At 37.2% G+C, this 72,089-nt stretch overlaps 1 long non-coding RNA gene across 10 annotated transcripts; it reads right to left on the bottom strand.

Annotated features, from left to right (window-relative positions):
- Positions 1–28,976: 28,976 nt before the first annotated feature.
- LOC147339443 (uncharacterized) lies at positions 28,977–39,163 on the bottom strand. 10 transcript variants are annotated; one of them, XR_015129540.1, is made up of 9 exons: positions 38,812–39,069; positions 36,761–37,624; positions 36,400–36,508; positions 36,175–36,294; positions 35,871–36,032; positions 31,372–31,987; positions 30,990–31,147; positions 30,505–30,562; positions 28,977–29,551 (listed from the first exon to the last, which is right to left on the bottom strand). It is a non-coding gene; the product is annotated as an uncharacterized LOC147339443 (long non-coding RNA). The 10 variants fall into 10 exon arrangements; XR_015129516.1 differs by adding an exon at positions 39,098–39,163 and having other exon boundaries at positions 28,979–29,551; positions 36,761–38,892; XR_015129564.1 differs by having other exon boundaries at positions 28,981–29,551; positions 36,761–36,917; positions 37,464–39,059.
- Between the last annotated feature and the right edge of the window lie 32,926 nt (positions 39,164–72,089).

The raw sequence follows: 72,089 nt of genomic DNA, 5'->3' as shown, positions 1-72,089 counted from the left end.
TTTGCCAAGACAATGCGTTTCTCACTGTTACATGCATTTGAATGGGAAACTCGCCTGAAACAAAGTATAGGTTTTCATTATGTGAATAATTTTAAAATCTTAGTTCAAACGGCTGCAAAACCTGTTTGCCCAGCACGGGGATCTTGAGTTCTATAAGATATAAGATAAAGCCATAAACATGTTTGTCTGAGTCTTCTATCAAAAGTTACAGCGATTTATATGAAGTTGTTCAAAAACGCTTTATTTCGCCACGACAATGCGTTTCTCACTGTTACATGCATTTGAATGGGAAACTCGCCTGAAACAAAGTATAGGTTTTCATTATGTGAATAATTTTAAAATCTTAGCTCAAACGGCTGCAAAACCTGTTCTGTTTGCCCAGCACGGGGATATTGAGTTCTATAAGATAAAGCCATAAACATGTTTGTCTGAGTCTTCTATCAAAAGTTACAGCGATTTATATGAAGTTGTTCAAAAACGCTTTATTTCGCCACGACAATGCGTTTCTCACTGTTACATGCATTTGAATGGGAAACTCGCCTGAAAGAAAATATAGGTTTTCATTATGTGAATAATTTTAAAATCTTAGCTCAAACGGCTGCAAAACCTGTTTGCCCAGCACGGGGATCTTGAGTTCTATAAGATAAAGCCATAAACATGTTTGTCTGAGTCTTCTATCAAAAGTTACAGCGATTTATATGAAGTTGTTCAAAAACGCTTTATTTCGCCAAGACAATGCGTTTCTCACTGTTACATGCATTTGAATGGGAAACTCGCCTGAAACAAAGTATAGGTTTTCATTATGTGAATAATTTTAAAATCTTAGTTCAAACGGCTGCAAAACCTGTTTGCCCAGCACGGGGATCTTGAGTTCTATAAGATAAAGCCATAAACATGTTTGTCTGAGTCTTCTATCAAAAGTTACAGCGATTTATATGAAGTTGTTCAAAAACGCTTTATTTTGCCAAGACAATGCGTTTCTCACTGTTACATGCATTTGAATGGGAAACTCGCCTGAAACAAAGTATAGGTTTTCATTATGTGAATAATTTTAAAATCTTAGCTCAAACGGCTGCAAAACCTGTTTGCCCAGCACGGGGATCTTGAGTTCTATAAGATAAAGCCATAAACATGTTTGTCTGAGTCTTCTATCAAAAGTTACAGCGATTTATATGAAGTTGTTCAAAAACGCTTTATTTCGCCAAGACAATGCGTTTCTCACTGTTACATGCATTTGAATGGGAAACTCGCCTGAAACAAAGTATAGGTTTTCATTATGTGAATAATTTTAAAATCTTAGTTCAAACGGCTGCAAAACCTGTTTGCCCAGCACGGGGATCTTGAGTTCTATAAGATAAAGCCATAAACATGTTTGTCTGAGTCTTCTATCAAAAGTTACAGCGATTTATATGAAGTTGTTCAAAAACGCTTTATTTTGCCAAGACAATGCGTTTCTCACTGTTACATGCATTTGAATGGGAAACTCGCCTGAAACAAAGTATAGGTTTTCATTATGTGAATAATTTTAAAATCTTAGCTCAAACGGCTGCAAAACCTGTTTGCCCAGCACGGGGATCTTGAGTTCTATAAGATAAAGCCATAAACATGTTTGTCTGAGTCTTCTATCAAAAGTTACAGCGATTTATATGAAGTTGTTCAAAAACGCTTTATTTTGCCAAGACAATGCGTTTCTCACTGTTACATGCATTTGAATGGGAAACTCGCCTGAAACAAAGTATAGGTTTTCATTATGTGAATAATTTTAAAATCTTAGCTCAAACGGCTGCAAAACCTGTTTGCCCAGCACGGGGATCTTGAGTTCTATAAGATAAAGCCATAAACATGTTTGTCTGAGTCTTCTATCAAAAGTTACAGCGATTTATATGAAGTTGTTCAAAAACGCTTTATTTCGCCAAGACAATGCGTTTCTCACTGTTACATGCATTTGAATGGGAAACTCGCCTGAAACAAAGTATAGGTTTTCATTATGTGAATAATTTTAAAATCTTAGTTCAAACGGCTGCAAAACCTGTTCTGTTTGCCCAGCACGGGGATATTGAGTTCTATAAGATAAAGCCATAAACATGTTTGTCTGAGTCTTCTATCAAAAGTTACAGCGATTTATATGAAGTTGTTCAAAAACGCTTTATTTTGCCAAGACAATGCGTTTCTCACTGTTACATGCATTTGAATGGGAAACTCGCCTGAAACAAAGTATAGGTTTTCATTATGTGAAGAATTTTAAAATCTTAGTTCAAACGGCTGCAAAACCTGTTTGCCCAGCACGGGGATCTTGAGTTCTATAAGATAAAGCCATAAACATGTTTGTCTGAGTCTTCTATCAAAAGTTACAGCGATTTATATGAAGTTGTTCAAAAACGCTTTATTTTGCCAAGACAATGCGTTTCTCACTGTTACATGCATTTGAATGGGAAACTCGCCTGAAACAAAGTATAGGTTTTCATTATGTGAATAATTTTAAAATCTTAGTTCAAACGGCTGCAAAACCTGTTTGCCCAGCACGGGGATCTTGAGTTCTATAAGATATAAGATAAAGCCATAAACATGTTTGTCTGAGTCTTCTATCAAAAGTTACAGCGATTTATATGAAGTTGTTCAAAAACGCTTTATTTCGCCACGACAATGCGTTTCTCACTGTTACATGCATTTGAATGGGAAACTCGCCTGAAAGAAAATATAGGTTTTCATTATGTGAATAATTTTAAAATCTTAGCTCAAACGGCTGCAAAACCTGTTTGCCCAGCACGGGGATCTTGAGTTCTATAAGATAAAGCCATAAACATGTTTGTCTGAGTCTTCTATCAAAAGTTACAGCGATTTATATGAAGTTGTTCAAAAACGCTTTATTTCGCCAAGACAATGCGTTTCTCACTGTTACATGCATTTGAATGGGAAACTCGCCTGAAACAAAGTATAGGTTTTCATTATGTGAATAATTTTAAAATCTTAGTTCAAACGGCTGCAAAACCTGTTTGCCCAGCACGGGGATCTTGAGTTCTATAAGATAAAGCCATAAACATGTTTGTCTGAGTCTTCTATCAAAAGTTACAGCGATTTATATGAAGTTGTTCAAAAACGCTTTATTTTGCCAAGACAATGCGTTTCTCACTGTTACATGCATTTGAATGGGAAACTCGCCTGAAACAAAGTATAGGTTTTCATTATGTGAATAATTTTAAAATCTTAGCTCAAACGGCTGCAAAACCTGTTTGCCCAGCACGGGGATCTTGAGTTCTATAAGATAAAGCCATAAACATGTTTGTCTGAGTCTTCTATCAAAAGTTACAGCGATTTATATGAAGTTGTTCAAAAACGCTTTATTTCGCCAAGACAATGCGTTTCTCACTGTTACATGCATTTGAATGGGAAACTCGCCTGAAACAAAGTATAGGTTTTCATTATGTGAATAATTTTAAAATCTTAGTTCAAACGGCTGCAAAACCTGTTTGCCCAGCACGGGGATCTTGAGTTCTATAAGATAAAGCCATAAACATGTTTGTCTGAGTCTTCTATCAAAAGTTACAGCGATTTATATGAAGTTGTTCAAAAACGCTTTATTTTGCCAAGACAATGCGTTTCTCACTGTTACATGCATTTGAATGGGAAACTCGCCTGAAACAAAGTATAGGTTTTCATTATGTGAATAATTTTAAAATCTTAGCTCAAACGGCTGCAAAACCTGTTTGCCCAGCACGGGGATCTTGAGTTCTATAAGATAAAGCCATAAACATGTTTGTCTGAGTCTTCTATCAAAAGTTACAGCGATTTATATGAAGTTGTTCAAAAACGCTTTATTTCGCCAAGACAATGCGTTTCTCACTGTTACATGCATTTGAATGGGAAACTCGCCTGAAACAAAGTATAGGTTTTCATTATGTGAATAATTTTAAAATCTTAGCTCAAACGGCTGCAAAACCTGTTCTGTTTGCCCAGCACGGGGATATTGAGTTCTATAAGATAAAGCCATAAACATGTTTGTCTGAGTCTTCTATCAAAAGTTACAGCGATTTATATGAAGTTGTTCAAAAACGCTTTATTTCGCCAAGACAATGCGTTTCTCACTGTTACATGCATTTGAATGGGAAACTCGCCTGAAACAAAGTATAGGTTTTCATTATGTGAAGAATTTTAAAATCTTAGTTCAAACGGCTGCAAAACCTGTTCTGTTTGCCCAGCACGGGGATATTGAGTTCTATAAGATAAAGCCATAAACATGTTTGTCTGAGTCTTCTATCAAAAGTTACAGCGATTTATATGAAGTTGTTCAAAAACGCTTTATTTCGCCAAGACAATGCGTTTCTCACTGTTACATGCATTTGAATGGGAAACTCGCCTGAAACAAAGTATAGGTTTTCATTATGTGAATAATTTTAAAATCTTAGTTCAAACGGCTGCAAAACCTGTTTGCCCAGCATGGGGATCTTGAGTTCTATAAGATAAAGCCATAAACATGTTTGTCTGAGTCTTCTATCAAAAGTTACAGCGATTTATATGAAGTTGTTCAAAAACGCTTTATTTTGCCAAGACAATGCGTTTCTCACTGTTACATGCATTTGAATGGGAAACTCGCCTGAAACAAAGTATAGGTTTTCATTATGTGAAGAATTTTAAAATCTTAGTTCAAACGGCTGCAAAACCTGTTTGCCCAGCACGGGGATCTTGAGTTCTATAAGATATAAGATAAAGCCATAAACATGTTTGTCTGAGTCTTCTATCAAAAGTTACAGCGATTTATATGAAGTTGTTCAAAAACGCTTTATTTCGCCACGACAATGCGTTTCTCACTGTTACATGCATTTGAATGGGAAACTCGCCTGAAACAAAGTATAGGTTTTCATTATGTGAATAATTTTAAAATCTTAGCTCAAACGGCTGCAAAACCTGTTTGCCCAGCACAGGGATCTTGAGTTCTATAAGATAAAGCCATAAACATGTTTGTCTGAGTCTTCTATCAAAAGTTACAGCGATTTATATGAAGTTGTTCAAAAACGCTTTATTTCGCCAAGACAATGCGTTTCTCACTGTTACATGCATTTGAATGGGAAACTCGCCTGAAACAAAGTATAGGTTTTCATTATGTGAATAATTTTAAAATCTTAGTTCAAACGGCTGCGAAACCTGTTTGCCCAGCACGGGGATATTGAGTTCTATAAGATAAAGCCATAAACATGTTTGTCTGAGTCTTCTATCAAAAGTTACAGCGATTTATATGAAGTTGTTCAAAAACGCTTTATTTCGCCAAGACAATGCGTTTCTCACTGTTACATGCATTTGAATGGGAAACTCGCCTGAAAGAAAATATAGGTTTTCATTATGTGAATAATTTTAAAATCTTAGCTCAAACGGCTGCAAAACCTGTTTGCCCAGCACGGGGATCTTGAGTTCTATAAGATAAAGCCATAAACATGTTTGTCTGAGTCTTCTATCAAAAGTTACAGCGATTTATATGAAGTTGTTCAAAAACGCTTTATTTCGCCACGACAATGCGTTTCTCACTGTTACATGCATTTGAATGGGAAACTCGCCTGAAACAAAGTATAGGTTTTCATTATGTGAATAATTTTAAAATCTTAGTTCAAACGGCTGCAAAACCTGTTTGCCCAGCACGGGGATCTTGAGTTCTATAAGATAAAGCCATAAACATGTTTGTCTGAGTCTTCTATCAAAAGTTACAGCGATTTATATGAAGTTGTTCAAAAACGCTTTATTTCGCCAAGACAATGCGTTTCTCACTGTTACATGCATTTGAATGGGAAACTCGCCTGAAACAAAGTATAGGTTTTCATTATGTGAATAATTTTAAAATCTTAGCTCAAACGGCTGCAAAACCTGTTCTGTTTGCCCAGCACGGGGATATTGAGTTCTATAAGATAAAGCCATAAACATGTTTGTCTGAGTCTTCTATCAAAAGTTACAGCGATTTATATGAAGTTGTTCAAAAACGCTTTATTTCGCCAAGACAATGCGTTTCTCACTGTTACATGCATTTGAATGGGAAACTCGCCTGAAACAAAGTATAGGTTTTCATTATGTGAAGAATTTTAAAATCTTAGTTCAAACGGCTGCAAAACCTGTTCTGTTTGCCCAGCACGGGGATATTGAGTTCTATAAGATAAAGCCATAAACATGTTTGTCTGAGTCTTCTATCAAAAGTTACAGCGATTTATATGAAGTTGTTCAAAAACGCTTTATTTCGCCAAGACAATGCGTTTCTCACTGTTACATGCATTTGAATGGGAAACTCGCCTGAAACAAAGTATAGGTTTTCATTATGTGAATAATTTTAAAATCTTAGTTCAAACGGCTGCAAAACCTGTTTGCCCAGCACGGGGATCTTGAGTTCTATAAGATAAAGCCATAAACATGTTTGTCTGAGTCTTCTATCAAAAGTTACAGCGATTTATATGAAGTTGTTCAAAAACGCTTTATTTTGCCAAGACAATGCGTTTCTCACTGTTACATGCATTTGAATGGGAAACTCGCCTGAAACAAAGTATAGGTTTTCATTATGTGAAGAATTTTAAAATCTTAGTTCAAACGGCTGCAAAACCTGTTTGCCCAGCACGGGGATCTTGAGTTCTATAAGATATAAGATAAAGCCATAAACATGTTTGTCTGAGTCTTCTATCAAAAGTTACAGCGATTTATATGAAGTTGTTCAAAAACGCTTTATTTCGCCACGACAATGCGTTTCTCACTGTTACATGCATTTGAATGGGAAACTCGCCTGAAACAAAGTATAGGTTTTCATTATGTGAATAATTTTAAAATCTTAGCTCAAACGGCTGCAAAACCTGTTTGCCCAGCACAGGGATCTTGAGTTCTATAAGATAAAGCCATAAACATGTTTGTCTGAGTCTTCTATCAAAAGTTACAGCGATTTATATGAAGTTGTTCAAAAACGCTTTATTTCGCCAAGACAATGCGTTTCTCACTGTTACATGCATTTGAATGGGAAACTCGCCTGAAACAAAGTATAGGTTTTCATTATGTGAATAATTTTAAAATCTTAGTTCAAACGGCTGCAAAACCTGTTTGCCCAGCACGGGGATATTGAGTTCTATAAGATAAAGCCATAAACATGTTTGTCTGAGTCTTCTATCAAAAGTTACAGCGATTTATATGAAGTTGTTCAAAAACGCTTTATTTCGCCAAGACAATGCGTTTCTCACTGTTACATGCATTTGAATGGGAAACTCGCCTGAAAGAAAATATAGGTTTTCATTATGTGAATAATTTTAAAATCTTAGCTCAAACGGCTGCAAAACCTGTTTGCCCAGCACGGGGATCTTGAGTTCTATAAGATAAAGCCATAAACATGTTTGTCTGAGTCTTCTATCAAAAGTTACAGCGATTTATATGAAGTTGTTCAAAAACGCTTTATTTTGCCAAGACAATGCGTTTCTCACTGTTACATGCATTTGAATGGGAAACTCGCCTGAAACAAAGTATAGGTTTTCATTATGTGAATAATTTTAAAATCTTAGCTCAAACGGCTGCAAAACCTGTTTGCCCAGCACGGGGATCTTGAGTTCTATAAGATAAAGCCATAAACATGTTTGTCTGAGTCTTCTATCAAAAGTTACAGCGATTTATATGAAGTTGTTCAAAAACGCTTTATTTCGCCAAGACAATGCGTTTCTCACTGTTACATGCATTTGAATGGGAAACTCGCCTGAAACAAAGTATAGGTTTTCATTATGTGAATAATTTTAAAATCTTAGTTCAAACGGCTGCAAAACCTGTTTGCCCAGCACGGGGATATTGAGTTCTATAAGATAAAGCCATAAACATGTTTGTCTGAGTCTTCTATCAAAAGTTACAGCGATTTATATGAAGTTGTTCAAAAACGCTTTATTTTGCCAAGACAATGCGTTTCTCACTGTTACATGCATTTGAATGGGAAACTCGCCTGAAACAAAGTATAGGTTTTCATTATGTGAATAATTTTAAAATCTTAGCTCAAACGGCTGCAAAACCTGTTTGCCCAGCACGGGGATCTTGAGTTCTATAAGATAAAGCCATAAACATGTTTGTCTGAGTCTTCTATCAAAAGTTACAGCGATTTATATGAAGTTGTTCAAAAACGCTTTATTTTGCCAAGACAATGCGTTTCTCACTGTTACATGCATTTGAATGGGAAACTCGCCTGAAACAAAGTATAGGTTTTCATTATGTGAATAATTTTAAAATCTTAGTTCAAACGGCTGCAAAACCTGTTTGCCCAGCACGGGGATATTGAGTTCTATAAGATAAAGCCATAAACATGTTTGTCTGAGTCTTCTATCAAAAGTTACAGCGATTTATATGAAGTTGTTCAAAAACGCTTTATTTTGCCAAGACAATGCGTTTCTCACTGTTACATGCATTTGAATGGGAAACTCGCCTGAAACAAAGTATAGGTTTTCATTATGTGAATAATTTTAAAATCTTAGCTCAAACGGCTGCAAAACCTGTTTGCCCAGCACGGGGATCTTGAGTTCTATAAGATAAAGCCATAAACATGTTTGTCTGAGTCTTCTATCAAAAGTTACAGCGATTTATATGAAGTTGTTCAAAAACGCTTTATTTCGCCAAGACAATGCGTTTCTCACTGTTACATGCATTTGAATGGGAAACTCGCCTGAAACAAAGTATAGGTTTTCATTATGTGAATAATTTTAAAATCTTAGCTCAAACGGCTGCAAAACCTGTTTGCCCAGCACGGGGATCTTGAGTTCTATAAGATAAAGCCATAAACATGTTTGTCTGAGTCTTCTATCAAAAGTTACAGCGATTTATATGAAGTTGTTCAAAAACGCTTTATTTCGCCAAGACAATGCGTTTCTCACTGTTACATGCATTTGAATGGGAAACTCGCCTGAAACAAAGTATAGGTTTTCATTATGTGAATAATTTTAAAATCTTAGCTCAAACGGCTGCAAAACCTGTTTGCCCAGCACGGGGATCTTGAGTTCTATAAGATAAAGCCATAAACATGTTTGTCTGAGTCTTCTATCAAAAGTTACAGCGATTTATATGAAGTTGTTCTAAAACGCTTTATTTCGCCAAGACAATGCGTTTCTCACTGTTACATGCATTTGAATGGGAAACTCGCCTGAAACAAAGTATAGGTTTTCATTATGTGAATAATTTTAAAATCTTAGTTCAAACGGATGCATTTGAATGGGAAACTCGCCTGAAACAAAGTATAGGTTTTCATTATGTGAATAATTTTAAAATCTTAGCTCAAACGGCTGCAAAACCTGTTTGCCCAGCACGGGGATATTGAGTTCTATAAGATAAAGCCATAAACATGTTTGTCTGAGTCTTCTATCAAAAGTTACAGCGATTTATATGAAGTTGTTCAAAAACGCTTTATTTTGCCAAGACAATGCGTTTCTCACTGTTACATGCATTTGAATGGGAAACTCGCCTGAAACAAAGTATAGGTTTTCATTATGTGAATAATTTTAAAATCTTAGCTCAAACGGCTGCAAAACCTGTTTGCCCAGCACGGGGATCTTGAGTTCTATAAGATAAAGCCATAAACATGTTTGTCTGAGTCTTCTATCAAAAGTTACAGCGATTTATATGAAGTTGTTCAAAAACGCTTTATTTCGCCAAGACAATGCGTTTCTCACTGTTACATGCATTTGAATGGGAAACTCGCCTGAAACAAAGTATAGGTTTTCATTATGTGAATAATTTTAAAATCTTAGTTCAAACGGCTGCAAAACCTGTTTGCCCAGCACGGGGATCTTGAGTTCTATAAGATAAAGCCATAAACATGTTTGTCTGAGTCTTCTATCAAAAGTTACAGCGATTTATATGAAGTTGTTCTAAAACGCTTTATTTCGCCAAGACAATGCGTTTCTCACTGTTACATGCATTTGAATGGGAAACTCGCCTGAAACAAAGTATAGGTTTTCATTATGTGAATAATTTTAAAATCTTAGTTCAAACGGATGCATTTGAATGGGAAACTCGCCTGAAACAAAGTATAGGTTTTCATTATGTGAATAATTTTAAAATCTTAGCTCAAACGGCTGCAAAACCTGTTTGCCCAGCACGGGGATATTGAGTTCTATAAGATAAAGCCATAAACATGTTTGTCTGAGTCTTCTATCAAAAGTTACAGCGATTTATATGAAGTTGTTCAAAAACGCTTTATTTTGCCAAGACAATGCGTTTCTCACTGTTACATGCATTTGAATGGGAAACTCGCCTGAAACAAAGTATAGGTTTTCATTATGTGAATAATTTTAAAATCTTAGCTCAAACGGCTGCAAAACCTGTTTGCCCAGCACGGGGATCTTGAGTTCTATAAGATAAAGCCATAAACATGTTTGTCTGAGTCTTCTATCAAAAGTTACAGCGATTTATATGAAGTTGTTCAAAAACGCTTTATTTCGCCAAGACAATGCGTTTCTCACTGTTACATGCATTTGAATGGGAAACTCGCCTGAAACAAAGTATAGGTTTTCATTATGTGAATAATTTTAAAATCTTAGTTCAAACGGCTGCAAAACCTGTTTGCCCAGCACGGGGATATTGAGTTCTATAAGATAAAGCCATAAACATGTTTGTCTGAGTCTTCTATCAAAAGTTACAGCGATTTATATGAAGTTGTTCAAAAACGCTTTATTTTGCCAAGACAATGCGTTTCTCACTGTTACATGCATTTGAATGGGAAACTCGCCTGAAACAAAGTATAGGTTTTCATTATGTGAATAATTTTAAAATCTTAGTTCAAACGGCTGCAAAACCTGTTTGCCCAGCACGGGGATATTGAGTTCTATAAGATAAAGCCATAAACATGTTTGTCTGAGTCTTCTATCAAAAGTTACAGCGATTTATATGAAGTTGTTCAAAAACGCTTTATTTTGCCAAGACAATGCGTTTCTCACTGTTACATGCATTTGAATGGGAAACTCGCCTGAAACAAAGTATAGGTTTTCATTATGTGAATAATTTTAAAATCTTAGCTCAAACGGCTGCAAAACCTGTTTGCCCAGCACGGGGATCTTGAGTTCTATAAGATAAAGCCATAAACATGTTTGTCTGAGTCTTCTATCAAAAGTTACAGCGATTTATATGAAGTTGTTCAAAAACGCTTTATTTTGCCAAGACAATGCGTTTCTCACTGTTACATGCATTTGAATGGGAAACTCGCCTGAAACAAAGTATAGGTTTTCATTATGTGAATAATTTTAAAATCTTAGCTCAAACGGCTGCAAAACCTGTTTGCCCAGCACGGGGATATTGAGTTCTATAAGATAAAGCCATAAACATGTTTGTCTGAGTCTTCTATCAAAAGTTACAGCGATTTATATGAAGTTGTTCTAAAACGCTTTATTTCGCCAAGACAATGCGTTTCTCACTGTTACATGCATTTGAATGGGAAACTCGCCTGAAACAAAGTATAGGTTTTCATTATGTGAATAATTTTAAAATCTTAGTTCAAACGGATGCATTTGAATGGGAAACTCGCCTGAAACAAAGTATAGGTTTTCATTATGTGAATAATTTTAAAATCTTAGCTCAAACGGCTGCAAAACCTGTTTGCCCAGCACGGGGATATTGAGTTCTATAAGATAAAGCCATAAACATGTTTGTCTGAGTCTTCTATCAAAAGTTACAGCGATTTATATGAAGTTGTTCAAAAACGCTTTATTTTGCCAAGACAATGCGTTTCTCACTGTTACATGCATTTGAATGGGAAACTCGCCTGAAACAAAGTATAGGTTTTCATTATGTGAATAATTTTAAAATCTTAGCTCAAACGGCTGCAAAACCTGTTTGCCCAGCACGGGGATCTTGAGTTCTATAAGATAAAGCCATAAACATGTTTGTCTGAGTCTTCTATCAAAAGTTACAGCGATTTATATGAAGTTGTTCAAAAACGCTTTATTTCGCCAAGACAATGCGTTTCTCACTGTTACATGCATTTGAATGGGAAACTCGCCTGAAACAAAGTATAGGTTTTCATTATGTGAATAATTTTAAAATCTTAGTTCAAACGGCTGCAAAACCTGTTTGCCCAGCACGGGGATATTGAGTTCTATAAGATAAAGCCATAAACATGTTTGTCTGAGTCTTCTATCAAAAGTTACAGCGATTTATATGAAGTTGTTCAAAAACGCTTTATTTTGCCAAGACAATGCGTTTCTCACTGTTACATGCATTTGAATGGGAAACTCGCCTGAAACAAAGTATAGGTTTTCATTATGTGAATAATTTTAAAATCTTAGCTCAAACGGCTGCAAAACCTGTTTGCCCAGCACGGGGATCTTGAGTTCTATAAGATAAAGCCATAAACATGTTTGTCTGAGTCTTCTATCAAAAGTTACAGCGATTTATATGAAGTTGTTCAAAAACGCTTTATTTTGCCAAGACAATGCGTTTCTCACTGTTACATGCATTTGAATGGGAAACTCGCCTGAAACAAAGTATAGGTTTTCATTATGTGAATAATTTTAAAATCTTAGCTCAAACGGCTGCAAAACCTGTTCTGTTTGCCCAGCACGGGGATATTGAGTTCTATAAGATAAAGCCATAAACATGTTTGTCTGAGTCTTCTATCAAAAGTTACAGCGATTTATATGAAGTTGTTCAAAAACGCTTTATTTCGCCACGACAATGCGTTTCTCACTGTTACATGCATTTGAATGGGAAACTCGCCTGAAACAAAGTATAGGTTTTCATTATGTGAATAATTTTAAAATCTTAGCTCAAACGGCTGCAAAACCTGTTTGCCCAGCACAGGGATCTTGAGTTCTATAAGATAAAGCCATAAACATGTTTGTCTGAGTCTTCTATCAAAAGTTACAGCGATTTATATGAAGTTGTTCAAAAACGCTTTATTTCGCCAAGACAATGCGTTTCTCACTGTTACATGCATTTGAATGGGAAACTCGCCTGAAAGAAAATATAGGTTTTCATTATGTGAATAATTTTAAAATCTTAGCTCAAACGGCTGCAAAACCTGTTTGCCCAGCACGGGGATCTTGAGTTCTATAAGATAAAGCCATAAACATGTTTGTCTGAGTCTTCTATCAAAAGTTACAGCGATTTATATGAAGTTGTTCAAAAACGCTTTATTTCGCCAAGACAATGCGTTTCTCACTGTTTACATGCATTTGATTGGGAAACTCGCCTGAAACAAAGTATAGGTTTTCATTATGTGAATAATTTTAAAATCTTAGTTCAAACGGCTGCAAAACCTGTTCTGTTTGCCCAGCACGGGGATATTGAGTTCTATAAGATAAAGCCATAAACATGTTTGTCTGAGTCTTCTATCAAAAGTTACAGCGATTTATATGAAGTTGTTCAAAAACGCTTTATTTTGCCAAGACAATGCGTTTCTCACTGTTACATGCATTTGAATGGGAAACTCGCCTGAAACAAAGTATAGGTTTTCATTATGTGAAGAATTTTAAAATCTTAGTTCAAACGGCTGCAAAACCTGTTTGCCCAGCACGGGGATCTTGAGTTCTATAAGATAAAGCCATAAACATGTTTGTCTGAGTCTTCTATCAAAAGTTACAGCGATTTATATGAAGTTGTTCAAAAACGCTTTATTTTGCCAAGACAATGCGTTTCTCACTGTTACATGCATTTGAATGGGAAACTCGCCTGAAACAAAGTATAGGTTTTCATTATGTGAATAATTTTAAAATCTTAGTTCAAACGGCTGCAAAACCTGTTTGCCCAGCACGGGGATCTTGAGTTCTATAAGATATAAGATAAAGCCATAAACATGTTTGTCTGAGTCTTCTATCAAAAGTTACAGCGATTTATATGAAGTTGTTCAAAAACGCTTTATTTCGCCACGACAATGCGTTTCTCACTGTTACATGCATTTGAATGGGAAACTCGCCTGAAACAAAGTATAGGTTTTCATTATGTGAATAATTTTAAAATCTTAGCTCAAACGGCTGCAAAACCTGTTCTGTTTGCCCAGCACGGGGATATTGAGTTCTATAAGATAAAGCCATAAACATGTTTGTCTGAGTCTTCTATCAAAAGTTACAGCGATTTATATGAAGTTGTTCAAAAACGCTTTATTTCGCCACGACAATGCGTTTCTCACTGTTACATGCATTTGAATGGGAAACTCGCCTGAAAGAAAATATAGGTTTTCATTATGTGAATAATTTTAAAATCTTAGCTCAAACGGCTGCAAAACCTGTTTGCCCAGCACGGGGATCTTGAGTTCTATAAGATAAAGCCATAAACATGTTTGTCTGAGTCTTCTATCAAAAGTTACAGCGATTTATATGAAGTTGTTCAAAAACGCTTTATTTTGCCAAGACAATGCGTTTCTCACTGTTACATGCATTTGAATGGGAAACTCGCCTGAAACAAAGTATAGGTTTTCATTATGTGAATAATTTTAAAATCTTAGCTCAAACGGCTGCAAAACCTGTTTGCCCAGCACGGGGATCTTGAGTTCTATAAGATAAAGCCATAAACATGTTTGTCTGAGTCTTCTATCAAAAGTTACAGCGATTTATATGAAGTTGTTCAAAAACGCTTTATTTCGCCAAGACAATGCGTTTCTCACTGTTACATGCATTTGAATGGGAAACTCGCCTGAAAGAAAATATAGGTTTTCATTATGTGAATAATTTTAAAATCTTAGCTCAAACGGCTGCAAAACCTGTTTGCCCAGCACGGGGATCTTGAGTTCTATAAGATAAAGCCATAAACATGTTTGTCTGAGTCTTCTATCAAAAGTTACAGCGATTTATATGAAGTTGTTCAAAAACGCTTTATTTTGCCAAGACAATGCGTTTCTCACTGTTACATGCATTTGAATGGGAAACTCGCCTGAAACAAAGTATAGGTTTTCATTATGTGAATAATTTTAAAATCTTAGCTCAAACGGCTGCAAAACCTGTTTGCCCAGCACGGGGATCTTGAGTTCTATAAGATAAAGCCATAAACATGTTTGTCTGAGTCTTCTATCAAAAGTTACAGCGATTTATATGAAGTTGTTCAAAAACGCTTTATTTCGCCAAGACAATGCGTTTCTCACTGTTACATGCATTTGAATGGGAAACTCGCCTGAAACAAAGTATAGGTTTTCATTATGTGAATAATTTTAAAATCTTAGTTCAAACGGCTGCAAAACCTGTTTGCCCAGCACGGGGATCTTGAGTTCTATAAGATAAAGCCATAAACATGTTTGTCTGAGTCTTCTATCAAAAGTTACAGCGATTTATATGAAGTTGTTCAAAAACGCTTTATTTCGCCAAGACAATGCGTTTCTCACTGTTACATGCATTTGAATGGGAAACTCGCCTGAAACAAAGTATAGGTTTTCATTATGTGAATAATTTTAAAATCTTAGCTCAAACGGCTGCAAAACCTGTTCTGTTTGCCCAGCACGGGGATATTGAGTTCTATAAGATAAAGCCATAAACATGTTTGTCTGAGTCTTCTATCAAAAGTTACAGCGATTTATATGAAGTTGTTCAAAAACGCTTTATTTCGCCAAGACAATGCGTTTCTCACTGTTACATGCATTTGAATGGGAAACTCGCCTGAAACAAAGTATAGGTTTTCATTATGTGAATAATTTTAAAATCTTAGTTCAAACGGCTGCAAAACCTGTTCTGTTTGCCCAGCACGGGGATATTGAGTTCTATAAGATAAAGCCATAAACATGTTTGTCTGAGTCTTCTATCAAAAGTTACAGCGATTTATATGAAGTTGTTCAAAAACGCTTTATTTTGCCAAGACAATGCGTTTCTCACTGTTACATGCATTTGAATGGGAAACTCGCCTGAAACAAAGTATAGGTTTTCATTATGTGAATAATTTTAAAATCTTAGTTCAAACGGCTGCAAAACCTGTTTGCCCAGCACGGGGATCTTGAGTTCTATAAGATATAAGATAAAGCCATAAACATGTTTGTCTGAGTCTTCTATCAAAAGTTACAGCGATTTATATGAAGTTGTTCAAAAACGCTTTATTTCGCCACGACAATGCGTTTCTCACTGTTACATGCATTTGAATGGGAAACTCGCCTGAAACAAAGTATAGGTTTTCATTATGTGAATAATTTTAAAATCTTAGCTCAAACGGCTGCAAAACCTGTTCTGTTTGCCCAGCACGGGGATATTGAGTTCTATAAGATAAAGCCATAAACATGTTTGTCTGAGTCTTCTATCAAAAGTTACAGCGATTTATATGAAGTTGTTCAAAAACGCTTTATTTCGCCACGACAATGCGTTTCTCACTGTTACATGCATTTGAATGGGAAACTCGCCTGAAACAAAGTATAGGTTTTCATTATGTGAATAATTTTAAAATCTTAGCTCAAACGGCTGCAAAACCTGTTTGCCCAGCACAGGGATCTTGAGTTCTATAAGATAAAGCCATAAACATGTTTGTCTGAGTCTTCTATCAAAAGTTACAGCGATTTATATGAAGTTGTTCAAAAACGCTTTATTTCGCCAAGACAATGCGTTTCTCACTGTTACATGCATTTGAATGGGAAACTCGCCTGAAAGAAAATATAGGTTTTCATTATGTGAATAATTTTAAAATCTTAGCTCAAACGGCTGCAAAACCTGTTTGCCCAGCACGGGGATCTTGAGTTCTATAAGATAAAGCCATAAACATGTTTGTCTGAGTCTTCTATCAAAAGTTACAGCGATTTATATGAAGTTGTTCAAAAACGCTTTATTTCGCCAAGACAATGCGTTTCTCACTGTTACATGCATTTGAATGGGAAACTCGCCTGAAACAAAGTATAGGTTTTCATTATGTGAATAATTTTAAAATCTTAGCTCAAACGGCTGCAAAACCTGTTTGCCCAGCACGGGGATCTTGAGTTCTATAAGATAAAGCCATAAACATGTTTGTCTGAGTCTTCTATCAAAAGTTACAGCGATTTATATGAAGTATTTCAAAAACGCTTTATTTCGCCAAGACAATGCGTTTCTCACTGTTACATGCATTTGAATGGGAAACTCGCCTGAAACAAAGTATAGGTTTTCATTATGTGAATAATTTTAAAATCTTAGTTCAAACGGCTGCAAAACCTGTTTGCCCAGCACGGGGATCTTGAGTTCTATAAGATAAAGCCATAAACATGTTTGTCTGAGTCTTCTATCAAAAGTTACAGCGATTTATATGAAGTTGTTCAAAAACGCTTTATTTTGCCAAGACAATGCGTTTCTCACTGTTACATGCATTTGAATGGGAAACTCGCCTGAAACAAAGTATAGGTTTTCATTATGTGAATAATTTTAAAATCTTAGCTCAAACGGCTGCAAAACCTGTTTGCCCAGCACGGGGATCTTGAGTTCTATAAGATAAAGCCATAAACATGTTTGTCTGAGTCTTCTATCAAAAGTTACAGCGATTTATATGAAGTTGTTCAAAAACGCTTTATTTCGCCAAGACAGTGTGTTTCTCACTGTTACATGCATTTGAATGGGAAACTCGCCTGAAACAAAGTATAGGTTTTCATTATGTGAATAATTTTAAAATCTTAGTTCAAACGGCTGCAAAACCTGTTTGCCCAGCACGGGGATCTTGAGTTCTATAAGATATAAGATAAAGCCATAAACATGTTTGTCTGAGTCTTCTATCAAAAGTTACAGCGATTTATATGAAGTTGTTCAAAAACGCTTTATTTCGCCACGACAATGCGTTTCTCACTGTTACATGCATTTGAATGGGAAACTCGCCTGAAACAAAGTATAGGTTTTCATTATGTGAATAATTTTAAAATCTTAGCTCAAACGGCTGCAAAACCTGTTCTGTTTGCCCAGCACGGGGATCTTGAGTTCTATAAGATAAAGCCATAAACATGTTTGTCTGAGTCTTCTATCAAAAGTTACAGCGATTTATATGAAGTTGTTCAAAAACGCTTTATTTTGCCAAGACAATGCGTTTCTCACTGTTACATGCATTTGAATGGGAAACTCGCCTGAAACAAAGTATAGGTTTTCATTATGTGAATAATTTTAAAATCTTAGCTCAAACGGCTGCAAAACCTGTTTGCCCAGCACGGGGATCTTGAGTTCTATAAGATAAAGCCATAAACATGTTTGTCTGAGTCTTCTATCAAAAGTTACAGCGATTTATATGAAGTATTTCAAAAACGCTTTATTTCGCCAAGACAATGCGTTTCTCACTGTTACATGCATTTGAATGGGAAACTCGCCTGAAACAAAGTATAGGTTTTCATTATGTGAATAATTTTAAAATCTTAGTTCAAACGGCTGCAAAACCTGTTTGCCCAGCACGGGGATCTTGAGTTCTATAAGATAAAGCCATAAACATGTTTGTCTGAGTCTTCTATCAAAAGTTACAGCGATTTATATGAAGTTGTTCAAAAACGCTTTATTTTGCCAAGACAATGCGTTTCTCACTGTTACATGCATTTGAATGGGAAACTCGCCTGAAACAAAGTATAGGTTTTCATTATGTGAATAATTTTAAAATCTTAGCTCAAACGGCTGCAAAACCTGTTTGCCCAGCACGGGGATCTTGAGTTCTATAAGATAAAGCCATAAACATGTTTGTCTGAGTCTTCTATCAAAAGTTACAGCGATTTATATGAAGTATTTCAAAAACGCTTTATTTCGCCAAGACAATGCGTTTCTCACTGTTACATGCATTTGAATGGGAAACTCGCCTGAAACAAAGTATAGGTTTTCATTATGTGAATAATTTTAAAATCTTAGTTCAAACGGCTGCAAAACCTGTTTGCCCAGCACGGGGATCTTGAGTTCTATAAGATAAAGCCATAAACATGTTTGTCTGAGTCTTCTATCAAAAGTTACAGCGATTTATATGAAGTTGTTCAAAAACGCTTTATTTTGCCAAGACAATGCGTTTCTCACTGTTACATGCATTTGAATGGGAAACTCGCCTGAAACAAAGTATAGGTTTTCATTATGTGAATAATTTTAAAATCTTAGCTCAAACGGCTGCAAAACCTGTTTGCCCAGCACGGGGATCTTGAGTTCTATAAGATAAAGCCATAAACATGTTTGTCTGAGTCTTCTATCAAAAGTTACAGCGATTTATATGAAGTTGTTCAAAAACGCTTTATTTCGCCAAGACAATGCGTTTCTCACTGTTACATGCATTTGAATGGGAAACTCGCCTGAAACAAAGTATAGGTTTTCATTATGTGAATAATTTTAAAATCTTAGTTCAAACGGCTGCAAAACCTGTTTGCCCAGCACGGGGATCTTGAGTTCTATAAGATAAAGCCATAAACATGTTTGTCTGAGTCTTCTATCAAAAGTTACAGCGATTTATATGAAGTTGTTCAAAAACGCTTTATTTTGCCAAGACAATGCGTTTCTCACTGTTACATGCATTTGAATGGGAAACTCGCCTGAAACAAAGTATAGGTTTTCATTATGTGAATAATTTTAAAATCTTAGCTCAAACGGCTGCAAAACCTGTTTGCCCAGCACGGGGATCTTGAGTTCTATAAGATAAAGCCATAAACATGTTTGTCTGAGTCTTCTATCAAAAGTTACAGCGATTTATATGAAGTTGTTCAAAAACGCTTTATTTCGCCAAGACAATGCGTTTCTCACTGTTACATGCATTTGAATGGGAAACTCGCCTGAAACAAAGTATAGGTTTTCATTATGTGAATAATTTTAAAATCTTAGTTCAAACGGCTGCAAAACCTGTTTGCCCAGCACGGGGATCTTGAGTTCTATAAGATAAAGCCATAAACATGTTTGTCTGAGTCTTCTATCAAAAGTTACAGCGATTTATATGAAGTTGTTCAAAAACGCTTTATTTTGCCAAGACAATGCGTTTCTCACTGTTACATGCATTTGAATGGGAAACTCGCCTGAAACAAAGTATAGGTTTTCATTATGTGAAGAATTTTAAAATCTTAGTTCAAACGGCTGCAAAACCTGTTTGCCCAGCACGGGGATCTTGAGTTCTATAAGATATAAGATAAAGCCATAAACATGTTTGTCTGAGTCTTCTATCAAAAGTTACAGCGATTTATATGAAGTTGTTCAAAAACGCTTTATTTCGCCACGACAATGCGTTTCTCACTGTTACATGCATTTGAATGGGAAACTCGCCTGAAACAAAGTATAGGTTTTCATTATGTGAATAATTTTAAAATCTTAGCTCAAACGGCTGCAAAACCTGTTTGCCCAGCACAGGGATCTTGAGTTCTATAAGATAAAGCCATAAACATGTTTGTCTGAGTCTTCTATCAAAAGTTACAGCGATTTATATGAAGTTGTTCAAAAACGCTTTATTTCGCCAAGACAATGCGTTTCTCACTGTTACATGCATTTGAATGGGAAACTCGCCTGAAACAAAGTATAGGTTTTCATTATGTGAATAATTTTAAAATCTTAGTTCAAACGGCTGCAAAACCTGTTTGCCCAGCACGGGGATATTGAGTTCTATAAGATAAAGCCATAAACATGTTTGTCTGAGTCTTCTATCAAAAGTTACAGCGATTTATATGAAGTTGTTCAAAAACGCTTTATTTCGCCAAGACAATGCGTTTCTCACTGTTACATGCATTTGAATGGGAAACTCGCCTGAAAGAAAATATAGGTTTTCATTATGTGAATAATTTTAAAATCTTAGCTCAAACGGCTGCAAAACCTGTTTGCCCAGCACGGGGATCTTGAGTTCTATAAGATAAAGCCATAAACATGTTTGTCTGAGTCTTCTATCAAAAGTTACAGCGATTTATATGAAGTTGTTCAAAAACGCTTTATTTTGCCAAGACAATGCGTTTCTCACTGTTACATGCATTTGAATGGGAAACTCGCCTGAAACAAAGTATAGGTTTTCATTATGTGAATAATTTTAAAATCTTAGCTCAAACGGCTGCAAAACCTGTTTGCCCAGCACGGGGATCTTGAGTTCTATAAGATAAAGCCATAAACATGTTTGTCTGAGTCTTCTATCAAAAGTTACAGCGATTTATATGAAGTTGTTCAAAAACGCTTTATTTTGCCAAGACAATGCGTTTCTCACTGTTACATGCATTTGAATGGGAAACTCGCCTGAAACAAAGTATAGGTTTTCATTATGTGAATAATTTTAAAATCTTAGTTCAAACGGCTGCAAAACCTGTTTGCCCAGCACGGGGATCTTGAGTTCTATAAGATAAAGCCATAAACATGTTTGTCTGAGTCTTCTATCAAAAGTTACAGCGATTTATATGAAGTTGTTCAAAAACGCTTTATTTCGCCAAGACAATGCGTTTCTCACTGTTACATGCATTTGAATGGGAAACTCGCCTGAAAGAAAATATAGGTTTTCATTATGTGAATAATTTTAAAATCTTAGCTCAAACGGCTGCAAAACCTGTTTGCCCAGCACGGGGATCTTGAGTTCTATAAGATAAAGCCATAAACATGTTTGTCTGAGTCTTCTATCAAAAGTTACAGCGATTTATATGAAGTTGTTCAAAAACGCTTTATTTTGCCAAGACAATGCGTTTCTCACTGTTACATGCATTTGAATGGGAAACTCGCCTGAAACAAAGTATAGGTTTTCATTATGTGAATAATTTTAAAATCTTAGTTCAAACGGCTGCAAAACCTGTTTGCCCAGCACGGGGATCTTGAGTTCTATAAGATAAAGCCATAAACATGTTTGTCTGAGTCTTCTATCAAAAGTTACAGCGATTTATATGAAGTTGTTCAAAAACGCTTTATTTCGCCAAGACAATGCGTTTCTCACTGTTACATGCATTTGAATGGGAAACTCGCCTGAAACAAAGTATAGGTTTTCATTATGTGAAGAATTTTAAAATCTTAGTTCAAACGGCTGCAAAACCTGTTTGCCCAGCACGGGGATCTTGAGTTCTATAAGATAAAGCCATAAACATGTTTGTCTGAGTCTTCTATCAAAAGTTACAGCGATTTATATGAAGTTGTTCAAAAACGCTTTATTTTGCCAAGACAATGCGTTTCTCACTGTTACATGCATTTGAATGGGAAACTCGCCTGAAACAAAGTATAGGTTTTCATTATGTGAATAATTTTAAAATCTTAGTTCAAACGGCTGCAAAACCTGTTTGCCCAGCACGGGGATATTGAGTTCTATAAGATAAAGCCATAAACATGTTTGTCTGAGTCTTCTATCAAAAGTTACAGCGATTTATATGAAGTTGTTCAAAAACGCTTTATTTCGCCAAGACAATGCGTTTCTCACTGTTACATGCATTTGAATGGGAAACTCGCCTGAAACAAAGTATAGGTTTTCATTATGTGAATAATTTTAAAATCTTAGTTCAAACGGCTGCAAAACCTGTTTGCCCAGCACGGGGATCTTGAGTTCTATAAGATAAAGCCATAAACATGTTTGTCTGAGTCTTCTATCAAAAGTTACAGCGATTTATATGAAGTTGTTCAAAAACGCTTTATTTTGCCAAGACAATGCGTTTCTCACTGTTACATGCATTTGAATGGGAAACTCGCCTGAAACAAAGTATAGGTTTTCATTATGTGAATAATTTTAAAATCTTAGCTCAAACGGCTGCAAAACCTGTTTGCCCAGCACGGGGATCTTGAGTTCTATAAGATAAAGCCATAAACATGTTTGTCTGAGTCTTCTATCAAAAGTTACAGCGATTTATATGAAGTTGTTCAAAAACGCTTTATTTTGCCAAGACAATGCGTTTCTCACTGTTACATGCATTTGAATGGGAAACTCGCCTGAAACAAAGTATAGGTTTTCATTATGTGAATAATTTTAAAATCTTAGCTCAAACGGCTCCAAAACCTGTTTGCCCAGCACGGGGATCTTGAGTTCTATAAGATAAAGCCATAAACATGTTTGTCTGAGTCTTCTATCAAAAGTTACAGCGATTTATATGAAGTTGTTCAAAAACGCTTTATTTTGCCAAGACAATGCGTTTCTCACTGTTACATGCATTTGAATGGGAAACTCGCCTGAAACAAAGTATAGGTTTTCATTATGTGAATAATTTTAAAATCTTAGCTCAAACGGCTGCAAAACCTGTTCTGTTTGCCCAGCACGGGGATCTTGAGTTCTATAAGATAAAGCCATAAACATGTTTGTCTAAGTCTTCTATCAAAAGTTACAGCGATTTATATGAAGTTGTTCAAAAACGCTTTATTTTGCCAAGACAATGCGTTTCTCACTGTTACATGCATTTGAATGGGAAACTCGCCTGAAACAAAGTATAGGTTTTCATTATGTGAATAATTTTAAAATCTTAGCTCAAACGGCTGCAAAACCTGTTTGCCCAGCACGGGGATCTTGAGTTCTATAAGATAAAGCCATAAACATGTTTGTCTGAGTCTTCTATCAAAAGTTACAGCGATTTATATGAAGTTGTTCAAAAACGCTTTATTTTGCCAAGACAATGCGTTTCTCACTGTTACATGCATTTGAATGGGAAACTCGCCTGAAACAAAGTATAGGTTTTCATTATGTGAATAATTTTAAAATCTTAGCTCAAACGGCTCCAAAACCTGTTTGCCCAGCACGGGGATCTTGAGTTCTATAAGATAAAGCCATAAACATGTTTGTCTGAGTCTTCTATCAAAAGTTACAGCGATTTATATGAAGTTGTTCAAAAACGCTTTATTTTGCCAAGACAATGCGTTTCTCACTGTTACATGCATTTGAATGGGAAACTCGCCTGAAACAAAGTATAGGTTTTCATTATGTGAATAATTTTAAAATCTTAGCTCAAACGGCTGCAAAACCTGTTTGCCCAGCACGGGGATCTTGAGTTCTATAAGATAAAGCCATAAACATGTTTGTCTGAGTCTTCTATCAAAAGTTACAGCGATTTATATGAAGTTGTTCAAAAACGCTTTATTTCGCCAAGACAATGCGTTTCTCACTGTTACATGCATTTGAATGGGAAACTCGCCTGAAACAAAGTATAGGTTTTCATTATGTGAATAATTTTAAAATCTTAGCTCAAACGGCTGCAAAACCTGTTTGCCCAGCACAGGGATCTTGAGTTCTATAAGATAAAGCCATAAACATGTTTGTCTGAGTCTTCTATCAAAAGTTTCAGCGATTTATATGAAGTTGTTCAAAAACGCTTTATTTCGCCAAGACAATGCGTTTCTCACTGTTACATGCATTTGAATGGGAAACTCGCCTGAAACAAAGTATAGGTTTTCATTATGTGAATAATTTTAAAATCTTAGTTCAAACGGCTGCAAAACCTGTTTGCCCAGCACGGGGATCTTGAGTTCTATAAGATAAAGCCATAAACATGTTTGTCTGAGTCTTCTATCAAAAGTTACAGCGATTTATATGAAGTTGTTCAAAAACGCTTTATTTCGCCAAGACAATGCGTTTCTCACTGTTACGTGCATTTGAATGGGAAACTCGCCTGAAACAAAGTATAGGTTTTCATTATGTGAATAATTTTAAAATCTTAGCTCAAACGGCTGCAAAACCTGTTTGCCCAGCACGGGGATCTTGAGTTCTATAAGATAAAGCCATAAACATGTTTGTCTGAGTCTTCTATCAAAAGTTACAGCGATTTATATGAAGTTGTTCAAAAACGCTTTATTTTGCCAAGACAATGCGTTTCTCACTGTTACATGCATTTGAATGGGAAACTCGCCTGAAACAAAGTATAGGTTTTCATTATGTGAATAATTTTAAAATCTTAGCTCAAACGGCTGCAAAACCTGTTTGCCCAGCACGGGGATCTTGAGTTCTATAAGATAAAGCCATAAACATGTTTGTCTGAGTCTTCTATCAAAAGTTACAGCGATTTATATGAAGTTGTTCAAAAACGCTTTATTTTGCCAAGACAATGCGTTTCTCACTGTTACATGCATTTGAATGGGAAACTCGCCTGAAACAAAGTATAGGTTTTCATTATGTGAATAATTTTAAAATCTTAGCTCAAACGGCTGCAAAACCTGTTTGCCCAGCACAGGGATCTTGAGTTCTATAAGATAAAGCCATAAACATGTTTGTCTGAGTCTTCTATCAAAAGTTACAGCGATTTATATGAAGTTGTTCAAAAACGCTTTATTTTGCCAAGACAATGCGTTTCTCACTGTTACATGCATTTGAATGGGAAACTAGCCTGAAACAAAGTATAGGTTTTCATTATGTGAATAATTTTAAAATCTTAGCTCAAACGGCTGCAAAACCTGTTTGCCCAGCACGGGGATATTGAGTTCTATAAGATAAAGCCATAAACATGTTTGTCTGAGTCTTCTATCAAAAGTTACAGCGATTTATATGAAGTTGTTCAAAAACGCTTTATTTCGCCAAGACAATGCGTTTCTCACTGTTACATGCATTTGAATGGGAAACTCGCCTGAAACAAAGTATAGGTTTTCATTATGTGAATAATTTTAAAATCTTAGCTCAAACGGCTGCAAAACCTGTTTGCCCAGCACGGGGATCTTGAGTTCTATAAGATAAAGCCATAAACATGTTTGTCTGAGTCTTCTATCAAAAGTTACAGCGATTTATATGAAGTTGTTCAAAAACGCTTTATTTTGCCAAGACAATGCGTTTCTCACTGTTACATGCATTTGAATGGGAAACTCGCCTGAAACAAAGTATAGGTTTTCATTATGTGAATAATTTTAAAATCTTAGCTCAAACGGCTGCAAAACCTGTTTGCCCAGCACAGGGATCTTGAGTTCTATAAGATAAAGCCATAAACATGTTTGTCTGAGTCTTCTATCAAAAGTTACAGCGATTTATATGAAGTTGTTCAAAAACGCTTTATTTTGCCAAGACAATGCGTTTCTCACTGTTACATGCATTTGAATGGGAAACTCGCCTGAAACAAAGTATAGGTTTTCATTATGTGAATAATTTTAAAATCTTAGCTCAAACGGCTGCAAAACCTGTTTGCCCAGCACGGGGATATTGAGTTCTATAAGATAAAGCCATAAACATGTTTGTCTGAGTCTTCTATCAAAAGTTACAGCGATTTATATGAAGTTGTTCAAAAACGCTTTATTTCGCCAAGACAATGCGTTTCTCACTGTTACATGCATTTGAATGGGAAACTCGCCTGAAACAAAGTATAGGTTTTCATTATGTGAATAATTTTAAAATCTTAGCTCAAACGGCTGCAAAACCTGTTCTGTTTGCCCAGCACGGGGATATTGAGTTCTATAAGATAAAGCCATAAACATGTTTGTCTGAGTCTTCTATCAAAAGTTACAGCGATTTATATGAAGTTGTTCAAAAACGCTTTATTTCGCCAAGACAGTGTGTTTCTCACTGTTACATGCATTTGAATGGGAAACTCGCCTGAAACAAAGTATAGGTTTTCATTATGTGAATAATTTTAAAATCTTAGCTCAAACGGCTGCAAAACCTGTTTGCCCAGCACGGGGATATTGAGTTCTATAAGATAAAGCCATAAACATGTTTGTCTGAGTCTTCTATCAAAAGTTACAGCGATTTATATGAAGTTGTTCTAAAACGCTTTATTTCGCCAAGACAATGCGTTTCTCACTGTTACATGCATTTGAATGGGAAACTAGCCTGAAACAAAGTATAGGTTTTCATTATGTGAATAATTTTAAAATCTTAGCTCAAACGGCTGCAAAACCTGTTTGCCCAGCACAGAGATCTTGAGTTCTATAAGATAAAGCCATAAACATGTTTGTCTGAGTCTTCTATCAAAAGTTACAGCGATTTATATGAAGTTGTTCAAAAACGCTTTATTTTGCCAAGACAATGCGTTTCTCACTGTTACATGCATTTGAATGGGAAACTCGCCTGAAACAAAGTATAGGTTTTCATTATGTGAATAATTTTAAAATCTTAGCTCAAACGGCTGCAAAACCTGTTTGCCCAGCACAGGGATCTTGAGTTCTATAAGATAAAGCCATAAACATGTTTGTCTGAGTCTTCTATCAAAAGTTACAGCGATTTATATGAAGTTGTTCAAAAACGCTTTATTTTGCCAAGACAATGCGTTTCTCACTGTTACATGCATTTGAATGGGAAACTCGCCTGAAACAAAGTATAGGTTTTCATTATGTGAATAATTTTAAAATCTTAGCTCAAACGGCTGCAAAACCTGTTCTGTTTGCCCAGCACGGGGATCTTGAGTTCTATAAGATAAAGCCATAAACATGTTTGTCTGAGTCTTCTATCAAAAGTTACAGCGATTTATATGAAGTTGTTCAAAAACGCTTTATTTTGCCAAGACAATGCGTTTCTCACTGTTACATGCATTTGAATGGGAAACTCGCCTGAAACAAAGTATAGGTTTTCATTATGTGAATAATTTTAAAATCTTAGCTCAAACGGCTGCAAAACCTGTTTGCCCAGCACGGGGATCTTGAGTTCTATAAGTTATAAGATAAAGCCATAAACATGTTTGTCTGAGTCTTCTATCAAAAGTTACAGCGATTTATATGAAGTTGTTCAAAAACGCTTTATTTTGCCAAGACAATGCGTTTCTCACTGTTACATGCATTTGAATGGGAAACTAGCCTGAAACAAAGTATAGGTTTTCATTATGTGAATAATTTTAAAATCTTAGCTCAAACGGCTGCAAAACCTGTTTGCCCAGCACGGGGATCTTGAGTTCTATAAGTTATAAGATAAAGCCATAAACATGTTTGTCTGAGTCTTCTATCAAAAGTTACAGCGATTTATATGAAGTTGTTCAAAAACGCTTTATTTTGCCAAGACAATGCGTTTCTCACTGTTACATGCATTTGAATGGGAAACTCGCCTGAAACAAAGTATAGGTTTTCATTATGTGAATAATTTTAAAATCTTAGCTCAAACGGCTGCAAAACCTGTTTGCCCAGCACGGGGATCTTGAGTTCTATAAGATAAAGCCATAAACATGTTTGTCTGAGTCTTCTATCAAAAGTTACAACGATTTATATGAAGTTGTTCAAAAACGCTTTATTTTGCCAAGACAATGCGTTTCTCACTGTTACATGCATTTGAATGGGAAACTCGCCTGAAACAAAGTATAGGTTTTCATTATGTGAATAATTTTAAAATCTTAGCTCAAACGGCTGCAAAACCTGTTCTGTTTGCCCAGCACGGGGATATTGAGTTCTATAAGATAAAGCCATAAACATGTTTGTCTGAGTCTTCTATCAAAAGTTACAGCGATTTATATGAAGTTGTTCAAAAACGCTTTATTTTGCCAAGACAATGCGTTTCTCACTGTTACATGCATTTGAATGGGAAACTCGCCTGAAACAAAGTATAGGTTTTCATTATGTGAATAATTTTAAAATCTTAGCTCAAACGGCTGCAAAACCTGTTTGCCCAGCACGGGGACATTGAGTTCTATAAGATAAAGTCATGAATACGTATATCTGAATCTTCTATCAAAAGTTACAGCTATTTATATGAAGTTGTACAAAAACGCTTTATTTTGTCAAGACAGTGGGTTTTAGAGTCTTCATCATTAAATCTCTGGTTGCTTCATTTTTCTATCCTATATCAGATATTTTAAAGGTTATCTTAGGTAAAGTTCCATTCTCATGGTGAGGCAAAGTGCTTTATGTGTGTGTGTGCGCGTGTCATGAACGGCTATAAAAGGCCTATAATTAAAGAACAAAGCGGGGTTTGAGTTCGAGTTGCGGCAGACTGTCACTACTTGTAAATGGAACGCAGCCTTCCTACGGCGGACAGCTAATAACAGGAATCGGACGCGGTCCAGCCAAGTCCACAGCAACCACCATAGCAACCGCCTAGCATGACCTTAAAAACATATTCTGTCTTCATAACTATCAAAATCGTGAAATGATTTGCAAAGTGTGAAAGTGTTACAGCTGCAGAGAGCTATGGCGGTATCTATGGAAGCTGTTTACATAGCTAATAATATACGATGTAACCATGGAGACAGTCAGTCACTTGAGCTAGCGGTGCATGTTTACTACAGTGAATAAGGTGATTGAGTGCACAGCGTCCACACTCTGCAGGGGGTAAAGACATTACTTCAATATTGTTTTATATTGATATATATTAGCCTTCTGTTGACCATCACCTCAGGTTCACCATTACAGTTTCAGATTACAGATGCACACTGTCTAAACACATTCAAAAACTCATGTCTCAGAAATAAGCACAGCTGTTCATGTTTGTCATTAGAGTTTTATTTGTAAGAAAATTATGAACTTCATATTGTGCATTAAATAAAAGAACATTTCACAACTCTGAGTCAACAGAAACAGGTAACAGAAATGTCTCTAATGTGTACAGTGTAGTGTAAGCATTAAAAGATCATAAAGGAAAAACTAACATTTATGTGAAACTAATTGTAATAAAAAATGAGCAGGTGCTTTATAGATTTAAAAGAAAGAATCTGAAAACAACACTTTTTTGGTCTAAGTGATCAAAGTAGAAAACAGAACTGATGTTCAAGAACAAACCGTAGCTGCACTAATATTACACATCTCGATCGTTGTACTGAACAGACATTGTTGCTTTTAAAACCACATGCAGTGTGTGACCATGACTGTTCACTGAGACCATGAACGCCACTTCGCTGAAGCATTCTTCTTCTTCTTCTTGCCATTAAATTGGAAGCAGAAGCAGCACGAGCTGATTTGATCTACTGAAAGGAAAAAGCAGAACATCTGAGTTGAAACCAGTCAGCTGAAATCATTAAGACAGGAACAAATTCAATGCAGTGTCTCAAGTGGCTTAGCCTGTTACAACTGTTGATACAAGCTAAATACGGTTAACACACAGTGTCAGGGAGCTCCAGTGTGGGAACTAGTGGCTTTAGGTTTGTAGTCATTTAACTTTCATCCATTCATTCATTTAATTCAGGAGGAAGAAATGCCAGGTTGGTGCAGGCTGGTTACATGCATTTGGTCCCATGCTGTCTTTAATTAAATGACTTGGTTCATTTTATGGCTGGGCTGTATGTGGGGTTATATCATGTTATTTGGGCAGGAGTACCTGTCCCCTGTTAGACTTAGAAAGTTTCTCCATAAGTAGAGTTTCTAACTCTTCTAGCACATCTGTGGCTGACAGCTTTTTGGTGGCTCTTTTTACCCCACACTGGTTGTGAGTGTGTAAATAGCCCCACTAGTTATTTTGGGTTGCAGTTAACTAGGGAGGAAGGGGTGGGTATGCCATGATTAGGTGAATAACAATTATATGTGATACATAAATTTCACAATGCATGCATATATCTCTATCAATTAAACCTGGCCTGAGGGCTGCCATTTTTTACATTCAGTTATTTCTCTTAGAAATGTTGGAACTAAATAATGAATGTGTTACAGTTAAAGTGAAACACTGGTCAGTGTAAATGGCTCATTGGGACACAGAAACCTTTAAATTAAACCTGATATCTAGTGTCAAACAATATCAAAGCTGTAAAAGATGTTTACATTCAGAATTTATAAAACTATGATTGTAAATAAATTCAAACAAGTGAGCTTTTCTCTTTGTGCTGAATATCAACACTGTGGTTTCTTAGACTGTAAGCTTTACTTTAGTGCAACCAGTTGCAGAAGCTGCCACTCCAAATGTCTTTTGATAACAAGAAAAAAATACCTTTTCAGTACATGGCCTGAAGTTCTTCTCCGAAATCTTCTGCAATCGGCTTTGTCTGCTGGTTTGAAGACAATAAACCATAAAAAAGATGATTTAGTCACTTTGTCTGCGTCATGCAGCTCGAATGTGTTGTGTAACAATGTTGAATAGCCGTCGTTATCCCTCTGCTGCGTCAGTAGGATTGTACTGTACAGCATCTCATTGATATGTGAGGAATGCTAATGTAACACGATAACAGACTTACATCATTAAAATATAAAGTGCAGGAGATATTTAGATATTTTTTATATTTATATTACATTTTATAGCTGACGGATATTACTAAATAGATAGAATTTACTAAATAGCTGGATGAACATGAAAAATATGTCTATAATAACAAATGACCATGAGAGCCAGTAGAATTAATTCAGCTGGACACTCAAAAGACGTCCTTAAATGCTCTTTAAGTGGCAGAACAGATGAACAAACAGTTAATCGCTTACTTGAGATGAAATCTGCTCAGCTACTTTGAAAACAGTTTCTAACTGGTTCCTCCTTTAACAGGATGACTGCTCAGGGGTAAGGCCATCATGCAATCCAGCAACCTTTATGGTTCTGCTTTGATTCACCAGGAACTATTAGGGAAACCTTCCAGTGCCTCCTGTGAAAGACACAGGCATAAACACACAAACATTTATTAACATGTTCCACAGTGTTCCAGTTTGATTTTCTTATCCTGTGGACAACAACGTACATGGATGCAGGTTTATTGTTAACTTTTGTAAGGTTTATTTAATGAACATATCCAGCTGCAGCTCCACTGTGATCCTGAACTGGATAAGCACTTAAGAAAATGTGTCAATAAATGGACAAACATCAACTTACTATATTTATCCAAACAGACGGGACCAATAATGCTTCGCTGAGTTAGAGACTTTAACAGACTCTTCTATGTAAGAATGTCTCGTGCTGATATACCTGCAAACTTGACAACAAAGGTTTTTCAGACTACATGTAGCTGTCCTCTATGTCAGCTAACACATTTACATTTATGTCACACTTATTTCTGCTTTCCCATTTTATAATTATTACTTACATTTTGATTAGATACCTTGAGTTTGTAAATGATCAGATTACATAATTGGAATACAATGTATCCAATTCAGGGTTGCGGGAGGATGAAGCCTATCCCAGCTGATACAGGACAAAGACAGGCTGCCAGTTTATTGCAGGGCTAATACAATATGTGTAACAGAAAATCCACTTAAATGTTTGATATTTCTTATAATAATCATAATTATGACTATTATTTAAAGGTTTCTTCATAAATACATTTTGATTTTTTATAACCCCTAAAATATAAACCTGAGCTGTTTCAGATTCTGACCTCTGACCTCAGTGACCTGGCTGTGTCCTCACTGCAGCTCCCTCTTGGAAGTACGTCTGCTTCTTGTCTTCCCCCAGTGTTGACCGCCTGATATCAAGATATCACGTACTGTAACTGAGGAACAAAAAAGGACAAACACTTGCCTTCATTTAAAAGTACATTCATACAGAGATAATCTATGGAAACACACTAGTTCACAGTTTGGGAGGAACCAGTTCCTGTGAAACATTTCTGTATATGAACATCATGTGGAGAATGAATGAAATGAGTTCTTCAGGTGACTCAGCAGTCCCACACTGACAAATGAAATCTAGTTAAACTATTAAGCATATTTGCTCTTCTGAAATCTGTGTTAAACAACAACAAACATAAATTAGTAACAAAAACTACAGCTGAGTATAGGCTTTACAAACCACCAGCAGCCATAATGCTAAATTTTAATCTTCAAATGTTTCTGAGCTGTCTTCAACCTGCTTTTAGCACATTAAAGTCTCAATAAATAAAGTCAATGCAGACTCAATCCTAAATGTTCAGCACACAGAGACACAGAGGTACTGTTTAAAGTTTAGTGTTAACTTGAGTCACTGATCATTCACAGTATTACAGAGTCTGGCAGTCTTTGCATGATGTCCACGTCACTGTAAGTTTCTAGCTGACTCTCAGGTGTGCCAGCAGGAAAGAGTAATAATAACCTGCATCCTGAGGTTTGTCATGCAGGATTAAAGGAGCCAAGCTTTGTTCACACAGCTAGGATTGTATTTTACACTGACCCTGGGTCAGTATCAACTTCAAGAAGACAGCTGTAACTGTTGATAGAAGAATCACACACACATATTTATGGCTTTGCCTTATAGAATTCAGCATCTCAGTGCTCAGGAAATAGGTTTTGCAGCTGTTTGAGCTAAGATTTTCAAGTTATTCACAAATTAAAACCTATACTTTGTGTCGGGCAAGAACTAAATTCAAATGCATGTAACAGTGAGAAACGCACTGTCTTGGCGAAGTAAAGCGTTTCTCATCAACTTCATAGAGCTTGCTGTAACTTTTGATAGAAGACTCAGACAAAGATATTCATGGCTTTATCTTATAGACTTCAATATCCCCCCAATGTGTGTGTGAGTCTTCTCTCAAAATTTACAGCTGTCTTTATGAAGTTTATGGAAAAACGCTTTATTTCACCACGTTAGTGCGTTTCTCGCTATTACATGTATTTGAATGGAGAACTCGACCGACACAAAGTATAGGTTTTCAATTTGTGAATAACTTGAAAATCTTAGCTCAAACAGCTGCAAAACCTATTTCCTCAGCACGGAGATGCTGAATTCTATAAGGCAAAGCCATAAATATGTGTGTGTGTGAGTCCTCTATCAAAAGTTACAGCTGTCTTCATGAAGTTGATACTGACCCAGGGTCAGTGTAAAATACAAGTTATTCACATAATGAAAACTTATACTTTGTTTCGTGCAAGAACTCCATTCAAATGCATGTAATAGTCAGAAACGCACTGTCTCGGCGAAATGAAGCCTTTTTGTACAACTTCATGAAGTTAGCTGTAACTTTTGATAAAAGGCTCAAAGCAGAGGGATAACGACGGCTATTCAACATTGTTACACGACACATTCGAGCTGCATGACGCAGACAAAGTGACTAAATCATCTTTTTTGTGGTTTATTGTCTTCAAACCAGCAGACAAAGCCGATTGCAGAAGATGTCGGAGAAGAACTTCAGGCCGTGTACTGAAAAGGTATTTTTTTCTTGTTATCAAAAGACATTTGGAGTGGCAGCTTCTGCAACTGGTTGCACTAAAGTAAAGCTTACAGTCTAAGAAACCACAGTGTTGATATTCAGCACAAAGAGAAAAGCTCACTTGTTTGAATTTATTTACAATCATAGTTTTATAAATTCTGAATGTAAACATCTTTTACAGCTTTGATATTGTTTGACACTAGATATCAGGTTTAATTTAAAGGTTTCTGTGTCCCAATGAGCCATTTACACTGACCAGTGTTTCACTTTAACTGTAACACATTCATTATTTAGTTCCAACATTTCTAAGAGAAATAACTGAATGTAAAAAATGGCAGCCCTCAGGCCAGGTTTAATTGATAGAGATATATGCATGCATTGTGAAATTTATGTATCACATATAATTGTTATTCACCTAATCATGGCATACCCACCCCTTCCTCCCTAGTTAACTGCAACCCAAAATAACTAGTGGGGCTATTTACACACTCACAACCAGTGTGGGGTAAAAAGAGCCACCAAAAAGCTGTCAGCCACAGATGTGCTAGAAGAGTTAGAAACTCTACTTATGGAGAAACTTTCTAAGTCTAACAGGGGACAGGTACTCCTGCCCAAATAACATGATATAACCCCACATAAAGCCCAGCCATAAAATGAACCAAGTCATTTAATTAAAGACAGCATGGGACCAAATGCATGTAACCAGCCTGCACCAACCTGGCATTTCTTCCTCCTGAATTAAATGAATGAATGGATGAAAGTTAAATGACTACAAACCTAAAGCCACTAGTTCCCACACTGGAGCTCCCTGACACTGTGTGTTAACCGTATTTAGCTTGTATCAACAGTTGTAACAGGCTAAGCCACTTGAGACACTGCATTGAATTTGTTCCTGTCTTAATGATTTCAGCTGACTGGTTTCAACTCAGATGTTCTGCTTTTTCCTTTCAGTAGATCAAATCAGCTCGTGCTGCTTCTGCTTCCAATTTAATGGCAAGAAGAAGAAGAAGAATGCTTCAGCGAAGTGGCGTTCATGGTCTCAGTGAACAGTCATGGTCACACACTGCATGTGGTTTTAAAAGCAACAATGTCTGTTCAGTACAACGATCGAGATGTGTAATATTAGTGCAGCTACGGTTTGTTCTTGAACATCAGTTCTGTTTTCTACTTTGATCACTTAGACCAAAAAAGTGTTGTTTTCAGATTCTTTCTTTTAAATCTATAAAGCACCTGCTCATTTTTTATTACAATTAGTTTCACATAAATGTTAGTTTTTCCTTTATGATCTTTTAATGCTTACACTACACTGTACACATTAGAGACATTTCTGTTACCTGTTTCTGTTGACTCAGAGTTGTGAAATGTTCTTTTATTTAATGCACAATATGAAGTTCATAATTTTCTTACAAATAAAACTCTAATGACAAACATGAACAGCTGTGCTTATTTCTGAGACATGAGTTTTTGAATGTGTTTAGACAGTGTGCATCTGTAATCTGAAACTGTAATGGTGAACCTGAGGTGATGGTCAACAGAAGGCTAATATATATCAATATAAAACAATATTGAAGTAATGTCTTTACCCCCTGCAGAGTGTGGACGCTGTGCACTCAATCACCTTATTCACTGTAGTAAACATGCACCGCTAGCTCAAGTGACTGACTGTCTCCATGGTTACATCGTATATTATTAGCTATGTAAACAGCTTCCATAGATACCGCCATAGCTCTCTGCAGCTGTAACACTTTCACACTTTGCAAATCATTTCACGATTTTGATAGTTATGAAGACAGAATATGTTTTTAAGGTCATGCTAGGCGGTTGCTATGGTGGTTGCTGTGGACTTGGCTGGACCGCGTCCGATTCCTGTTATTAGCTGTCCGCCGTAGGAAGGCTGCGTTCCATTTACAAGTAGTGACAGTCTGCCGCAACTCGAACTCAAACCCCGCTTTGTTCTTTAATTATAGGCCTTTTATAGCCGTTCATGACACGCGCACACACACACACATAAAGCACTTTGCCTCACCATGAGAATGGAACTTTACCTAAGCTAACCTTTAAAATATCTGATATAGGATAGAAAAAATGAAGCAACCAGAGATTTAATGATGAAGACTCTGGGTTCTGTAGTGACCTGAATGACTCTTTGCATACAATTTATTGAAGAGGACTTTAGAATGCACTTTACATTTAGACTGTTGCTGTTTAATTTTTTACATTGTTGCGGTGTTATGTCATGAATAAAGTTCACCTGCTGGGGGTTTGATGGATCAGATCATCATAATCAATGGGTCCTGAGGTGGGCGGGACTGTCTCTGGTGATGTCACCATGAAGGAACAGCATCTGGCACGTGTTGCTGAAACATCCCAGTACACTGGTGTAGTTTCCTCTCCAGCTGTTTGACATTTGACACTTCAACATTAAGGGGAAGAAGAAGAAACAGTGTTAGGTCAGGTGACCACATGGTTTCTAAAGTGACTGACAGGAAGTAACCAGGCCGTTAGAAATGGATGGCATGTGTTTAGAGTTACTGGAGTTGGGTAACTCTACTTACCAAAAGCAGAAGCACACAGATGAAGGATCAGATGCTGAATGTTGCAGGAACATGCTCGTGCGGTGGTCATTCAGTGCTGCTCCGGCAGGTTAGACAGTCCAAGACTGATATACTGCCCATCTGAGAGTTTGAAAACACACATGCAAAGATTTATTTTGTATTACAGTCAAAGTTGGATGTTCATTTTTGTCCTTTAAAAATGTTTGTGTATTTGAAAGCGCTAACATTTAAGGATGACTTGGATCGTCTCCTTTAAAGGGGAGACAAGTGTATCCACTGATCCACGTCACTTTACCTGGATGATGACTCCTCTCCCCCTCACTCAGAAACGCTCCTAATATAACCAAGCAAATAAATAATATTGAAGATTTACTTACATCATTACAAAAACAGGAAAAACATCTCCCTTTGATTCTATTTCTCCATTCCTGCTGAACATCAGGCAACAAATATCTCAATAAATCACAGTAAAATGTAAAGCACATGTTTTCTCTGCTTTGTCTAACCTCTGCAGAGCCTCTGTCAAGAAAAACATATCTGTAAGCATAAAACAAATATACATTTCATAACACGTCACTGGACAAACCTCGGTCAGTTGATTTCCTCTGTGCAGTGCAGACGAACATCAGTCAGCAAGTCAAGGTGGTGAGATGGACTGGTGTCCTTTGTGACTCTGCTGGTTCTTCTGAGGAAATACCACCGTCTCTCCACACCGTCACCATCTGTGAGCACAAACTGCTGCTCTGCTCTGCCAGCATGTAGGAAATCACATATCACACACACAGGGGTGAAGAAACATTAGAACTCAACTTTGGATACTTTAGATCTAAACAGATCAAAGTAGCTCTTAGCTTCAACAATCAGTGAACAGACAAACAATGATACCATACTGATTCTGTATGAATACAATATGGTATTTTCAATACAGGTGTCAAATTAATTTACTAAAACTAATACAGATATATGTATCTTTTTTTTTTTTGATAAATTCATTTGCTAAATTATAAGAATATATATTTTTTCATTTAACAATTGCAACTGAAAGAAATTAAATATTGAACAAAAATATATTGTCACATTCTGAGCATGCTCAGCATGCTGACAGACTTGAAGTTGCTACAGATTTTAAGAAGTGATAATTATAGGGAAAAAACTTCTCTTTTTCATCCGTTTAATCAAACATTTGATGCCTTAGATGTCTCAGTCCTATAGCATTCTGCAACTACAACTAAGCTGAAGCTTGGATTTGGCTGCAGGTGCCCTGTACATCCTTCTCAACATGTGGGTACCATTTAATCACACTTCTTCCTGAGCTTTGCTTCGTCACAAGACCAAAGGTGGCATCCCGTGTCACGGTCATATCATCATCCAGAAGAAACATTTGAAGAAAAATCATGGAGAAGAAACATTTACGCGCCTCCCGGTTTTGTTTTCTGATCCTGCAAAAAGACTGAGGACAACAAAGCCCAGAGAACACGAGATACACAACATCCAACATTCAGACTCAACAGCCTCCATAAATGAAGAGCACCAGGTTGGTTCAGTTATAGTAGATGTCATGGAATTTTTTAAATAAAGTCTGCAACACAGAAAGAGCTGTGATCATGCTATTTATTACTGTGCACAGGAGAGCAAACACACATCAAACATCACAGTTCAGTCATGTCAGCTCTGCCACTTCACGTGTCTCGCTATGAAACCTAACGGATCAATGGTTATGCTGTTTTGTGCCCTTGACGTTATCAGCACCTGTAAAGGGAGTTGTTTTCTCAAACTGCTGAAGTAAGTTCATCTAGTTTTAGAAACTTTCATTGAACAGTCTATAACAGTGTCACAACTAAGCATATGCATAAGCACTTAAATGAGAATAACATAAAATTTCTATTACAGGAGCTAGAGCCTGTCCCAGTAGTCATAAGTAGAGCACACCTGGACAGGTCACCAGTCTGTCAGAGGACTAACACAGATGCAGCCTGACTAAATCCTAAATGTTCAGCACACAGAGACACAGAGGTACCGTTTAAAGTTTAGTGTTAACTTGAGTCAGAGTCTGGCAGTCTTTGCATGATGTCCACGTCACTGTAAGTTTCTAGCTGACTCTCAGGTGTGACAGGTGTGCCAGCAGGAAAGAGTAATAATAGCCTGCATCCTGAGGTTTTTCATGCAGGATTAAAGGAGCCAGGCTTTGTTCACACAGCTAGGATTGTATTTTACACTGACCCTGGGTCAGTATAAGTATCATACAGTTTAAACGAAGCACTGAAACTTGCACATATTTATTACAGATGCACTGAAGCTAATCGAGATATTTGCTGTCAGTCTGTGGCTGCGATTAAACACTTTACTGGAAACTTTATTAACTAGTAACTTCGTCAGTCATGACAGAAGCTAATATTTCTGTGCTAACATCGTTTAAACAGTAACAGCTTTATTCCAATATAAGCTAACGTTTACACCGTAACTTTAAGCTAGCACCATAAAGACGGTAAAACACGTAATAACATCTACAAATGCATCTTAAAGCTGTTATATTAGCACTCGGTGTATTACTAACATAACCACATTAACATTATTGACACTCGCTGGTCTGACTTTTAATAGTCATTCTATAAATGCTGTCCGTTTAAACGGTCTTACCTGTACACACTGCTGTATCCACCGGATTGCAGCCAGAGTGGATTCTGGAGTCTTCCCACGCTCCTGTTAGTGATCCTCCATCTGGATGGATGATAACAACCTTCTGAACAATCTAGCAGGAGATGGTCCATATCTAGGGGATATGGACTGATAACAGCCAAAGCGGGTGAATAAAGTCACCCAGTCGCTAGCTGTGCGATTACCCAGCATACACCAGCACAATATTAGGCACAGCACCACCATAGACATTTTCAGTGGTTTTGAATGCAGGACATAGTTATCTTACCTTGTAAAATGCATGACAATAAAACAGCTAACCACCATAAAATGGTATTGTGTATGTATGTATGTGCATGTGCATGTGTGTGTGTGAGAGAGAGAGAGAGAGAGAGAGAGAGAGAGAGAAAGAGAGAGAGGGGGGGGAGGAGAGATCAAAGGCGTGCGCTTATGTTTTTTCTTGATCAAGAGTGTGCCTCCTCTCTCTTATTGGATGTATGGTATAGCATGTTTATTCAGGTGCACCTTTGAAGTCTATGAGAATACTTTGCAGCCTGGTCTGAGTGGTCATTTCTGCACAGACACAATGAAGCGTGCACTCAGTTTAGAGGAGGCTGTTGCTGCAGTTTTGCACTCTCCACAAGCAGTGGAGATACTTCTGACAGCGAAGAAGAATTTTTGCCAGGCACCGAGGAGCTTTGCAGCTCATGTGCGGAGGAGGAGAAGGAGAAGGAGGAAGAAGAGCAGGAGGAAGAGACAAGACTGGAGGATGGCCAGTGGAGATCTAAAAATGGAGAAATCATGTGGCAACCCACACACGAAGAGGTCCTGCCATTTTTTCCTCCCCCCATTTTAACCCCAGGACCAACCCATTATGCAATTCGTATAGGATCAGCAGCCCTGTGAGCACTTTCCATCTTTTTTTTGCAGAGGACATTATGCAGCTAATCCTGCATTTCACCAACCTGCAGGGGCAACAGGTCAGTAAAAGACTGGAAGGACATAGATGAGGAGTTGCAGGCTTACATGGGGCTTGTGATGCTGGCTGGCCTGTACAGGTCTCAACATGAAACGACAACAAGCCTGTGAAATGGGGAGACAGGGCTCTTCTGTTTCATGCTACCATGTCAAAAAAAAAAAAAGATTTGAGCAAATTAATCGGGCAGTAAGATTCGATGATCGTCTCTCCCGTCCAGGTCGCTACAGGGGGGGGCAAGGCTGTGGTTTCCTACATCCCCAAGCAAAGAAAAAAGGTTGTCTTATTGAGCACCAGGCACCGTGAGCTACAAGTCCAGGACTCTGGGAAGAGAAAGCCCCACATCATCCTGGATTATAACAAATGCAAAGGGACTGTGGATCATTTGGACCAGGTAAGCACAATTATAAGTAATTTATTTGCCAAATTGTTTACCGTTTCTCATTGTTATAACTGATAAAGTCAGATAATGTGATTATAATAGTTTTGATATGAGATGATAGTTTTAGACTATGATAGTTTTGATAGTTACAGTAAGGAGGGGGGGGGGGGGGGGGGGGTCCAGTTTGACGCCCACAGGCAGGAAGAATCTCTTGCTTATGGCTGTATAAATCTGTTCATGTCACCTGATCATTTCTTTTTGTTTTGCAGGTTTGTGGCAACTACTCCTGCCGTAGAAGGACACGTAGGTGGCCCATGTGTCTGTTCTACCACATGATTGAGGTAAGCTGCTATAATGCTTTCATTCAAGACGGCTGTAACTTTTGATAGAAGACGCATATAAACATATTTATGGCTTTATCTTATAAAGTTCGATATCCCCGTGTTGAGCAAACAGGTTTTTCAGCTGTTTGATCTAAGATTTTCAAGTTATTCACAAAATGAATACCTATACTTTGTTTCGTGCGACAACTCCATTCAAATGCATGTAATAGTCAGAAACGCACTGTCTTGGCGAAATAAAGCGTTTACAACTTCATGAAGACAGCTCTAACTTTTGATAGGAGACTCAGATATGCGTATTTATGGCTTTATCTTATCGAATTCAATATCCCCGTGTTGAGCAAACAGTTTTAAAGCTATGTGAGCTAAGATTTTCAAGTTATTCACAAGATGAAAACCTATACTTTGTTTCGTGCGAGAACTCCATTCAAATGCATGTAATAGTCAGAAACGCACGGTCTCGGCGAAATAAAGTGTTTTTGTACAGCTTCATGAAGTTACCTGTAACTTTTGATAGAAGGCTCAGACAAACATGTTTATGGCTTTGCCTTATACAATTCAGCATCTCCGTGCTGGGGAAACAGGTTTTGCAGCTGTTTGAGCCAAGAGCTTCCAGTTATTGAAAAAAATGAAAATGAAAGCCTATACTTTGTTTCGTGCGAGAACTCCATTCAAATGCATGTAAAAGTCAGAAACGCACTGTCTCGGCGAAATAAAGGGTTTACAACTTCATGAAGACAGCTGTAACTTTTGATAGAAGACTCAGATATACGTATTTATGGCTTTATCTTATAGAATTCAATATCCCCGTTGAGCAAACAGTTTAAAGCTATGTGAGCTAAGATTTTTAAGTTATTCACAAAATAAAAAGCTATACTTTGTTTCGTGTGAGAACTCCATTTATGTTACGCCCCTAATCTAGGCGTGTAGGGACGCACATAAGGTTGGAGGAGAGAGATACAAATCCCCGCCCTGGTTCCCAAGCCAAACATCCAAACCAGTTGTGAGTAAAAAAATGTGATTTTATTTAAGGACAAGAAGCATAGCTCCAAGGTGAGCCCAGGCCAAAATAATAAACAAAACCAACTAAGACCCACCAGAAAAGACTAACTAAACCCTAGGAAAGAAAAAGAACAAACAAATGACAGAGCTAACCCTCGCTCCCTGACCAAGAAAACAGGAGAAAACTATTCCAAAAGAAAAGGCAGCTCACCCCTTCCGCTTCAGCCCACGAGTGCCTAAGCTCTCAGCTAATGCACTAGGAGCGGCTTTTACAATTCACCCTCACACAAATACACAAGATAAGCACAGGCTAGGAAAACCATGGTCAGGACCGCGACGGCTGTCAGGCTACTCGCTCGTTGCACACACTCTCTCCCTCTCTCCCCTCTGGAGCTGTCAGAGCGGCTTTTTGAACGTGGTCACCTGTTCCATGGTCCAATCAGCTGCTCACTACTCTTCATTAGGGGAGGGACCTGTAAAGTGTCTTAAACACAGTAAAGAGACACATGTCTCGCATGTAATAGTCAGAAACGCACTATCTTTGCAAAATAAAGCCTTTTTGTACAACTTCATGAAGTTAGCTGTAACTTTTGATAGAAGATTCAGATTTACGTAGTTATGGCTTTATCTTATAATATTCAGTATCCCTGTGTTGAGCAAACAGGTTTGAGCTAAGATTTTCGAGTTATTCACATAATGAAAACCTATACTTTGTTTCGTGCAAGAACTGCATTCAAATGCATGCAACAGTGAGAAACGCACTGTCTTGGCGAAAGAAAGCGTTTTTGTACAACTTCATATAAATAGCTGTAACTTTTGATAGAAGACTCAGACAAACATTTATCTTATAGAACTCAAGGTCCCCGTGCTGGGAAAACAGGTTTTGCAGCTGTTTGAGCTAAGATTTCCAAGTTATACACATAATGAAAACCTATACTTTGTTTCGGTCGAGTTCCCCATTCAAATGCATGTAACAGTGAGAAACGCACTGTCTTGGCGAAAGAAAGCGTTTTTGTACAACTTCATATAAATAGCTGTAACTTTTGATAGAAGACTCGGATACACATGTTTATGGCTTTATCTTATAGAACTCAAGGTCCCTGTGCTGGGAAAACAGGTTTTGCAGCTGTTTGAGCTAAGATTTTCAAGTTATACACATAATGAAAACCTATACTTTGTTTCGGTGAGTTCCCCATTCAAATGCATGTAACAGTGAGAAACGCACTGTCTTGGCGAAATAAAGCGTTTTTGTACAACTTCATATAAATAGCTGTAACTTTTGATAGAAGAGTCGGATACACATGTTTATGGATTCATCTTATAGAACTCAAGGTCCCCGTGCTGGGCAAACAGAACAGGTTTTGCAGCCGTTTGAGCTAAAATTTTAAAATTATTCACATAATGAAAACCTATACTTTGTTTCAGGCGAGTTCCCCATTCAAATGCATGTAACAGTGAGAAACACACTGTCTTGGCCAAAGAAAGCGTTTTTGTACAACTTCATATAAATAGCTGTAACTTTTGATAGAAGAGTCGGATACACATGTTTATGGATTTATCTTATAGAACTCAAGGTCCCCGTGCTGGGAAAACAGGTTTTGCAGCTGTATGAGCTAAGATTTCCAAGTTATACACATAATGAAAACCTATACTTTGTTTCAGTCGAGTTCCCCATTCAAATGCATGTAACAGTGAGAAACGCACTGTCTTGGCGAAAGAAAGCGTTTTTGTACAACTTCATATAAATAGCTGTAACTTTTGATAGAAGACTCGGATACACATGTTTATGGCTTTATCTTATAGAACTCAAGGTCCCCGTGCTGGGAAAACAGAACAGGTTTTGCAGCTGTTTGAGCTAAGATTTCCAAGTTATACACATAATGAAAACCTATACTTTGTTTCGGTCGAGTTCCCCATTCAAATGCATGTAACAGTGAGAAACGCACTGTCTTGGCGAAAGAAAGCGTTTTTGTACAACTTCATATAAATAGCTGTAACTTTTGATAGAAGACTCAGACAAACATGTTTATGGATTTATCTTATAGAATTCAAGGTCCCCGTGCTGGGAAAACAGGTTTTGCAGCTGTTTGAGCAAAGATTTCCAAGTTATACACATAATGAAAACCTATACTTTGTTTCGGTCGAGTTCCCCATTCAAATGCATGCAACAGTGAGAAACGCACTGTCTTGGCGAAAGAAAGCGTTTTTGTACAACTTCATATAAATAGCTGTAACTTTTGATAGAAGACTCAGACAAACATTTATCTTATAGAACTCAAGGTCCCCGTGCTGGGAAAACAGGATTTGCAGCTGTTTGAGCTAAGATTTCCAAGTTATACACATAATGAAAACCTATACTTTGTTTCGGTCGAGTTCCCCATTCAAATGCATGTAACAGTGAGAAACGCACTGTCTTGGCGAAAGAAAGCGTTTTTGTACAACTTCATATAAATAGCTGTAACTTTTGATAGAAGACTCGGATACACATGTTTATGGCTTTATCTTATAGAACTCAAGGTCCCCGTGCTGGGAAAACAGGTTTTGCAGCTGTTTGAGCTAAGATTTCCAAATTATACACATAATGAAAACCTATACTTGGTTTCGGTCGAGTTCCCCATTCAAATGCATGTAACAGTGAGAAACGCACTGTCTTGGCGAAAGAAAGCGTTTTTGTACAACTTCATATAAATAGCTGTAACTTTTGATAGAAGACTCGGATACACATGTTTATGGCTTTATCTTATAGAACTCAAGGTCCCCGTGCTGGGAAAACAGGTTTTGCAGCTGTTTGAGCTAAGATTTCCAAGTTATACACATAATGAAAACCTATACTTTGTTTCGGTCGAGTTCCCCATTCAAATGCATGTAACAGTGAGAAACGCACTGTCTTGGCGAAAGAAAGCGTTTTTGTACAACTTCATATAAATAGCTGTAACTTTTGATAGAAGACTCAGACAAACATGTTTATGGCTCTATCTTATAGAACTCAAGGTCCCCGTGCTGGGAAAACAGGTTTTGCAGCTGTTTGAGCTAAGATTTCCAAGTTATACACATAATGAAAACCTATACTTTGTTTCGGTCGAGTTCCCCATTCAAATGCATGTAACAGTGAGAAACGCACTGTCTTGGCGAAAGAAAGCGTTTTTGTACAACTTCATATAAATAGCTGTAACTTTTGATAGAAGACTCAGACAAACATGTTTATGGCTTTATCTTATAGAACTCAAGGTCCCCGTGCTGGGAAAACAGGTTTTGCAGCTGTTTGAGCTAAGATTTCCAAGTTATACACATAATGAAAACCTATACTTTGTTTCGGTCGAGTTCCCCATTCAAATGCATGTAACAGAGAGAAACGCACTGTCTTGGCCAAAGAAAGCGTTTTTGTACAACTTCATATAAATAGCTGTAACTTTTGATAGAAGACTCGGATACACATGTTTATGGCTTTATCTTATAGAACTCAAGGTCCCCGTGCTGGGAAAACAGGTTTTGTAGCTGTTTGAGCTAAGATGTCCAAGTTATACACATAATGAAAACCTATACTTTGTTTCGGTCGAGTTCCCCATTCAAATGCATGTAACAGTGAGAAACGCACTGTCTTGGCGAAAGAAAGCGTTTTTGTACAACTTCATATAAATAGCTGTAACTTTTGATAGAAGACTCAGACAAACATGTTTATGGATTTATCTTATAGAACTCAAGGTCCCCGTGCTGGGAAAACAGGTTTTGCAGCTGTTTGAGCTAAGATTTCCAAGTTATACACATAATGAAAACCTATACTTTGTTTCGGTCGAGTTCCCCATTCAAATGCATGCAACAGTGAGAAACGCACTGTCTTGGCGAAATAAAGCGTTTTTGTACAACTTCATATAAATAGCTGTAACTTTTGATAGAAGACTCAGACAAACATGTTTATGGCTTTGTCTTATAGAACTCAAGGTCCCCGTGCTGGGAAAACAGGTTTTGCAGCTGTTTGAGCTAAGATTTCCAAGTTATACACATAATGAAAACCTATACTTTGTTTCGGTCGAGTTCCCCATTCAAATGCATGTAACAGTGAGAAACGCACTGTCTTGGCGAAAGAAAGCGTTTTTGTACAACTTCATATAAATAGCTGTAACTTTTGATAGAAGACTCGGATACACATGTTTATGGCTTTATCTTATAGAACTCAAGGTCCCCGTGCTGGGAAAACAGGTTTTGTAGCTGTTTGAGCTAAGATTTCCAAGTTATTCACATAATGAAAACTTATACTTTGTTTCGGTCGAGTTCCCCATTCAAATGCATGTAACAGTGAGAAACGCACTGTCTTGGCGAAAGAAAGCGTTTTTGTACAACTTCATATAAATAGCTGTAACTTTTGATAGAAGACTCAGACAAACATGTTTATGGCTTTATCTTATAGAACTCAATATCCCCGTGCTGGGAAAACAGGATTTGCAGCTGTTTGAGCTAAAATTTTAAAATTATTCACATAATGAAAACCTATACTTTGTTTCAGGCGAGTTCCCCATTCAAATGCATGTACCAGTGAGAAACACACTGTCTTGGCGAAATAAAGCGTTTTTGAACAACTTCATATAAATAGCTGTAACTTTTGATAGAAGACTCGGATACACATGTTTATGGCTTTATCTTATAGAACTCAAGGTCCCCGTGCTGGGAAAACAGGTTTTGCAGCTGTTTGAGCTAAGATTTCCAAGTTATACACATAATGAAAACCTATACTTTGTTTCGGTCGAGTTCCCCATTCAAATGCATGTAACAGTGAGAAACGCACTGTCTTGGCGAAATAAAGCGTTTTTGAACAACTTCATATAAATCGCTGTAACTTTTGATAGAGGACTCAGAAACACATGTTTATGGCTTTATCTTATAGAACTCAATATCCCCGTGCTGGGCAAACAGGTTTTGCAGCCGTTTGAGCTAAAATTTTAAAATTATTCACATAATGAAAACCTATACTTTCTTTCAGGCGAGTTCCCCATTCAAATGCATGTAACAGTGAGAAACGCACTGTCTTGGCGAAAGAAAGCGTTTTTGTACAACTTCATATAAATAGCTGTAACTTTTGATAGAAGAGTCGGATACACATGTTTATGGCTTTATCTTACCAGCAAGGTCCCCGTGCTGGGAAAACAGGTTTTGTAGCTGTTTGAGCTAAGATTTCCAAGTTATTCACATAATGAAAACTTATACTTTGTTTCGGTCGAGTTCCCCATTCAAATGCATGTAACAGTGAGAAACGCACTGTCTTGGCGAAAGAAAGCGTTTTTGTACAACTTCATATAAATAGCTGTAACTTTTGATAGAAGACTCAGACAAACATGTTTATGGCTTTATCTTATAGAACTCAAGGTTCCCGTGCTGGGCAAACAGGTTTTGCAGCTGTTTGAGCTAAGATTTCCAAATTATACACATAATGAAAACCTATACTTGGTTTCGGTCGAGTTCCCCATTCAAATGCATGTAACAGTGAGAAACGCACTGTCTTGGCGAAAGAAAGCGTTTTTGTACAACTTCATATAAATAGCTGTAACTTTTGATAGAAGACTCGGATACACATGTTTATGGCTTTATCTTATAGAACTCAAGGTCCCCGTGCTGGGAAAACAGGTTTTGCAGCTGTTTGAGCTAAGATTTCCAAGTTATACACATAATGAAAACCTATACTTTGTTTCGGTCGAGTTCCCCATTCAAATGCATGTAACAGTGAGAAACGCACTGTCTTGGCGAAAGAAAGCGTTTTTGTACAACTTCATATAAATAGCTGTAACTTTTGATAGAAGACTCAGACAAACATGTTTATGGCTCTATCTTATAGAACTCAAGGTCCCCGTGCTGGGAAAACAGGTTTTGCAGCTGTTTGAGCTAAGATTTCCAAGTTATACACATAATGAAAACCTATACTTTGTTTCGGTCGAGTTCCCCATTCAAATGCATGTAACAGTGAGAAACGCACTGTCTTGGCGAAAGAAAGCGTTTTTGTACAACTTCATATAAATAGCTGTAACTTTTGATAGAAGACTCAGACAAACATGTTTATGGCTTTATCTTATAGAACTCAAGGTCCCCGTGCTGGGAAAACAGGTTTTGCAGCTGTTTGAGCTAAGATTTCCAAGTTATACACATAATGAAAACCTATACTTTGTTTCGGTCGAGTTCCCCATTCAAATGCATGTAACAGAGAGAAACGCACTGTCTTGGCCAAAGAAAGCGTTTTTGTACAACTTCATATAAATAGCTGTAACTTTTGATAGAAGACTCGGATACACATGTTTATGGCTTTATCTTATAGAACTCAAGGTCCCCGTGCTGGGAAAACAGGTTTTGTAGCTGTTTGAGCTAAGATGTCCAAGTTATACACATAATGAAAACCTATACTTTGTTTCGGTCGAGTTCCCCATTCAAATGCATGTAACAGTGAGAAACGCACTGTCTTGGCGAAAGAAAGCGTTTTTGTACAACTTCATATAAATAGCTGTAACTTTTGATAGAAGACTCAGACAAACATGTTTATGGATTTATCTTATAGAACTCAAGGTCCCCGTGCTGGGAAAACAGGTTTTGCAGCTGTTTGAGCTAAGATTTCCAAGTTATACACATAATGAAAACCTATACTTTGTTTCGGTCGAGTTCCCCATTCAAATGCATGCAACAGTGAGAAACGCACTGTCTTGGCGAAATAAAGCGTTTTTGTACAACTTCATATAAATAGCTGTAACTTTTGATAGAAGACTCAGACAAACATGTTTATGGCTTTATCTTATAGAACTCAAGGTCCCCGTGCTGGGAAAACAGGTTTTGCAGCTGTTTGAGCTAAGATTTCCAAGTTATACACATAATGAAAACCTATACTTTGTTTCGGTCGAGTTCCCCATTCAAATGCATGTAACAGTGAGAAACGCACTGTCTTGGCGAAAGAAAGCGTTTTTGTACAACTTCATATAAATAGCTGTAACTTTTGATAGAAGACTCGGATACACATGTTTATGGCTTTATCTTATAGAACTCAAGGTCCCCGTGCTGGGAAAACAGGTTTTGTAGCTGTTTGAGCTAAGATTTCCAAGTTATTCACATAATGAAAACTTATACTTTGTTTCGGTCGAGTTCCCCATTCAAATGCATGTAACAGTGAGAAACGCACTGTCTTGGCGAAAGAAAGCGTTTTTGTACAACTTCATATAAATAGCTGTAACTTTTGATAGAAGACTCAGACAAACATGTTTATGGCTTTATCTTATAGAACTCAATATCCCCGTGCTGGGAAAACAGGATTTGCAGCTGTTTGAGCTAAAATTTTAAAATTATTCACATAATGAAAACCTATACTTTGTTTCAGGCGAGTTCCCCATTCAAATGCATGTAACAGTGAGAAACACACTGTCTTGGCGAAATAAAGCGTTTTTGAACAACTTCATATAAATCGCTGTAACTTTTGATAGAGGACTCAGAAACACATGTTTATGGCTTTATCTTATAGAACTCAATATCCCCGTGCTGGGCAAACAGGTTTTGCAGCCGTTTGAGCTAAAATTTTAAAATTATTCACATAATGAAAACCTATACTTTCTTTCAGGCGAGTTCCCCATTCAAATGCATGTAACAGTGAGAAACGCACTGTCTTGGCGAAAGAAAGCGTTTTTGTACAACTTCATATAAATAGCTGTAACTTTTGATAGAAGAGTCGGATACACATGTTTATGGCTTTATCTTACCAGCAAGGTCCCCGTGCTGGGAAAACAGGTTTTGTAGCTGTTTGAGCTAAGATTTCCAAGTTATTCACATAATGAAAACTTATACTTTGTTTCGGTCGAGTTCCCCATTCAAATGCATGTAACAGTGAGAAACGCACTGTCTTGGCGAAAGAAAGCGTTTTTGTACAACTTCATATAAATAGCTGTAACTTTTGATAGAAGACTCAGACAAACATGTTTATGGCTTTATCTTATAGAACTCAAGGTTCCCGTGCTGGGCAAACAGGTTTTGCAGCTGTATGAGCTAAGATTTCCAAGTTATTCACATAATGAAAACTTATACTTTGTTTCGGTCGAGTTCCCCATTCAAATGCATGTAACAGTGAGAAACGCACTGTCTTGGCGAAAGAAAGCGTTTTTGTACAACTTCATATAAATAGCTGTAACTTTTGATAGAAGACTCGGATACACATGTTTATGGCTTTATCTTATAGAACTCAAGGTCCCCGTGCTGGGAAAACAGGTTTTGCAGCTGTTTGAGCTAAGATTTCCAAGTTATACACATAATGAAAACCTATACTTTGTTTCGGTCGAGTTCCCCATTCAAATGCATGTAACAGTGAGAAACGCACTGTCTTGGCGAAAGAAAGCGTTTTTGTACAACTTCATATAAATAGCTGTAACTTTTGATAGAAGACTCAGACAAACATGTTTATGGCTTTATCTTATAGAACTCAAGGTCCCCGTGCTGGGAAAACAGGATTTGCAGCTGTTTGAGCTAAGATTTTCAAGTTATACACATAATGAAAACCTATACTTTGTTTCGGTGAGTTCCCCATTCAAATGCATGTAACAGTGAGAAACGCACTGTCTTGGCCAAAGAAAGCGTTTTTGTACAACTTCATATAAATAGCTGTAACTTTTGATAGAAGAGTCGGATACACATGTTTATGGATTTATCTTATAGAACTCAAGGTCCCCGTGCTGGGAAAACAGGTTTTGCAGCTGTTTGAGCTAAGATTTCCAAGTTATACACATAATGAAAACCTATACTTTGTTTCGGTCGAGTTCCCCATTCAAATGCATGTAACAGTGAGAAACGCACTGTCTTGGCGAAAGAAAGCGTTTTTGTACAACTTCATATAAATAGCTGTAACTTTTGATAGAAGACTCAGACAAACATGTTTATGGCTTTATCTTATAGAACTCAAGGTCCCCGTGCTGGGAAAACAGGTTTTGCAGCTGTTTGAGCTAAGATTTCCAAGATATACACATAATGAAAACCTATACTTTGTTTCGGTCGAGTTCCCCATTCAAATGCATGTAACAGAGAGAAACGCACTGTCTTGGCGAAAGAAAGCGTTTTTGTACAACTTCATATAAATAGCTGTAACTTTTGATAGAAGACTCGGATACACATGTTTATGGCTTTATCTTATAGAACTCAAGGTCCCCGTGCTGGGAAAACAGGTTTTGCAGCTGTTTGAGCTAAGATTTCCAAGTTATACACATAATGAAAACCTATACTTTGTTTCGGTCGAGTTCCCCATTCAAATGCATGTAACAGAGAGAAACGCACTGTCTTGGCCAAAGAAAGCGTTTTTGTACAACTTCATATAAATAGCTGTAACTTTTGATAGAAGACTCGGATACACATGTTTATGGCTTTATCTTATAGAACTCAAGGTCCCCGTGCTGGGAAAACAGGTTTTGTAGCTGTTTGAGCTAAGATGTCCAAGTTATACACATAATGAAAACCTATACTTTGTTTCGGTGAGTTCCCCATTCAAATGCATGTAACAGTGAGAAACGCACTGTCTTGGCGAAATAAAGCGTTTTTGTACAACTTCATATAAATAGCTGTAACTTTTGATAGAAGAGTCGGATACACGTTTATGGATTTATCTTATAGAACTCAAGGTCCCCGTGCTGGGAAAACAGGTTTTGCAGCTGTTTGAGCTAAGATTTCCAAGTTATACACATAATGAAAACCTATACTTTGTTTCGGTCGAGTTCCCCATTCAAATGCATGTAACAGTGAGAAACGCACTGTCTTGGCGAAAGAAAGCGTTTTTGTACAACTTCATATAAATAGCTGTAACTTTTGATAGAAGACTCGGATACACATGTTTATGGCTTTATCTTATAGAACTCAAGGTCCCCGTGCTGGGAAAACAGGTTTTGCAGCTGTTTGAGCTAAGGTTTTCAAGTTATACACATAATAAAAACCTATACTTTGTTTCGGTGAGTTCCCCATTCAAATGCATGTAACAGTGAGAAACGCACTGTCTTGGCGAAAGAAAGCGTTTTTGTACAACTTCATATAAATAGCTGTAACTTTTGATAGAAGAGTCGGATACACATGTTTATGGATTTATCTTATAGAACTCAAGGTCCCCGTGCTGGGAAAACAGGTTTTGCAGCTGTTTGAGCTAAGATTTCCAAGTTATACACATAATGAAAACCTATACTTTGTTTCGGTCGAGTTCCCCATTCAAATGCATGTAACAGTGAGAAACGCACTGTCTTGGCGAAAGAAAGCGTTTTTGTACAACTTCATATAAATAGCTGTAACTTTTGATAGAAGACTCAGACAAACATGTTTATGGATTTATCTTATAGAACTCAAGGTCCCCGTGCTGGGAAAACAGGTTTTGCAGCTGTTTGAGCTAAGATTTCCAAGTTATACACATAATGAAAACCTATACTTTGTTTCGGTCGAGTTCCCCATTCAAATGCATGCAACAATGAGAAACGCACTGTCTTGGCGAAATAAAGCGTTTTTGTACAACTTCATATAAATAGCTGTAACTTTTGATAGAAGACTCAGACAAACATGTTTATGGCTTTATCTTATAGAACTCAAGGTCCCCGTGCTGGGAAAACAGGTTTTGCAGCTGTTTGAGCTAAGATTTCCAAGTTATACACATAATGAAAACCTATACTTTGTTTCGGTCGAGTTCCCCATTCAAATGCATGTAACAGTGAGAAACGCACTGTCTTGGCGAAAGAAAGCGTTTTTGTACAACTTCATATAAATAGCTGTAACTTTTGATAGAAGACTCGGATACACATGTTTATGGCTTTATCTTATAGAACTCAAGGTCCCCGTGCTGGGAAAACAGGTTTTGTAGCTGTTTGAGCTAAGATTTCCAAGTTATTCACATAATGAAAACTTATACTTTGTTTCGGTCGAGTTCCCCATTCAAATGCATGTAACAGTGAGAAACGCACTGTCTTGGCGAAAGAAAGCGTTTTTGTACAACTTCATATAAATAGCTGTAACTTTTGATAGAAGACTCAGACAAACATGTTTATGGCTTTATCTTATAGAACTCAATATCCCCGTGCTGGGAAAACAGGATTTGCAGCTGTTTGAGCTAAAATTTTAAAATTATTCACATAATGAAAACCTATACTTTGTTTCAGGCGAGTTCCCCATTCAAATGCATGTAACAGTGAGAAACACACTGTCTTGGCGAAATAAAGCGTTTTTGAACAACTTCATATAAATCGCTGTAACTTTTGATAGAGGACTCAGAAACACATGTTTATGGCTTTATCTTATAGAACTCAATATCCCCGTGCTGGGCAAACAGGTTTTGCAGCCGTTTGAGCTAAAATTTTAAAATTATTCACATAATGAAAACCTATACTTTCTTTCAGGCGAGTTCCCCATTCAAATGCATGTAACAGTGAGAAACGCACTGTCTTGGCGAAAGAAAGCGTTTTTGTACAACTTCATATAAATAGCTGTAACTTTTGATAGAAGAGTCGGATACACATGTTTATGGCTTTATCTTACCAGCAAGGTCCCCGTGCTGGGAAAACAGGTTTTGTAGCTGTTTGAGCTAAGATTTCCAAGTTATTCACATAATGAAAACTTATACTTTGTTTCGGTCGAGTTCCCCATTCAAATGCATGTAACAGTGAGAAACGCACTGTCTTGGCGAAAGAAAGCGTTTTTGTACAACTTCATATAAATAGCTGTAACTTTTGATAGAAGACTCAGACAAACATGTTTATGGCTTTATCTTATAGAACTCAAGGTTCCCGTGCTGGGCAAACAGGTTTTGCAGCTGTATGAGCTAAGATTTCCAAGTTATTCACATAATGAAAACTTATACTTTGTTTCGGTGAGTTCCCCATTCAAATGCATGTAACAGTGAGAAACGCACTGTCTTGGCGAAATAAAGCGTTTTTGTACAACTTCATATAAATAGCTGTAACTTTTGATAGAAGAGTCGGATACACATGTTTATGGATTTATCTTATAGAACTCAAGGTCCCCGTGCTGGGAAAACAGGTTTTGCAGCTGTTTGAGCTAAGATTTCCAAGTTATACACATAATGAAAACCTATACTTTGTTTCGGTCGAGTTCCCCATTCAAATGCATGTAACAGTGAGAAACGCACTGTCTTGGCGAAAGAAAGCGTTTTTGTACAACTTCATATAAATAGCTGTAACTTTTGATAGAAGACTCAGACAAACATGTTTATGGCTTTATCTTATAGAACTCAAGGTCCCCGTGCTGGGAAAACAGGTTTTGCAGCTGTTTGAGCTAAGATTTCCAAGTTATACACATAATGAAAACCTATACTTTGTTTCGGTCGAGTTCCCCATTCAAATGCATGTAACAGAGAGAAACGCACTGTCTTGGCGAAAGAAAGCGTTTTTGTACAACTTCATATAAATAGCTGTAACTTTTGATAGAAGACTCGGATACACATGTTTATGGCTTTATCTTATAGAACTCAAGGTCCCCGTGCTGGGAAAACAGGTTTTGCAGCTGTTTGAGCTAAGATTTCCAAGTTATACACATAATGAAAACCTATACTTTGTTTCGGTCGAGTTCCCCATTCAAATGCATGTAACAGAGAGAAACGCACTGTCTTGGCCAAAGAAAGCGTTTTTGTACAACTTCATATAAATAGCTGTAACTTTTGATAGAAGACTCGGATACACATGTTTATGGCTTTATCTTATAGAACTCAAGGTCCCCGTGCTGGGAAAACAGGTTTTGTAGCTGTTTGAGCTAAGATGTCCAAGTTATACACATAATGAAAACCTATACTTTGTTTCGGTGAGTTCCCCATTCAAATGCATGTAACAGTGAGAAACGCACTGTCTTGGCGAAATAAAGCGTTTTTGTACAACTTCATATAAATAGCTGTAACTTTTGATAGAAGAGTCGGATACACGTTTATGGATTTATCTTATAGAACTCAAGGTCCCCGTGCTGGGAAAACAGGTTTTGCAGCTGTTTGAGCTAAGATTTCCAAGTTATACACATAATGAAAACCTATACTTTGTTTCGGTCGAGTTCCCCATTCAAATGCATGTAACAGTGAGAAACGCACTGTCTTGGCGAAAGAAAGCGTTTTTGTACAACTTCATATAAATAGCTGTAACTTTTGATAGAAGACTCGGATACACATGTTTATGGCTTTATCTTATAGAACTCAAGGTCCCCGTGCTGGGAAAACAGGTTTTGCAGCTGTTTGAGCTAAGGTTTTCAAGTTATACACATAATAAAAACCTATACTTTGTTTCGGTGAGTTCCCCATTCAAATGCATGTAACAGTGAGAAACGCACTGTCTTGGCGAAAGAAAGCGTTTTTGTACAACTTCATATAAATAGCTGTAACTTTTGATAGAAGAGTCGGATACACATGTTTATGGATTTATCTTATAGAACTCAAGGTCCCCGTGCTGGGAAAACAGGTTTTGCAGCTGTTTGAGCTAAGATTTCCAAGTTATACACATAATGAAAACCTATACTTTGTTTCGGTCGAGTTCCCCATTCAAATGCATGTAACAGTGAGAAACGCACTGTCTTGGCGAAAGAAAGCGTTTTTGTACAACTTCATATAAATAGCTGTAACTTTTGATAGAAGACTCAGACAAACATGTTTATGGATTTATCTTATAGAACTCAAGGTCCCCGTGCTGGGAAAACAGGTTTTGCAGCTGTTTGAGCTAAGATTTCCAAGTTATACACATAATGAAAACCTATACTTTGTTTCGGTCGAGTTCCCCATTCAAATGCATGCAACAATGAGAAACGCACTGTCTTGGCGAAATAAAGCGTTTTTGTACAACTTCATATAAATAGCTGTAACTTTTGATAGAAGACTCAGACAAACATGTTTATGGCTTTATCTTATAGAACTCAAGGTCCCCGTGCTGGGAAAACAGGTTTTGCAGCTGTTTGAGCTAAGATTTCCAAGTTATACACATAATGAAAACCTATACTTTGTTTCGGTCGAGTTCCCCATTCAAATGCATGTAACAGTGAGAAACGCACTGTCTTGGCGAAAGAAAGCGTTTTTGTACAACTTCATATAAATAGCTGTAACTTTTGATAGAAGACTCGGATACACATGTTTATGGCTTTATCTTATAGAACTCAAGGTCCCCGTGCTGGGAAAACAGGTTTTGTAGCTGTTTGAGCTAAGATTTCCAAGTTATTCACATAATGAAAACTTATACTTTGTTTCGGTCGAGTTCCCCATTCAAATGCATGTAACAGTGAGAAACGCACTGTCTTGGCGAAAGAAAGCGTTTTTGTACAACTTCATATAAATAGCTGTAACTTTTGATAGAAGACTCAGACAAACATGTTTATGGCTTTATCTTATAGAACTCAATATCCCCGTGCTGGGAAAACAGGATTTGCAGCTGTTTGAGCTAAAATTTTAAAATTATTCACACAATGAAAACCTATACTTTGTTTCAGGCGAGTTCCCCATTCAAATGCATGTAACAGTGAGAAACACACTTTCTTGGCGAAATAAAGCGTTTTTGAACAACTTCATATAAATCGCTGTAACTTTTGATAGAGGACTCAGAAACACATGTTTATGGCTTTATCTTATAGAACTCAATATCCCCGTGCTGGGCAAACAGGTTTTGCAGCCGTTTGAGCTAAAATTTTAAAATTATTCACATAATGAAAACCTATACTTTCTTTCAGGCGAGTTCCCCATTCAAATGCATGTAACAGTGAGAAACGCACTGTCTTGGCGAAAGAAAGCGTTTTTGTACAACTTCATATAAATAGCTGTAACTTTTGATAGAAGAGTCGGATACACGTTTATGGATTTATCTTATAGAACTCAAGGTCCCCGTGCTGGGAAAACAGGTTTTGCAGCTGTTTGAGCTAAGATTTCCAAGTTATACACATAATGAAAACCTATACTTTGTTTCGGTCGAGTTCCCCATTCAAATGCATGTAACAGTGAGAAACGCACTGTCTTGGCGAAAGAAAGCGTTTTTGTACAACTTCATATAAATAGCTGTAACTTTTGATAGAAGACTCGGATACACATGTTTATGGCTTTATCTTATAGAACTCAAGGTCCCCGTGCTGGGAAAACAGGTTTTGCAGCTGTTTGAGCTAAGGTTTTCAAGTTATACACATAATAAAAACCTATACTTTGTTTCGGTGAGTTCCCCATTCAAATGCATGTAACAGTGAGAAACGCACTGTCTTGGCGAAAGAAAGCGTTTTTGTACAACTTCATATAAATAGCTGTAACTTTTGATAGAAGAGTCGGATACACATGTTTATGGATTTATCTTATAGAACTCAAGGTCCCCGTGCTGGGAAAACAGGTTTTGCAGCTGTTTGAGCTAAGATTTCCAAGTTATACACATAATGAAAACCTATACTTTGTTTCGGTCGAGTTCCCCATTCAAATGCATGTAACAGTGAGAAACGCACTGTCTTGGCGAAAGAAAGCGTTTTTGTACAACTTCATATAAATAGCTGTAACTTTTGATAGAAGACTCAGACAAACATGTTTATGGATTTATCTTATAGAACTCAAGGTCCCCGTGCTGGGAAAACAGGTTTTGCAGCTGTTTGAGCTAAGATTTCCAAGTTATACACATAATGAAAACCTATACTTTGTTTCGGTCGAGTTCCCCATTCAAATGCATGCAACAATGAGAAACGCACTGTCTTGGCGAAATAAAGCGTTTTTGTACAACTTCATATAAATAGCTGTAACTTTTGATAGAAGACTCAGACAAACATGTTTATGGCTTTATCTTATAGAACTCAAGGTCCCCGTGCTGGGAAAACAGGTTTTGCAGCTGTTTGAGCTAAGATTTCCAAGTTATACACATAATGAAAACCTATACTTTGTTTCGGTCGAGTTCCCCATTCAAATGCATGTAACAGTGAGAAACGCACTGTCTTGGCGAAAGAAAGCGTTTTTGTACAACTTCATATAAATAGCTGTAACTTTTGATAGAAGACTCGGATACACATGTTTATGGCTTTATCTTATAGAACTCAAGGTCCCCGTGCTGGGAAAACAGGTTTTGTAGCTGTTTGAGCTAAGATTTCCAAGTTATTCACATAATGAAAACTTATACTTTGTTTCGGTCGAGTTCCCCATTCAAATGCATGTAACAGTGAGAAACGCACTGTCTTGGCGAAAGAAAGCGTTTTTGTACAACTTCATATAAATAGCTGTAACTTTTGATAGAAGACTCAGACAAACATGTTTATGGCTTTATCTTATAGAACTCAATATCCCCGTGCTGGGAAAACAGGATTTGCAGCTGTTTGAGCTAAAATTTTAAAATTATTCACATAATGAAAACCTATACTTTGTTTCAGGCGAGTTCCCCATTCAAATGCATGTAACAGTGAGAAACACACTTTCTTGGCGAAATAAAGCGTTTTTGAACAACTTCATATAAATCGCTGTAACTTTTGATAGAGGACTCAGAAACACATGTTTATGGCTTTATCTTATAGAACTCAATATCCCCGTGCTGGGCAAACAGGTTTTGCAGCCGTTTGAGCTAAAATTTTAAAATTATTCACATAATGAAAACCTATACTTTCTTTCAGGCGAGTTCCCCATTCAAATGCATGTAACAGTGAGAAACGCACTGTCTTGGCGAAAGAAAGCGTTTTTGTACAACTTCATATAAATAGCTGTAACTTTTGATAGAAGAGTCGGATACACATGTTTATGGCTTTATCTTACCAGCAAGGTCCCCGTGCTGGGAAAACAGGTTTTGTAGCTGTTTGAGCTAAGATTTCCAAGTTATTCACATAATGAAAACTTATACTTTGTTTCGGTCGAGTTCCCCATTCAAATGCATGTAACAGTGAGAAACGCACTGTCTTGGCGAAAGAAAGCGTTTTTGTACAACTTCATATAAATAGCTGTAACTTTTGATAGAAGACTCAGACAAACATGTTTATGGCTTTATCTTATAGAACTCAAGGTTCCCGTGCTGGGCAAACAGGTTTTGCAGCTGTATGAGCTAAGATTTCCAAGTTATTCACATAATGAAAACTTATACTTTGTTTCGGTGAGTTCCCCATTCAAATGCATGTAACAGTGAGAAACGCACTGTCTTGGCGAAATAAAGCGTTTTTGTACAACTTCATATAAATAGCTGTAACTTTTGATAGAAGAGTCGGATACACATGTTTATGGATTTATCTTATAGAACTCAAGGTCCCCGTGCTGGGAAAACAGGTTTTGCAGCTGTTTGAGCTAAGATTTCCAAGTTATACACATAATGAAAACCTATACTTTGTTTCGGTCGAGTTCCCCATTCAAATGCATGTAACAGTGAGAAACGCACTGTCTTGGCGAAAGAAAGCGTTTTTGTACAACTTCATATAAATAGCTGTAACTTTTGATAGAAGACTCAGACAAACATGTTTATGGCTTTATCTTATAGAACTCAAGGTCCCCGTGCTGGGAAAACAGGTTTTGCAGCTGTTTGAGCTAAGATTTCCAAGTTATACACATAATGAAAACCTATACTTTGTTTCGGTCGAGTTCCCCATTCAAATGCATGTAACAGAGAGAAACGCACTGTCTTGGCGAAAGAAAGCGTTTTTGTACAACTTCATATAAATAGCTGTAACTTTTGATAGAAGACTCGGATACACATGTTTATGGCTTTATCTTATAGAACTCAAGGTCCCCGTGCTGGGAAAACAGGTTTTGCAGCTGTTTGAGCTAAGATTTCCAAGTTATACACATAATGAAAACCTATACTTTGTTTCGGTCGAGTTCCCCATTCAAATGCATGTAACAGAGAGAAACGCACTGTCTTGGCCAAAGAAAGCGTTTTTGTACAACTTCATATAAATAGCTGTAACTTTTGATAGAAGACTCGGATACACATGTTTATGGCTTTATCTTATAGAACTCAAGGTCCCCGTGCTGGGAAAACAGGTTTTGTAGCTGTTTGAGCTAAGATGTCCAAGTTATACACATAATGAAAACCTATACTTTGTTTCGGTGAGTTCCCCATTCAAATGCATGTAACAGTGAGAAACGCACTGTCTTGGCGAAATAAAGCGTTTTTGTACAACTTCATATAAATAGCTGTAACTTTTGATAGAAGAGTCGGATACACGTTTATGGATTTATCTTATAGAACTCAAGGTCCCCGTGCTGGGAAAACAGGTTTTGCAGCTGTTTGAGCTAAGATTTCCAAGTTATACACATAATGAAAACCTATACTTTGTTTCGGTCGAGTTCCCCATTCAAATGCATGTAACAGTGAGAAACGCACTGTCTTGGCGAAAGAAAGCGTTTTTGTACAACTTCATATAAATAGCTGTAACTTTTGATAGAAGACTCGGATACACATGTTTATGGCTTTATCTTATAGAACTCAAGGTCCCCGTGCTGGGAAAACAGGTTTTGCAGCTGTTTGAGCTAAGATTTCCAAGTTATACACATAATGAAAACCTATACTTTGTTTCGGTCGAGTTCCCCATTCAAATGCATGTAACAGTGAGAAACGCACTGTCTTGGCGAAAGAAAGCGTTTTTGTACAACTTCATATAAATAGCTGTAACTTTTGATAGAAGACTCAGACAAACATGTTTATGGCTTTATCTTATAGAACTCAAGGTCCCCGTGCTGGGAAAACAGGTTTTGCAGCTGTTTGAGCTAAGATTTCCAAGTTATACACATAATGAAAACCTATACTTTGTTTCGGTCGAGTTCCCCATTCAAATGCATGTAACAGTGAGAAACGCACTGTCTTGGCGAAAGAAAGCGTTTTTGTACAACTTCATATAAATAGCTGTAACTTTTGATAGAAGACTCGGATACACATGTTTATGGCTTTATCTTATAGAACTCAAGGTCCCCGTGCTGGGAAAACAGGTTTTGTAGCTGTTTGAGCTAAGATTTCCAAGTTATTCACATAATGAAAACTTATACTTTGTTTCGGTCGAGTTCCCCATTCAAATGCATGTAACAGTGAGAAACGCACTGTCTTGGCGAAAGAAAGCGTTTTTGTACAACTTCATATAAATAGCTGTAACTTTTGATAGAAGACTCAGACAAACATGTTTATGGCTTTATCTTATAGAACTCAATATCCCCGTGCTGGGAAAACAGGATTTGCAGCTGTTTGAGCTAAAATTTTAAAATTATTCACATAATGAAAACCTATACTTTGTTTCAGGCGAGTTCCCCATTCAAATGCATGTAACAGTGAGAAACACACTGTCTTGGCGAAATAAAGCGTTTTTGAACAACTTCATATAAATCGCTGTAACTTTTGATAGAGGACTCAGAAACACATGTTTATGGCTTTATCTTATAGAACTCAATATCCCCGTGCTGGGCAAACAGGTTTTGCAGCCGTTTGAGCTAAAATTTTAAAATTATTCACATAATGAAAACCTATACTTTCTTTCAGGCGAGTTCCCCATTCAAATGCATGTAACAGTGAGAAACGCACTGTCTTGGCGAAAGAAAGCGTTTTTGTACAACTTCATATAAATAGCTGTAACTTTTGATAGAAGAGTCGGATACACATGTTTATGGCTTTATCTTACCAGCAAGGTCCCCGTGCTGGGAAAACAGGTTTTGTAGCTGTTTGAGCTAAGATTTCCAAGTTATTCACATAATGAAAACTTATACTTTGTTTCGGTCGAGTTCCCCATTCAAATGCATGTAACAGTGAGAAACGCACTGTCTTGGCGAAAGAAAGCGTTTTTGTACAACTTCATATAAATAGCTGTAACTTTTGATAGAAGACTCAGACAAACATGTTTATGGCTTTATCTTATAGAACTCAAGGTTCCCGTGCTGGGCAAACAGGTTTTGCAGCTGTATGAGCTAAGATTTCCAAGTTATTCACATAATGAAAACTTATACTTTGTTTCGGTCGAGTTCCCCATTCAAATGCATGTAACAGTGAGAAACGCACTGTCTTGGCGAAAGAAAGCGTTTTTGTACAACTTCATATAAATAGCTGTAACTTTTGATAGAAGACTCGGATATACATGTTTATGGCTTTATCTTATAGAACTCAAGGTCCCCGTGCTGGGAAAACAGGTTTTGCAGCTGTTTGAGCTAAGATTTCCAAGTTATACACATAATGAAAACCTATACTTTGTTTCGGTCGAGTTCCCCATTCAAATGCATGTAACAGTGAGAAACGCACTGTCTTGGCGAAAGAAAGCGTTTTTGTACAACTTCATATAAATAGCTGTAACTTTTGATAGAAGACTCAGACAAACATGTTTATGGCTTTATCTTATAGAACTCAAGGTCCCCGTGCTGGGAAAACAGGTTTTGCAGCTGTTTGAGCTAAGATTTCCAAGTTATACACATAATGAAAACCTATACTTTGTTTCGGTCGAGTTCCCCATTCAAATGCATGTAACAGAGAGAAACGCACTGTCTTGGCGAAAGAAAGCGTTTTTGTACAACTTCATATAAATAGCTGTAACTTTTGATAGAAGACTCGGATACACATGTTTATGGCTTTATCTTATAGAACTCAAGGTCCCCGTGCTGGGAAAACAGGTTTTGCAGCTGTTTGAGCTAAGATTTCCAAGTTATACACATAATGAAAACCTATACTTTGTTTCGGTCGAGTTCCCCATTCAAATGCATGTAACAGAGAGAAACGCACTGTCTTGGCCAAAGAAAGCGTTTTTGTACAACTTCATATAAATAGCTGTAACTTTTGATAGAAGACTCGGATACACATGTTTATGGCTTTATCTTATAGAACTCAAGGTCCCCGTGCTGGGAAAACAGGTTTTGTAGCTGTTTGAGCTAAGATGTCCAAGTTATACACATAATGAAAACCTATACTTTGTTTCGGTGAGTTCCCCATTCAAATGCATGTAACAGTGAGAAACGCACTGTCTTGGCCAAAGAAAGCGTTTTTGTACAACTTCATATAAATAGCTGTAACTTTTGATAGAAGAGTCGGATACACATGTTTATGGATTTATCTTATAGAACTCAAGGTCCCCGTGCTGGGAAAACAGGTTTTGCAGCTGTTTGAGCTAAGATTTCCAAGTTATACACATAATGAAAACCTATACTTTGTTTCGGTCGAGTTCCCCATTCAAATGCATGTAACAGTGAGAAACGCACTGTCTTGGCGAAAGAAAGCGTTTTTGTACAACTTCATATAAATAGCTGTAACTTTTGATAGAAGACTCGGATACACATGTTTATGGCTTTATCTTATAGAACTCAAGGTCCCCGTGCTGGGAAAACAGGTTTTGCAGCTGTTTGAGCTAAGATTTCCAAGTTATACACATAATGAAAACCTATACTTTGTTTCGGTCGAGTTCCCCATTCAAATGCATGTAACAGAGAGAAACGCACTGTCTTGGCCAAAGAAAGCGTTTTTGTACAACTTCATATAAATAGCTGTAACTTTTGATAGAAGACTCGGATACACATGTTTATGGCTTTATCTTATAGAACTCAAGGTCCCCGTGCTGGGAAAACAGGTTTTGTAGCTGTTTGAGCTAAGATGTCCAAGTTATACACATAATGAAAACCTATACTTTGTTTCGGTGAGTTCCCCATTCAAATGCATGTAACAGTGAGAAACGCACTGTCTTGGCGAAATAAAGCGTTTTTGTACAACTTCATATAAATAGCTGTAACTTTTGATAGAAGAGTCGGATACACATGTTTATGGATTTATCTTATAGAACTCAAGGTCCCCGTGCTGGGAAAACAGGTTTTGCAGCTGTTTGAGCTAAGATTTCCAAGTTATACACATAATGAAAACCTATACTTTGTTTCGGTCGAGTTCCCCATTCAAATGCATGTAACAGTGAGAAACGCACTGTCTTGGCGAAAGAAAGCGTTTTTGTACAACTTCATATAAATAGCTGTAACTTTTGATAGAAGACTCAGACAAACATGTTTATGGATTTATCTTATAGAACTCAAGGTCCCCGTGCTGGGAAAACAGGTTTTGCAGCTGTTTGAGCTAAGATTTCCAAGTTATACACATAATGAAAACCTATACTTTGTTTCGGTCGAGTTCCCCATTCAAATGCATGCAACAATGAGAAACGCACTGTCTTGGCGAAATAAAGCGTTTTTGTACAACTTCATATAAATAGCTGTAACTTTTGATAGAAGACTCAGACAAACATGTTTATGGCTTTATCTTATAGAACTCAAGGTCCCCGTGCTGGGAAAACAGGTTTTGCAGCTGTTTGAGCTAAGATTTCCAAGTTATACACATAATGAAAACCTATACTTTGTTTCGGTCGAGTTCCCCATTCAAATGCATGTAACAGTGAGAAACGCACTGTCTTGGCGAAAGAAAGCGTTTTTGTACAACTTCATATAAATAGCTGTAACTTTTGATAGAAGACTCGGATACACATGTTTATGGCTTTATCTTATAGAACTCAAGGTCCCCGTGCTGGGAAAACAGGTTTTGTAGCTGTTTGAGCTAAGATTTCCAAGTTATTCACATAATGAAAACTTATACTTTGTTTCGGTCGAGTTCCCCATTCAAATGCATGTAACAGTGAGAAACGCACTGTCTTGGCGAAAGAAAGCGTTTTTGTACAACTTCATATAAATAGCTGTAACTTTTGATAGAAGACTCAGACAAACATGTTTATGGCTTTATCTTATAGAACTCAATATCCCCGTGCTGGGAAAACAGGATTTGCAGCTGTTTGAGCTAAAATTTTAAAATTATTCACATAATGAAAACCTATACTTTGTTTCAGGCGAGTTCCCCATTCAAATGCATGTAACAGTGAGAAACACACTGTCTTGGCGAAATAAAGCGTTTTTGAACAACTTCATATAAATCGCTGTAACTTTTGATAGAGGACTCAGAAACACATGTTTATGGCTTTATCTTATAGAACTCAATATCCCCGTGCTGGGCAAACAGGTTTTGCAGCCGTTTGAGCTAAAATTTTAAAATTATTCACATAATGAAAACCTATACTTTCTTTCAGGCGAGTTCCCCATTCAAATGCATGTAACAGTGAGAAACGCACTGTCTTGGCGAAAGAAAGCGTTTTTGTACAACTTCATATAAATAGCTGTAACTTTTGATAGAAGAGTCGGATACACATGTTTATGGCTTTATCTTACCAGCAAGGTCCCCGTGCTGGGAAAACAGGTTTTGTAGCTGTTTGAGCTAAGATTTCCAAGTTATTCACATAATGAAAACTTATACTTTGTTTCGGTCGAGTTCCCCATTCAAATGCATGTAACAGTGAGAAACGCACTGTCTTGGCGAAAGAAAGCGTTTTTGTACAACTTCATATAAATAGCTGTAACTTTTGATAGAAGACTCAGACAAACATGTTTATGGCTTTATCTTATAGAACTCAAGGTTCCCGTGCTGGGCAAACAGGTTTTGCAGCTGTATGAGCTAAGATTTCCAAGTTATTCACATAATGAAAACTTATACTTTGTTTCGGTGAGTTCCCCATTCAAATGCATGTAACAGTGAGAAACGCACTGTCTTGGCGAAATAAAGCGTTTTTGTACAACTTCATATAAATAGCTGTAACTTTTGATAGAAGAGTCGGATACACATGTTTATGGATTTATCTTATAGAACTCAAGGTCCCCGTGCTGGGAAAACAGGTTTTGCAGCTGTTTGAGCTAAGATTTCCAAGTTATACACATAATGAAAACCTATACTTTGTTTCGGTCGAGTTCCCCATTCAAATGCATGTAACAGTGAGAAACGCACTGTCTTGGCGAAAGAAAGCGTTTTTGTACAACTTCATATAAATAGCTGTAACTTTTGATAGAAGACTCAGACAAACATGTTTATGGCTTTATCTTATAGAACTCAAGGTCCCCGTGCTGGGAAAACAGGTTTTGCAGCTGTTTGAGCTAAGATTTCCAAGTTATACACATAATGAAAACCTATACTTTGTTTCGGTCGAGTTCCCCATTCAAATGCATGTAACAGAGAGAAACGCACTGTCTTGGCGAAAGAAAGCGTTTTTGTACAACTTCATATAAATAGCTGTAACTTTTGATAGAAGACTCGGATACACATGTTTATGGCTTTATCTTATAGAACTCAAGGTCCCCGTGCTGGGAAAACAGGTTTTGCAGCTGTTTGAGCTAAGATTTCCAAGTTATACACATAATGAAAACCTATACTTTGTTTCGGTCGAGTTCCCCATTCAAATGCATGTAACAGAGAGAAACGCACTGTCTTGGCCAAAGAAAGCGTTTTTGTACAACTTCATATAAATAGCTGTAACTTTTGATAGAAGACTCGGATACACATGTTTATGGCTTTATCTTATAGAACTCAAGGTCCCCGTGCTGGGAAAACAGGTTTTGTAGCTGTTTGAGCTAAGATGTCCAAGTTATACACATAATGAAAACCTATACTTTGTTTCGGTGAGTTCCCCATTCAAATGCATGTAACAGTGAGAAACGCACTGTCTTGGCGAAATAAAGCGTTTTTGTACAACTTCATATAAATAGCTGTAACTTTTGATAGAAGAGTCGGATACACGTTTATGGATTTATCTTATAGAACTCAAGGTCCCCGTGCTGGGAAAACAGGTTTTGCAGCTGTTTGAGCTAAGATTTCCAAGTTATACACATAATGAAAACCTATACTTTGTTTCGGTCGAGTTCCCCATTCAAATGCATGTAACAGTGAGAAACGCACTGTCTTGGCGAAAGAAAGCGTTTTTGTACAACTTCATATAAATAGCTGTAACTTTTGATAGAAGACTCGGATACACATGTTTATGGCTTTATCTTATAGAACTCAAGGTCCCCGTGCTGGGAAAACAGGTTTTGCAGCTGTTTGAGCTAAGATTTCCAAGTTATACACATAATGAAAACCTATACTTTGTTTCGGTCGAGTTCCCCATTCAAATGCATGTAACAGTGAGAAACGCACTGTCTTGGCGAAAGAAAGCGTTTTTGTACAACTTCATATAAATAGCTGTAACTTTTGATAGAAGACTCAGACAAACATGTTTATGGCTTTATCTTATAGAACTCAAGGTCCCCGTGCTGGGAAAACAGGTTTTGCAGCTGTTTGAGCTAAGATTTCCAAGTTATACACATAATGAAAACCTATACTTTGTTTCGGTCGAGTTCCCCATTCAAATGCATGTAACAGTGAGAAACGCACTGTCTTGGCGAAAGAAAGCGTTTTTGTACAACTTCATATAAATAGCTGTAACTTTTGATAGAAGACTCGGATACACATGTTTATGGCTTTATCTTATAGAACTCAAGGTCCCCGTGCTGGGAAAACAGGTTTTGTAGCTGTTTGAGCTAAGATTTCCAAGTTATTCACATAATGAAAACTTATACTTTGTTTCGGTCGAGTTCCCCATTCAAATGCATGTAACAGTGAGAAACGCACTGTCTTGGCGAAAGAAAGCGTTTTTGTACAACTTCATATAAATAGCTGTAACTTTTGATAGAAGACTCAGACAAACATGTTTATGGCTTTATCTTATAGAACTCAATATCCCCGTGCTGGGAAAACAGGATTTGCAGCTGTTTGAGCTAAAATTTTAAAATTATTCACATAATGAAAACCTATACTTTGTTTCAGGCGAGTTCCCCATTCAAATGCATGTAACAGTGAGAAACACACTGTCTTGGCGAAATAAAGCGTTTTTGAACAACTTCATATAAATCGCTGTAACTTTTGATAGAGGACTCAGAAACACATGTTTATGGCTTTATCTTATAGAACTCAATATCCCCGTGCTGGGCAAACAGGTTTTGCAGCCGTTTGAGCTAAAATTTTAAAATTATTCACATAATGAAAACCTATACTTTCTTTCAGGCGAGTTCCCCATTCAAATGCATGTAACAGTGAGAAACGCACTGTCTTGGCGAAAGAAAGCGTTTTTGTACAACTTCATATAAATAGCTGTAACTTTTGATAGAAGAGTCGGATACACATGTTTATGGCTTTATCTTACCAGCAAGGTCCCCGTGCTGGGAAAACAGGTTTTGTAGCTGTTTGAGCTAAGATTTCCAAGTTATTCACATAATGAAAACTTATACTTTGTTTCGGTCGAGTTCCCCATTCAAATGCATGTAACAGTGAGAAACGCACTGTCTTGGCGAAAGAAAGCGTTTTTGTACAACTTCATATAAATAGCTGTAACTTTTGATAGAAGACTCAGACAAACATGTTTATGGCTTTATCTTATAGAACTCAAGGTTCCCGTGCTGGGCAAACAGGTTTTGCAGCTGTATGAGCTAAGATTTCCAAGTTATTCACATAATGAAAACTTATACTTTGTTTCGGTCGAGTTCCCCATTCAAATGCATGTAACAGTGAGAAACGCACTGTCTTGGCGAAAGAAAGCGTTTTTGTACAACTTCATATAAATAGCTGTAACTTTTGATAGAAGACTCGGATATACATGTTTATGGCTTTATCTTATAGAACTCAAGGTCCCCGTGCTGGGAAAACAGGTTTTGCAGCTGTTTGAGCTAAGATTTCCAAGTTATACACATAATGAAAACCTATACTTTGTTTCGGTCGAGTTCCCCATTCAAATGCATGTAACAGTGAGAAACGCACTGTCTTGGCGAAAGAAAGCGTTTTTGTACAACTTCATATAAATAGCTGTAACTTTTGATAGAAGACTCAGACAAACATGTTTATGGCTTTATCTTATAGAACTCAAGGTCCCCGTGCTGGGAAAACAGGTTTTGCAGCTGTTTGAGCTAAGATTTCCAAGTTATACACATAATGAAAACCTATACTTTGTTTCGGTCGAGTTCCCCATTCAAATGCATGTAACAGTGAGAAACGCACTGTCTTGGCGAAAGAAAGCGTTTTTGTACAACTTCATATAAATAGCTGTAACTTTTGATAGAAGACTCAGACAAACATGTTTATGGATTTATCTTATAGAACTCAAGGTCCCCGTGCTGGGAAAACAGGTTTTGCAGCTGTTTGAGCTAAGATTTCCAAGTTATACACATAATGAAAACCTATACTTTGTTTCGGTCGAGTTCCCCATTCAAATGCATGTAACAGAGAGAAACGCACTGTCTTGGCCAAAGAAAGCGTTTTTGTACAACTTCATATAAATAGCTGTAACTTTTGATAGAAGACTCGGATACACATGTTTATGGCTTTATCTTATAGAACTCAAGGTCCCCGTGCTGGGAAAACAGGTTTTGTAGCTGTTTGAGCTAAGATGTCCAAGTTATACACATAATGAAAACCTATACTTTGTTTCGGTGAGTTCCCCATTCAAATGCATGTAACAGTGAGAAACGCACTGTCTTGGCCAAAGAAAGCGTTTTTGTACAACTTCATATAAATAGCTGTAACTTTTGATAGAAGAGTCGGATACACATGTTTATGGATTTATCTTATAGAACTCAAGGTCCCCGTGCTGGGAAAACAGGTTTTGCAGCTGTTTGAGCTAAGATTTCCAAGTTATACACATAATGAAAACCTATACTTTGTTTCGGTCGAGTTCCCCATTCAAATGCATGTAACAGTGAGAAACGCACTGTCTTGGCGAAAGAAAGCGTTTTTGTACAACTTCATATAAATAGCTGTAACTTTTGATAGAAGACTCGGATACACATGTTTATGGCTTTATCTTATAGAACTCAAGGTCCCCGTGCTGGGAAAACAGGTTTTGCAGCTGTTTGAGCTAAGATTTCCAAGTTATACACATAATGAAAACCTATACTTTGTTTCGGTCGAGTTCCCCATTCAAATGCATGTAACAGAGAGAAACGCACTGTCTTGGCCAAAGAAAGCGTTTTTGTACAACTTCATATAAATAGCTGTAACTTTTGATAGAAGACTCGGATACACATGTTTATGGCTTTATCTTATAGAACTCAAGGTCCCCGTGCTGGGAAAACAGGTTTTGTAGCTGTTTGAGCTAAGATGTCCAAGTTATACACATAATGAAAACCTATACTTTGTTTCGGTGAGTTCCCCATTCAAATGCATGTAACAGTGAGAAACGCACTGTCTTGGCGAAATAAAGCGTTTTTGTACAACTTCATATAAATAGCTGTAACTTTTGATAGAAGAGTCGGATACACATGTTTATGGATTTATCTTATAGAACTCAAGGTCCCCGTGCTGGGAAAACAGGTTTTGCAGCTGTTTGAGCTAAGATTTCCAAGTTATACACATAATGAAAACCTATACTTTGTTTCGGTCGAGTTCCCCATTCAAATGCATGTAACAGTGAGAAACGCACTGTCTTGGCGAAAGAAAGCGTTTTTGTACAACTTCATATAAATAGCTGTAACTTTTGATAGAAGACTCGGATACACATGTTTATGGCTTTATCTTATAGAACTCAAGGTCCCCGTGCTGGGAAAAAAGGTTTTGCAGCTGTTTGAGCTAAGGTTTTCAAGTTATACACATAATAAAAACCTATACTTTGTTTCGGTGAGTTCCCCATTCAAATGCATGTAACAGTGAGAAACGCACTGTCTTGGCGAAATAAAGCGTTTTTGTACAACTTCATATAAATAGCTGTAACTTTTGATAGAAGAGTCGGATACACATGTTTATGGATTTATCTTATAGAACTCAAGGTCCCCGTGCTGGGAAAACAGGTTTTGCAGCTGTTTGAGCTAAGATTTCCAAGTTATACACATAATGAAAACCTATACTTTGTTTCGGTCGAGTTCCCCATTCAAATGCATGTAACAGTGAGAAACGCACTGTCTTGGCGAAAGAAAGCGTTTTTGTACAACTTCATATAAATAGCTGTAACTTTTGATAGAAGACTCAGACAAACATGTTTATGGATTTATCTTATAGAACTCAAGGTCCCCGTGCTGGGAAAACAGGTTTTGCAGCTGTTTGAGCTAAGATTTCCAAGTTATACACATAATGAAAACCTATACTTTGTTTCGGTCGAGTTCCCCATTCAAATGCATGCAACAGTGAGAAACGCACTGTCTTGGCGAAATAAAGCGTTTTTGTACAACTTCATATAAATAGCTGTAACTTTTGATAGAAGACTCAGACAAACATGTTTATGGCTTTATCTTATAGAACTCAAGGTCCCCGTGCTGGGAAAACAGGTTTTGCAGCTGTTTGAGCTAAGATTTCCAAGTTATACACATAATGAAAACCTATACTTTGTTTCGGTCGAGTTCCCCATTCAAATGCATGTAACAGTGAGAAACGCACTGTCTTGGCGAAAGAAAGCGTTTTTGTACAACTTCATATAAATAGCTGTAACTTTTGATAGAAGACTCGGATACACATGTTTATGGCTTTATCTTATAGAACTCAAGGTCCCCGTGCTGGGAAAACAGGTTTTGTAGCTGTTTGAGCTAAGATGTCCAAGTTATACACATAATGAAAACCTATACTTTGTTTCGGTGAGTTCCCCATTCAAATGCATGTAACAGTGAGAAACGCACTGTCTTGGCGAAATAAAGCGTTTTTGTACAACTTCATATAAATAGCTGTAACTTTTGATAGAAGAGTCGGATACACATGTTTATGGATTTATCTTATAGAACTCAAGGTCCCCGTGCTGGGAAAACAGGTTTTGCAGCTGTTTGAGCTAAGATTTCCAAGTTATACACATAATGAAAACCTATACTTTGTTTCGGTCGAGTTCCCCATTCAAATGCATGTAACAGTGAGAAACGCACTGTCTTGGCGAAAGAAAGCGTTTTTGTACAACTTCATATAAATAGCTGTAACTTTTGATAGAAGACTCGGATACACATGTTTATGGCTTTATCTTATAGAACTCAAGGTCCCCGTGCTGGGAAAACAGGTTTTGCAGCTGTTTGAGCTAAGGTTTTCAAGTTATACACATAATAAAAACCTATACTTTGTTTCGGTGAGTTCCCCATTCAAATGCATGTAACAGTGAGAAACGCACTGTCTTGGCGAAATAAAGCGTTTTTGTACAACTTCATATAAATAGCTGTAACTTTTGATAGAAGAGTCGGATACACATGTTTATGGATTTATCTTATAGAACTCAAGGTCCCCGTGCTGGGAAAACAGGTTTTGCAGCTGTTTGAGCTAAGATTTCCAAGTTATACACATAATGAAAACCTATACTTTGTTTCGGTCGAGTTCCCCATTCAAATGCATGTAACAGTGAGAAACGCACTGTCTTGGCGAAAGAAAGCGTTTTTGTACAACTTCATATAAATAGCTGTAACTTTTGATAGAAGACTCAGACAAACATGTTTATGGATTTATCTTATAGAACTCAAGGTCCCCGTGCTGGGAAAACAGGTTTTGCAGCTGTTTGAGCTAAGATTTCCAAGTTATACACATAATGAAAACCTATACTTTGTTTCGGTCGAGTTCCCCATTCAAATGCATGCAACAGTGAGAAACGCACTGTCTTGGCGAAATAAAGCGTTTTTGTACAACTTCATATAAATAGCTGTAACTTTTGATAGAAGACTCAGACAAACATGTTTATGGCTTTATCTTATAGAACTCAAGGTCCCCGTGCTGGGAAAACAGGTTTTGCAGCTGTTTGAGCTAAGATTTCCAAGTTATACACATAATGAAAACCTATACTTTGTTTCGGTCGAGTTCCCCATTCAAATGCATGTAACAGAGAGAAACGCACTGTCTTGGCGAAAGAA

Source organism: Aulonocara sp. 'chitande type north' Nkhata Bay, linkage group LG1, assembly GCF_057382095.1.
Source record: "Aulonocara sp. 'chitande type north' Nkhata Bay isolate Kocher_YH1m ecotype deep benthic linkage group LG1, A_spYH_male_GT1.1, whole genome shotgun sequence".
Taxonomy (NCBI): domain Eukaryota; kingdom Metazoa; phylum Chordata; class Actinopteri; order Cichliformes; family Cichlidae; genus Aulonocara; species Aulonocara sp. 'chitande type north' Nkhata Bay.
Note: the sequence above shows the minus strand (reverse complement) of the source record. Positions and strands in the feature narration are given on the sequence as shown.